Raw genomic sequence first — 72,089 nt, 5'->3', positions numbered from 1 at the left:
GAAAATCAGTGCACTATAAAGAAAATAGGAAATGCTTTTAGAAATAGCTCGATTCAAATGCTTTGATGCAACTTAACTCCATGTGATTCAATAATACAACTATTTTTAAACATGCAACACATATGAAGACTATCGCATGTAACATGTCTAGGACTTATTGAAAAATGTCATACATGATGTGTGTAGTGAGGTAATATGATTCAAGGCAAGTCCCTGAAGTGTCACAACATGACTGGACTTGCCCTGACTTGTCTGGACGGCGGACAAACAGAGAAGAGGGAAGTAACAATAAATAGAATCAAAATGAATTTAAAGATAATTATGAGGCCAATCTTAATTTACAATGGCTTTGAGTCTATTAGAGAAACAAAAAGAGAAAAGCGAAGGAAAAACAAAAAAGAGATTTAAGTGCACAAAAGGCAGTTTTATTTACTTTGCTGAAAAAGTATTTACTGCAAAAAGCTTCACACTGCCAATTCCTGATGTTTATGGAGAGTTGGCAGCCAGTTTAGTCTGTAATGGATGCAGTTTTAAAAGTAGGAGTACACCCCTCCATCAAAATGTATATAAAATAAAATGTACTCCAACTTTAATGTCCAAGGCACTACAAGTACACTTAAAAGCTATAGCTTCAGGAAGAGGACCACACAGTTACTATTGTATACTTTCACACAATAAACCCACAAAAATAAGACACTTGTGAGATGATGTGCCAAAGATCTAAACTTCTTTGGCTAAACCAGAGAGCTGATGTCATGGGAGCTCTGTCAATGTTCATGTTAGGCCACATCTGATATTTCACTTTCATGGAGGGGTGTTAATAGTGGAGGGGAAGTAGTAGAAACATGGGAGAAAGAAAGGAAAGAGCTTTTGGCCTAATAAAGACTAGCTGTAGTTTTCCTTTCTCTGCTCAAATAAATCCCATAAAGGTTTTGACCTCATCATCCTTTTTTAAGTTTGCATTATTCACCCTTCCCAGATATCTCTATCCCTGGCTGGTTTATTAGTAGCCTGAATACAATTGTGAAATCAGTAAGTAGCATGGCCATTACACATACGAGAGGTGTCACTATATCGAGAGCCTCTGGGACTCCTGCTGTGAAGTGTGGTACAGCAAACACATTTAAATAGCTTAGTAAATCGCCATTATCAGGAATTATCAGGAATGTGGGTCAGAAGAGGCCTGCTGTACAAACTAAAACATTTGTATCATCTATTCCAGCGTTTAATCACCAGTGGTTGGATTATCCGAATATGATGAAAGTGGCTACACCTTATTGGCTGCATTAGCTCAAAAATGTTTCATGATCCTAGGTTTAGTTGAACTGTTTCCTGTTTTATTTTGAAAGAGTTCTCACCTTGTCATGGCTGGTTTTACTTCCTGTCTCTGTGTGTTTCCCTCCAGTTTTGATTGCCTGCCCTCAGTGCCCTGGCCATGGATGTGGCCCTGGCCTTCACCTGTCCCTCATCCCCTCATTAGATTAGGTGTATTTAGGTCCTGGTTTCCTGTTCAGTTCCTGTTTGAACCTTCTATGTGTAAAGTTCTGTCTTGCCTTGCCTTCTCTCATGCACCACTCTTCGTGAAATGCTGTTTAAAGGTATAGGATGTAATGTTTACCACTGACCCTATCTAAGATAAAGTCATAGTTTACAAAATATATGGGTTTTTCAAGTCCCATAAACAGCTGAACTTGTTTGCTAATGCTTTAATTCTGATAGCACACAGGACACATTTTCAGAACTACTTGTAAAACAGGCTTTTTTTCATGTGTTAATTAAATATAACCTTTGAACCAAAAAAGGAATGTTACGTATTAGGTTATGTGTACCTGGGCCTTGATGGTAACACTTGCATGTAAGCTAATAGGTAAGCTAGTTAGCCAGGCATGCTAACAATTGTAGAGTAGCTAAACACACTGCCTAATGCATTCCTTACACGTTTTCTCTTGTCTATTGATTTTGGAAAGGCTAAAAGATATATCACCTTCGAAACTGCTGTATTTAAATGCTGAGTATAACCACAATGGACTAATGTCTAACATTGTTGCATGTTAAGTGATCCAAAGCTTACAAACCTGCTGTGCCTTGTTGTGGTCGCTATAACTATACAATCACTGTGTTCAACTTCATAAGATCCTAATTTATCAATTTTGCATTGCTTTGCTTGTTCTGCATGATATTTTCTGTATAACGATTGTTGGTATTTGAACAAGACTTAAACATACTAACCCTGGGCCTTTTTCTTTACACATCAATGGCCTTGAGCACCCCCTTGTTGTTGTTCAGCTGGAAAAGTGTTTTACATTTGGTCCTAGCCAGTCTGTTTGTTACCTATTTGACACAGCTGTATATGAACTGGATACTACAGATAGCTGACAACATAATTTGCTGAATTTCAACAAAGTGTATTGTATTAGAATTGCTGACACCACCTTTTAAGTGAGTTTCATTAAAAACGTTGTCACAGTCTCGTTTTTTGTATGTCCTGAACGGCCTGCTCAGTAGGTCTGTTCTCTATCTGCTTGACTTTGTATTAGAATCATGTTAACAAATGAGCTGGCTTTCCCCTGTTGAATGTATCCCTTGCCAGTTGTGGTATTTGTCCTTTTGCCAGCTGTTTTCTTTCCTGAGGTAAATCTCTATAAATCAATGGAAGTTAATCTGCTGAGAAGATTGTGTGCTCTCTCTGGCTATAGGGGCACTCTATCTCCATTGGTTACAGAGCATCCATCAAGTGCTCAATGAAGGAGAAGTGACATCCCGATCCCCTCTAACCCCATCACCCCAACCCACCCCCTGTACCCCTCCTACTAGCACATTTTCTTCTCAGGATAATGAGGTTTGAAGATCCATTTATTCTGAAGAGATACAGCCCAATCACTTAAAGAAATGTATTGTATCAGTTGTTATCTGTTATTAAGGTTTACACTCCATATCCGCTTGTCTTTATCTTTATGTCCTCTTGGCCTGGCTGTGAAAAGATTCTTCCTCCAGCGTTGTCTGAAGGGCAGCAGTGTCTCACTGCATTGGAAAGTCGATCTGATTGCCCTGTCATTCATCATGTAACTTTAACTCCGGGGGGACAGTGAAGTAGAGACTTCTTCTCGGTGATATAAAGCTGGGGCTGAATGGGTGCAAATCATTTTCCTACTCATTGCAGAGAGAGATGGGTTTTGAAATTCCACAAATCTGCCCAGGAGTGTCTCCGTCTATATATCTCCTTTGGCACAATGGTTTCAATAACACCTGCAAGTACACCCCTATAATATGCAGATACCCTCATGATACCACTCTGCAGAGAACTATATTACTGCCTTTCATTTTATTTGTGAAGGGAAGACGGAAGCCACGAGAGTTGAAGGGAAAGCTGTGACCCTTGTGGGGACCAGTCATTTCAGAGTTGTTTGACAAATAGAAGAGACAGAATAACAGAAAGAGGTAGTAGAAAAACAGAAGAAGATCTTACCAAAGTTTTCCTGGGTTTGAACCCCAAATGACCCTCTTGTGTTTACCCAGGTTGCCAAAATCTCCTCCCTTTTTACCCACCATGCCAGTCATTCTTCCTCTGTGTATACCTACCATTTCCAATGGGAGGAATTTTCCTGATGAGAAAAATATTTCCTTAACTTGAAATGATGAAACAGTAAATGGCATCCATTATACGATAAAACCCTGCTGAAGGGTTATCTAAGTACAACATACAAGCTGCATTTGTCAGTTCACAATTTGTTCATTAAGTAGTGTTGGGGGAATCATTTGCATTCATGTTGTGGTGCTCTGTAAGATCAGTATTCTGGCATGTACAGTCTCAGCTGCAGTGTTAAGCCATTTTGAAAGTAGGCCAGCAGAGACCACACGGGGAGAGGCAATCAGGGGAAACATGTCCGACAACCACAACCAACAACCAGTGACGTCGCCTTTCATCTGCCTTGATCAAACACTTAGAGAGTGGGAGGAGCCTTGAAGAAAGTGTTGGAATCAGTGAGTCACTGCTTAATAATCTGTTTCACAGGATTAATTAAAATGTTGAATTCAGGGTGCCAATAGGCCTCTGTTGCAGGGAGTAAAGATGTGCATTCCTTTTGTCAAGAGATGGGTCAAACAGGTCACTCATGGACAGTGGTGTGTCTAAGGGGGAAAACAGGGGAATCATGGTCCAAGATGACTCCATCCCCTCCTATTGTTCATCATCCTGACTGTTTCCTTTCCATTTGAGAAACATGACTCAAACTCAAACATCGGCCCCAAAGGAACTCCTCACTCACAAAGAATGTCCAAATGAGCGTGAGGGTCTCAAACATCAGTGCTGCTCCCTTAAAAACAGTCTGAAATTCTCCAAAGAGGCGAAACACACAGACAAAGCTGGCTTGATTTTCAGCCAGCAGCGGAACTGGACTGGTGGGAAACTGAAATAATGTCTAATAGCAGTTTAAAGTTTCAGTTTGTGTTTTGATAATTTGAGTGGGAGCCAGAGGGTGGTTTAGTTCTAATGGGCTGGAGCCATGCTCTGTGATGGGCTCCGGTATGGTTATTAGCTGGGGGGCTTATAGATGAACCCTCGGCAGCGCAAGGTTTCAGCTCCCCGCTGGCGTAAACTGTGGGTGGCAAGGAGATAAAACACAAGGCAGACTCTGCATTGTTTATGCTGCCTGTTTGTGGTCCATGCAGGGGCGTGTGTGCAGCCCTTATGTCTCTACAATGTAGCACAGGGATGCTAAAAACCTCCTGAGAATGAGGTGTAATAACACAGCTTTTGTTTAGCCAACACTTTAGAAAATCCAGCTTCCAATAGGTTTTTAGAAAAATAAGTCAAATGTTTAGGCCAGAAAAAAAACATTTGAATGCCACTAGATCCACATCAATAAAACCCAATGTGATGATCCACCTGGGGAGACAGGACTAAGTGTTCTCTACTGGAGGTCCATATTTAAGTATGGGGGGTCCCCCTCCACCTGTCCCCCTGCCCCGAGCACCCAGGGTCAGTCACCAGAGAGGTGGTCCCTCTTGGCTACACCCACACCACGAGCCCACCCTATCAACGCTAAACAGTGTGAAACAACACATTAACCAGCGGCCTGTCCAAATGTCAGGCAGGACGAGTGCTTGCTTTAAAAACGACCACCACACATCTCAGTTATCTAGCTGTGTGGTCTCCACATGAAGATACGTTGTCAGTTTCTGTTGTTGGGTTGTTGTTGTCACCTGCGTTAAAACATCTGAATCACTGCTTGGTGAAAACAGAGGACATTTTAGAAAAAATCTATTCTGATTGAAGACAGTCAGGAGTTTGTGTTGAGGCAAGATTTAACGAAGGAACTTATGATGGTTTGAGAACATGTTGATTCTGTCCTCTGCTTTATTTTAAGGTTTATTAGAGCCAATGCTTAGCAAACACTCCAGGGGGTATACAATCAGTATTTCACAATCAGGTACTGCCAGTTATTTACCAAATTTAGCATCAAGAGGACACTGCTAATATCATAACAAACCGATAATGGTGGTGTTATGTAGAGAAGAAGCATGTAGAAGGTAGTTCTTATGTAACATTGAACCGTATAATCAAATTTCAGGCCAACTTTAGAGACAAACTCCCTAGCTCTACATTGAGAGGACAAAGTTGGTTTTCTCAACTTGTTTTCAGGAAGTATTCATAAATTACTTTACAGATTAGGATTTTTACAAACAAAACATTATGTGTATATATAGAATATTATGTATTCTAAAAGGACAATCTATCGAAGATTACATGGAAAAAAACGTAAATTACCAATCAATAATATAAACACAATAATGATATAATGATTAAGAGTCCTCTTTTGCTAAGTAAATGCTTCCTTGATGTTTTGAATGCTGCTTGCACTCCTGCAATCTACAGAAGAACAATAATTCAACCTTTTCTTTTGTTCACCCAAAAGCCATTTGGGGGAATAAGCTAAAATGCTGCTAAAGTGGGGCGGTATAATTCGACCCTGATTTTTGCTTGTATAATTTTGTATATCTGACAGCAGAAATAGTTTCTTTGGAATTAATGTACGGGCCAAATGGGAATTAAGTGATCCTATACAAATAAATTCAACACAGATAGCACTTTCTGGATTTAATGCACTTATATATTGGCATTCGGCTGACACTGACTTTTAGATTGCAATACTAATACAATAGATATATGAACAATGTTACTTATTTTGGCATCTTTGGCATTACAAGTTCAATACTGCGGGGGATTAATATTGCGACACTTTGGTGGTATCGTGCAACCCAAACCCTCACTACTGTTCCACACATAAATCTCGCAGAGCGTGACTAACCCGGCGGTAACAGGAGCCGGGGCCGGCGGTCCCCGCGGACCCCGTCCTGCATGTCCGTGTTTTAGAGCGCTCTGCTCTAAGAACCGGTCCCAGAACCTCCCTGGGCCCCCGGAGACCCTGTGAAACAAAACAGTGAGGTCAGCTCTGGGCTCCTATCTCACAGAGAGGATTACACTCACACACACATACACACACATACACACACACACAAAGAGCTAAAACCACTGGGACTGAACTTGGATTAAGTCATTAAGAGTTACCATCCCCTTAAACCTCAGCCAGGGACTTTCTCTGTAAAAAGATACTCTCACAGAAATTGATTTTCTATCTTTGAGCAAAGCTGGCAGGCTTTTCCTGACCTTTATTTTGGATGGGCAATTCATTGCACTGATTTATAACTCTTTATATTAATTTTTTTTATAGTAAAACTCAATAATTGGCTTCTTGACTATCTCCCACCACAAGACAATGAAATGAAATAGCTGTAAAGTGCAGATTGATGCTTCCCTATCAATAATATTACACCCGTCGGGACCATTTTCCTGCATGCACCTGCACTACTTTTCCACACACACAATGAAACTCTACCTCCAATAACTTCCACAACAGTAACACTAGATTTTTTATTGTATCAAACAGGTGGTGAAGACCTTCAGCGCCGCAGTAAGACTTGTGTTTCTATGTCTGCATACGTGTGTGTAGACGTGCATTTGTTTGTTCTTTGTTGTTTTGTTTTAGTTGCACGTGGAGATGCAGAGTTCCAACAACATCACACAGAGTAACTTGCTAACCATGCCTGCAGCAGGGAAGATGCAAACACACACAGCCACATTTAACTGGCATGGAGTCACACACACAATCATCAATACTCAATTACCCTCTCCTGTGTTTAGACAGTAATGCTAATCCGGAGGGTCTTGGGTGTGGAGAGCAACCTGTTGAAAATAATTCATGTTGGTGTCAAAATTGGGAATCTCAGGATTCTCTTACATTTTGTGGGCCACACACACGTTTGGATGGACAAATCCGTCAACCCAGTTGTCAACATTATAGGGATCAAGTGTAAATCACATTTCGTTTATTGCTTTCAGCCACGTCAGACAATCATAAATATTGTAGAGAGAGAAGTCAACGGCTTTCACTGATTATAAAAATCCTGGTCAGAGCCATTATTCATCACTGATGCCCCAAACGAAACAATTCAGTTTAATCTCACGTTAAAAGGGCACGCATCTAATCTATGGAAGAAGTTCCTGACCCACCAAAAATGAAAGATGCTTATTCAGTTCATTAATAAAATGAAACCAGGAAAGATCTATTGCAGAATATCAAAAATAAAGACACTTTAGAAGATCTGAAGGAAGTGGATTCAAAAGGAGATCACACTCAATATAAGGAAGATGCATTATTGATGTCCTAAAGGGCTTTACAGTGGTGGGTCCCCTTCAATTAGAGTCAAATAACTGGATTGTCAATATACAAGAAAAACTAAATTGCAGTTGCCTTACATGGTGCATTGTATCAATAACACATATGTATCACAGAATAAAGAAGGCACAAATAAGAAATAAGTTAAAAAACAAGCAGTATGAACAAGCAGTATGAGTAATTCTCATACTAGTTATTAATATATCTTCTTAGCACTTTCTAAAAGGCTAAAGAAGGCTTATAGACATAAATAGAAACTGAAATTGTCTAGCAAAGCCCATGTTGGTAGTATCTAGGCTTTGAAGGAGTCTTCATATTAAATAACTTTGTGAATCAACGGGAAAATCTATGAGTTTTAGGTAACAAAGGCTTTCATAATGGCAGTGTCAGACATGGCTGTGATCTTTCCCCACCGGCCTCTGATATCATATTATTTCATCCAGCCTAAGCTCCAGTGCCCTCTCTATCTGTTGTTTTAATGATAGACCGCATATAACCAATTAAACAAGCGTAGTGCCCTTCTCCTCACTCGTCAACACTGACATTCATCAATATCCTATTAGTTTCTCTTGGAGCCAGGCCCTTTATGCCCCCACCCCCCAAAAAAGTATTTTGTTATTACTGAAGAGTGTCATTTTCATTGTAACAAAACCCGCCTTGTTCTGGGCTCAGACACTTCAGGAAAAACTAATATTGGTGGATCATTGTCACCGGTGTTGCCATGGCTACAGTCATACTTACTGATGATTGGAATCATTCTGTGTTATCGCTGGCTACATCCCAGAGGCAGTGTGATATTAATGATAGTTCCACCGTATCGTTTACAGGCTGCAACATCAAAGCAACGCTGCAGAGGAAAGCAAGAAAAACCAACTCGGGAATAAAACCAGCTCTTCTTTTGATTTGGATTCAATTTGCACACTCTTTGTGCAGTGAAAGTAACATTTTGAGAAATGGCTCACATAATGCCTAACCTGGGACGGTTGCCACTTGTCCCAAAGTACCGTGAACACGAGTTGAAGTGGTACACAGAGGGCCAGACAGAGGGCAACGGGGTCAACGCTTCACCTCACCGGCCAGACGAGGGGTCTCCTATCCTCTGCGGCTGGGTCAAGGCCAGCCCCCTCTCTAAGTCCCCATCAGTGGCTCTGTCTGGCAGGCCGATAGGGATACAACACTAGAGTCTAATCCATCACTCTCCTGAATGAGGACAGAATCAATCAGGAGGGACCTTCAGATCACTCTGAACTAAATCACCATGGGCTGTCGGGTGATAAGCTGCAGAGGGCCTTCTCTTAGTGTGTGTTGCAATGGAAACCTGTTGAAACAATGGCAAAAAAGGCATGTGAACAGCTGGTAAAATCTGCCCTCCCTATAGGCTTGCTGGTGTTTCTTATTTTCAATACAGCGGCACGTTATTTTTCTTTGCATCCATTTGCACGAACAACCCTTTAAGCCAGTCCATCAATACCAGTCCATTTGCAAGGGGGGTATTGACATTGTCTAACCAGTGTGCAACACTCTTAGTGCCTCATAATGTAATGCTCTGAGGTCATAGAGAGTTAGCTGGCAAACGGGCAAGTCAGCGAGCTCTTTCCCTCGCTAATTGATGTACTTCAGCCGCTCGGCCTTTGAACTGAATCCCTGCGTCGTCCACCAGAGAGAAGGCAGATGCCATCAGCGTTGCCTCCCATTTCGCCTTTGAAACCCAAGACCCACGTCTAACCCGCAGCTAAGGGCACGAGTGAGAGGAGCCGTCTGTTAGCTTAGCTCCAGAGACAGCTTCTCCCCGATTTGTTTGACCACCGTTGAGTCTAGCCTGTGAGTTTGAGGGAGCCAGGCCAAAAAAGATAAGCTGTGTTTTCAGTTGGAGATGCTGTCATGCTGGCCGTAGTGATACTGGCTGCTCCTGCCTGTCTCAGAGCTCGGCTGGCCTAAGGAGGGGAGCCTTGTTTTTGCAAGACTTGAGCCTCAACTGGCACTCTTCCAGGCCTGTGCACAAAGCCAACAAGGATTTATAGATCCATACATTTGTGTGTATAAGACTGGAGTTTTGTCACTTCTGCTTCATGAAAACAACACAATAGCAACTCAACTTTTTTACATTTGTTGTAAACATAGTGTGCGGCACTTAAAACCATGCAAAAGTCAACGTTTTCTTGGAGTATAGTCTTCTGCAATTAGTGGGATTTGCATTCTTAAAAAATCCAATACTGTGCATGGCACTCTGACAACTAGCCTACTCCAAACTCCTGCAAAGTTGTTTGCAGCTTTAAAATACATTTGACTTCTCAGCCAAAAGCCAAGCTGTATTCTCAGCCTTAAAGTTATCCAGCTTTTCCCAACTCAACTCATTACTCTCCAATTTAGTAATGTTATGGAAATGGCCGGTTTCTTTTGTGACTGTCTAATCAGTTTGCTCGTATTAATTTAAAGGTGGGGTAGGTAATTTTGGAGAAACCAGCTCGAGTGCGCTAGAATTTGAAAATACACAGCTGGGAAAAATCTGCCACTTCCTTACGAGCCCCTCCTCCAACACACAGGAACGCTCACATGACCAATGAGGGCACGAGATAAGTTTGTGCACAGATGGAAAGCTGACAGGCAGGTAGGCCATCCAGTTATTTTAGCCGGGCCGGCTCAGATGATTGGTCGTGCTTTTTACAGCGCCACGGCTTCCACAGATGACATTTTTTTATGTATTGTCAAAGCATTTAATATATTCATTGCTATCGGGATGTTAAGAGCATTCCATGGAATATAACAACAAGTGTTTCTGAAATAAATTACATACCCCACCTTTAAGGCAAACGTTTGAAAAAGAGAATAAAGAGGTCGTTTTTTTAATGGTAATATTGAGTGTGTTCTGAAATAGAAGTTGTACGTCTCTTTTGTAGCCATACTTATAAAAAGTAATCTCTTGGAAGCAGATGGATTTTGCAGGAAGGGACTGTTCTTGCTGAAGGAGATTACCTCTGCTAATAATTGTGTGCACTGGGATGACAACTGAAGTTATTTCTGGCTCGTCTTGAAACTGGCTAATGAGCAGAGTAACTAGAGAGGGGGAATGTCAGCTCATTGTGACCACCTGTTGTCGTCTTTGTTTATGGCCTTCCATGGCACACGGCTGAGAGTAGATACATTTATTTGTGTATTATCAGCTTTGAATTGCTCCTCTCCCATTTACAACCAACTAAACTACATACTCAGTTATGGTTTGAGAGAAAAGTTGCAACAAAACTAAAATGTTACTAATTTTGGATATAATTAGTATGTTTGATTGGATATATATAAGTTACAGACCTGATTAAATAAGCAGACAATGACTTTTGTTTTTTACACGGAACACGTTTCCTTGGTTAAATTCCTGTGTTTACAAATGTGTGCTACGTTGGAGAAAAACGTAATCCTGTAGAAAGGACGTTCCCCTCAAAATGTCATTAACACTTCTGTTTTATGATGACACATTTTGGAGACCAGGCTGGAGCTACCATCAAACATACCTGCAGATGTTTGATCACACACACTGCCTGAGTTGACCATAAAACATGTTTTGAGCCAACAACGCCGTATATGCAAAAATGTGTATGATAAAATATACCTTTGTTTGGATAATTTCTACAGAACAAATGTTGGCTGCAGTTCTTGTCTATTACTTTAAACTAAATAAAAGAGACTGCAGAAATGATCCATCTTTTGTTTTCTCTCTTGGATCAATCTGATGAAAATCTGACGCAACATTTGTAATTGCAAAGTCCCAACATAAATTCTCAAAATCCATAACTTTATTGAGATATGAGCACTTTTCCACACATTTACTAAGCTCCTCTCTCAGTCGGTGGACTGGAGGCCCTGAAGGTCAAAGGGGTCGTGATCTCAGGTGGGGCATTGTCATCGGGCCCATGACCAGGGTACTTAACCCCTTATTGGCTAACTCATATCCCAGGTGTGGAGCTAGGTTATATACGGTGTGTCCGTCATGGTGATCAGAGTTTCCTCTAAAACCGCCCAATGAGGCAGGAGGTCCGGTTAAGCTCGGAAGGTGGGGGAAGGGGTTTGGAGAGGAGGTTTCGTGTTCATTATCAGTTCTGTTTGTGACCCCCATGTCAGCACTGGTCCTAACTGGATCCCTCTTCTAACATTTGCTGGAGAAACTCACATGGACAAGCTCTGTTATGAACTGTAAGAGAACCCGATACTGCAGGCATGGTGCTTTTATGGTGGGATTTATTTTAACTATGGTAATTTAAGATGAGCAGAGGAGAGAGCAAAAATATAGTCAGCATTTAAGTTAAGTGGTAATGGATAAAGAACAGTACATCAATAGGTCCAGTTTATAATCACATTCCTTGGGGTAATTTGAGTTTAAGCTTCTGACAGAAACAATATTATTATAAATATTATTATTTGGTCAATGTCAAAAATTCACCAACATGATACATTCTTTCATTTTTTAATGTATTTCACAAGTTAGGAGAAAATGAGTGCTGCACATTTCCTTTATCTATATTTTTGTAGGTAGATCTTTGTCTTGTGAGCTTGACTCACTCAAATGGCAATTCCAATAAAATGTCACCAACATTATTATTGTTAGCATTTGTGGTATAAGTAGTAGTAAAAGTAGTAGTTATTCTTTAACATATTCCTAAAATACTTTGTTAGTTAGTGTTATTGAACATCTTTTTGGCCTTAGACAAACTTCCAAAAATGCTGCATGAATTTGTTTTATTCCTTTATTTTATTTTAAAAGGATAATATCAATATAGTGAGAATACATCTGCAGCACACTGTTATATGTCACTATCTCTTTATCCCTCCCACCTGATCAATAATTCTCATTCGAAAAATCTGTTGAATCTCTTGAGTGCCTCAGAAAGAAATACAGACTGTCCCTGCTGGGATAACTTTAAGAATATTGCAGTCAAAGTGCCAAAGTACAGAAAGAGAATATATGTTTTCTTCCTCATGAATTTCATGTGGCTGGAGGAGAGACACAGGAAGATGTAAGAGAATAATCTGAGCAGAACCTGAATTTCCTAACTGATTATGGATTGGTGCAGGAATGAGTCCTAAAACCAGCAAATGAGTCAGCATTTCAGGTTTTTGGTTCGACACCTGAAATAAGACCTGTGGTTAACGCAAATGTAAGACATTTTCACGCATTGTTCTGCGACATAAAATACGTGAAATGTCCCACTCGTGAAAGTTTGAAGCTTCTGTGTCATTAAAACGGTGGTTGCTAAATAAGGACCAAATAACATTACTAAACGCCAAGTAGCCGCCTTTAGCTTAGCGTAGACATGGGGTTCCCACATTTTTCAGCCCGCGACCCCCAAAATAACAGTGCCGAGGGGGGGGGGGGGGGGGGTGCTAGTGAATAAATAAATACATTTAAGTTTTCCGCACTCTCGCTGGAATATCTCCGCAATGGAGCGAGCTTTACGTTTCTTTCGATTGCATGATATAGCCCAGCGCAACACCTTCGTCACACATGTTGCCACTTGTTTGTACAATTTTCTGGCGATTTGTAATCTGTTCTAGAAAAACAATGTGTTTTTTAGGATTTCAAGAAGCATATAGAACAAACATTAGGCGCGTTCACACCGCAGTACTTTTCCCACTTTAGTTCCGATATAGTTCCGAAATGTTGCGTTCACACCAAAAAGAGCCGGAACTAAAATTAGTTCATGAGAACCTTAGGCGCAATCACACCGCAGTACTTTTCCCACAAAGGTTCATGAGAACTTAGTTCATGAGAACTCTTTAGTTTTAGTTTTAGTTCTGCTAGAGAGCAGGGACTTTCGTGGGAGAAAAAGGTTCCTATGTCTGATTGGCTGGGCGGATTGCAAACCACGCCCCGTAAAACTCCCAAAAAGTTTTGTGAAGCCGCCATTTTATTATCCTCACATTAGCATTATTAGCATTAGCATTAGCCCAGCGCAGAAATGCAGAGAGACTAATTTATGGCAACACAAAATAAAACATGGGAGCAGTGGAGATGAGGAGCTGTCGGCGTTCTGGCGATTTACTCGGAAGGCTTCAGTAGAAGCTGCTGGGAGTCCCAGCAGCTTCTACTGAAGCCAGTCCCCAACTCCGGGGACTTCCGGCCGGGGACTTTGGGCGGCAGTATACGCCGTGAAGTGGTTTGCGGCCTGCCAGTAAACCCAAAGCAGAAGAAGAAGAAGTGACGTCAGCGGCTTAATTTGCCTAATCCTCCCCCAGGGATTTATTCCGGTATGAACGCGATCTGTACTTAGTTCATGAGAACTAAAGAGTTCTCATGAACTAAGTTCTCATGAACCTTTGTGGGAAAAGTACTGTGGTGTGAATGCGCCTATTAGCCGCTTTCACACCAAGTACTTTGCCATACTTAGTGCCCCGGCACTTATTACCCCAGGGCACTAAGTACCAATCGCGTTCACACCAGAGTACTTTTCCCTGAGGGAAGATTACGCAAATGAGCCGCTGATGTCACTTCTTCTTCTGCTTTGGGTTTACTGACAGGCCGCACACAACTTCACGGCATATACTGCCACCCGAAGTCCCCGGCCGGAAGTCCCCGGAGTTGGGGACTGGCTTCAGTAGAAGCTGCTGGGACTCCCAGCAGCTTCTACTGAAGCCTTCCGAGTAAATCGCCAGAACGCCGACACCTCCTCATCTCCACCGCTCCCATGTTTTTTTTTGTGTTGCCATAAGCTATTCTCTCTCCGCTGGTGCACGGGCTAATGCTAATGCTAATAATGCTAATGCCAGAAAATACAATGGCGGCTTCAAAAAACTTTTCAGAGTTTTACGGGGCGTGGTTTGCAATTCGCCCAGCCAATAGAAATTGGTACTTTTTTGGTACTTTTTTGGTACCACCTCTCTAGCAGGCACTGAAAATGGGGGTAAAACTTCCCGGCACTAAGTACTCTTTTTGGTGTGAACGCGACATCAGGGGTACTAACGGAACTAAACGGGAAAAGTACGGGGGAAAAGTACTCCGGTGTGAACGCGCCTAATGGATGTATTTTATGAACATTTATCTATGCTGATGCTGAAAGTAGATTTAGATGTTTTAGGAGTGAGATAGAGATTATTATCTAATATATGTATCCAATGAAGTATTGCCGGAAGTCTGTTGATGATCAGAGGCTGTTGTTGGGGGGTTGCATAAACGTTTTTTAATTTTTGTTTTGTAGGCGGACCATGCAGGCCAGCCTGATGGTCACCAAGGTTCATGTTTTAATAGCATTTTTACAAAAAATCCCAGGCGAGCCTAACATGTGAAAACATTGCTTAGACCTCAGAGAGTTAAACTTGGGCCTGCGACCATAGTTTTACTGTATTTAGTTTTGAAAATCCACAGCGGAGGTACTGTGTCGTACTCAGTGGCGGTTCTAGACCAATTTGACTGGGGGGGGGCCACTGGGGGGCCAGTTATTTTCTGAGGGGGGCACAATAAATGCAGGACGAAAAAGAGAACTAGACAGTATGAAGTAATTGCGCATAAGAAAACAATGCAATGTTACTGGTATTTGTTTCAGTACACTTATTTATTTCAGATAGATCTTATAGTTATTACTGTTAGCTTCAGCTTAAGTTATAGTGCAATGTTTGCACTAACACATTTTAAAAAAAAACTGAAAAAAACTTTTCATTGTTAGGGGGGCCACAGGGGGGTCAGAGGTCAGTGTTAGGGGGGCACTGGCCCCCCCTGGCCCCCCCTAGAACCACCCCTGGTCGTACTCATAGACTGTATATAAGGTCGTACTACATGCGGTATGTTTTGCATTTCTCTCAGTAGCCAACGATCTGTGAGTCTGTTGGCTGGGACATAAACTCCGTAATAAATGTAGTCTACATTTCATAAGAGGTGTAAAACCTGTGAGCATTTTAAATCGCATTTGAACTAAATGCTTATATAATCTGTAGTTGTGTATTGTTGATTTATTGTGTGAACGAGGCGATATAAAGAAGGTTAAGCTGTCATTATTAGGCTGTTATAAACTGTTGGAGTGGTGAACAGGCCTAATTATTTTTTAAAACATTTAAAAAAAAGAATCGCAACCCTCACTTTGGGAACCCCTGGCGTAGACGACACATTGCCATGCGAAACAGGATGTTGTTCCTTTTTAGCCTCATATTAGCTTTTTACTTACTGGTCATTCCATTTACACTTCAAAAATCATAAAGTGTTGTTAATATATAGAGATTATCCATCTGTGCGTTTGCCACATAGCTTATTTTTTGCTATATTCCGAAGTCCAATTGAAAAAATCCCATTGCTTTTCTGTTTGGTATGGACTTGGTGGAGTTGTGCTCTCTTCTCATTTAACACGGCCACACAATTTAAAGTGATATGTCATACTGATTTTTAAATTAAGATCACTATGTAAACTACACTCGGATTTATCCAAATGTTTTCAGTATTCAGATGCAGGGTTAAGACTGCAGAGCTGTTGACTCCGACTCTTCGGATTCTCGACAGATTTACACTTCGTGAAGTCCATGCCGACTCCGCCTCCTCGCCTGAGAAGCCAGATCATGTAGTTTGAGTTTCTACCCAGGCTATACCATGATTCTTCCTGACAGCTGAAGCGTCAACCCCTGACACTGACGGGAATTTATGGTCCGGTTCAGGATGCACAGTAGCCCCGGAGAGAGAATACACGACCAGGGCACAGCAGGGACAGAACTCCAATCATCTCAGAGAAATGCTCTTTATTTCAACTCAGTGATTATAGTATTAAGTCAGGCATAATGTTGACATCAATTGTATTTAGAAGTCATCTTGGAGGATTGTTCATTTATCATTGGTTGTCATTTTTTATTTGCACCATGACAAATTGTTGGCATGAAAATAAGAAAGTGACAGGGAATGCAGCATTAGTTTTTTATTTGATTTTGTTTTGATATGAGGCAAAATCTATTTTACCTGACAGAACGCATTGAATTTCCAACATCTCCCACACGAGAAAACGTAATGGTCCTCATTTGTACACACACTTACACACACACTCATTCTTCTCTATCGTACATAGGCTGATTATTTCAGCTGCATGGCAAGCTCAGAAACAGCAAGCCAATAATAAAAGCTTTTTTTTTGCACACATGGCTTCCCGAGGAGATACTTCCCTTCTGTGAAAAAAAAAAAAAACCTTCAGAGATTCTCTCAGTATTTGATGAATACACATATCTTGAACATTTAAAAAAAAGTCAATACTGCATTTTTACAAGGTGTCTGTGTTCTGGGAATTAAATTAACATTGATATTCAGAAGGAATACCAGCATATTTATTTATTGTAATCAGGGTTAAAATGTTAACATTATCTGACATTTTCATGTGAGGTCATCTGCTGGTCTTTTGAAATCAGCTTACACAAATCAACCAAGCAGTGTGTGAAAGCTACAATTTTGCAGCTCTGAACACTGAAAAAACGTAAATGTCATGAACAGAAATTCCGAGACAGAATTACTATGGGCTTGTGTTTGACTCAGCAGGAAACACACAGGAGTAATCAATAACAATATGTATGCACCTAGTGGACTGGGGGATATAAAATGCAGGATTTACCAGTGCTCGTGTACGACAGCTCACACTTTGCTACGCTTTTAGACCAAAACATAAACATAAAATTGTTACTGATGCTTTGCTGAAAGCTGATATTCTAGGAGAGCATAACACAAACAGTGAATGTTCAGTATTATATTCATAAGAATGTTAAACTACAACTCAGTAGTTTTGACATCTTAATTTCTGTGCATGTTGGCCCCTGAAATGACAAGTCAAAAATGATTGTGGAAATATATATTTAGCAATCAGTTTGGCTGAAAAGAACCTCAGTGATGGAAATAAAGCTTTGTCACAGCAAGCATTGTGACCAGGTGCAGCTAATGAGGCTAATTAGAGCTCTGCTCAATTGAAGTGTCTCTATGCCATAGCAGCCAGTCAGCATGCTCTCACATGGCTTCATCTGAATGGGATGCTGCAATCGTTAGACATAATGTGTTTGTACGTTTTTATTTAAGTCAAGTAGAAGACATAAATAAGTCAACCGTGGACTTTTGGTTTTGCACGAGACACAAACAGCCTCTTTGCACTATATACGTTAACACACTTCTTCAGCACTTGCTCTAATAGTCTTTTGTTTCTGTTGTGTCAAATAACACATGAAACCAAAAGTGTAACACGCAAAATGAAATTGTTTAATTTGCCATTTTGTCAGATCAAGCTGTGAAGCTATAGGACTAATTATATAACTGTTAGTGATTAGGGCTTCGCAGCCTTTATGACACCATTGGATATTGAAGTAATTATGATTCATATGATACCTGTTAATGGAAAGTACAAGCAGTAGGCTGATATTAATAGTATGACTTGGAGATACCATGTTGACTGGTTATAGTATTTCAGACAAGCTGTCAGAGGATGAACAACCCCTGTGACTCCACAACAACGTAACAGAAGCCGGGGGTGAGGAGGGGGGAGGGGACGGGGTAAAAGTAAAACCCCAGTAGAACTGCAGTCACACAAAAATAGGAATCTCTCACATTCCCTTCTGTGAAGTTTCCAATTGTAGATCTTTCAGGTTGAGGCAAAAATGCCCCAGGCTATATATCAATCTCTTTTATCAATCTGAGATGAATGAGCCACGTTTCTATTTATAACATCTTAGGCATGTGCTTCACAAAGCTGTTTTGACACTGCACATTCCAATCTATTTATATTTGAGTTTTCTACCCGTTACTATCGGACATACCATTCCCACCGGCTAAAACAGGCACAAAACGACTGAAATGTGTATAGGTTTTTACGGCTTCTGTTTGTAAATGATGTTTTACTCACAGAAGGCATGACTTTTACCTTAATTAAGATGTTGGGCTTTGCGATGAAACGTTAGGTGTCACTTTTATGAGATTTCTTTGGGGCCTTTTGTGGCAGTGGGAATGATCACAACACTGATATGTTATTACCTTTGTAATTCAGGCTTGTGTTCTAAAAAATACAGTTCCATACACTGAAATTGCATTCTAAATAACAATTATCTTATGAAGTTAGATTTTTTAATGGCCTCCAATAGTTGTGTTGGGAAGTGATTTTATAAGAGAGGAGTTGATTCTTGACACATCCAGTTATCTTTATCTCTATCATTTGGTGCTGAGCAGGAAGTGTACGGCCTGGTTTTCAAGGGCTGCCGGCTGATAAGATTAGTTGCTCTGAATCATAACCGTTAAACCAAAACATTGGACTAAAGAGGCTAAAACACAGGCTGACAGGTGGTTAATACATTTGGCTGGTGCAGTGGTGCACATCCTCCTCCTGCAGCATATGTTGATTAATTTAGCTCTTAATCAACAGAAATTCTGGAAATGAGCCTCAAGGCATCTGAAAGTGAATTTATTTAGAACTTATTGGCAGTTGTAAGTTCTTTATATTTAGTCAGTCTGCTAAAAGCCGCACTTGTTTTAATAAATCTCACTTTTATATTTAGCATATAGGAGATTAAGAAGTTGTGCTGGAGGATGTATAAAAGACACCATGTAAAAAAAACGTATTCTTTCAAGTGTCTGATCTTAGAAAAGGCATTTATAAATCCATTTAGTTCAAACCTCTTACAGTGTTTTCTAGTTGAAAGTGGCACCAATAACCACATGGATATTAGCATATTCCTTATCTGTGGAACAATAGTAATATGTCTTTTGTTTTCTCAGTGACAGCGCAGGGAAATATCTCTGCAGCCATTTTGTCTGGATTTAGATATTTGAAGCACCTGTCATGAAACCTGAGGTGATATTTCAATAGCTCCTGGCGGCCTTAATGTATATGCATTTCCTGCACAAAGTCACTTGGTTGTAAAGAGCCATTGAAAAAAAAAACTGCTTGATGCAGTGTGACAGCCAAAGTGTTGGGTAGAGTTTCACATTCTATATATAAGCCTGGTGACTTGTGTCCCGGCTGCTCTGTTTAAATGCCAGAGTCCCACTGTCAAAACAGAGAGAGGGCAGCAACAATATGATGGACCTTTTTGAGACCAACCCTTATCTTTTCAATGATTTGCGTTACTTGGAAGAAGGGGATCATGGACCACTACAGCACCTGGACATATCCGGGGTTTCTCCACTTTACAACGGCAATGACAGCCCGCTGTCCCCGGGCCAGGATAATGTTCCGTCCGAGACCGGGGGAGAGAGCAGCGAGGAAGAGCATGTCCTCGCGCCCCCGGGTCTCCGGGCGCACTGTGACGGTCAGTGCCTCATGTGGGCCTGTAAGGTCTGCAAGAGGAAGTCCGCGCCGCCCGACCGACGCAAGGCCGCCACTCTGAGGGAGAGGAGGAGGCTGAAGAAGATCAACGAGGCCTTCGACGTGCTGAAGAGGAAGACCGTGCCAAACCCCAACCAGAGGCTACCCAAGGTGGAGATTTTACGCAGCGCCATAAGCTACATCGAGAGGCTACAGGACCTGCTGCAGACCCTGGACGAGCAGGAGAAACCCCAAAACGGATCATCCCACAACTTCAAAGAACACAGTGTAAGATTTCACTCTGAAATCCTCACAGTATTACCATGGTATTCCTATGAGTGAGCTTGTCGTTTTCAGATGACTTTTAAATGACAACTTAATGATGTGCTTATTGTATCTGTAACAGCCCTATAATATTCCTCAATGACATGATGATCCGTTTACTGCATGTTAATATCTAAGTGACACCATATTCTTATCCATGTATAAGTAAGGAGGTCCCTGGTGTTAAATTTGGCCAATTTTTCTGGTAATTTTTCCCTATTCCCTCCAATGATATTAATCTCGTTCTCATTTTTTTATTTTTTTATCTTGGTTTTTGACTGTAATAAAATATAAAGCCAGTTTCTGGGGTGTTTTTCAGTTAGGCAAATGCCTATTTGAGGAAATACTTATGTACTTACTACTTATTTTAAGTATGATGTTTAATATAGAAAAAGCGCTGTATAAATGTAATGTATTATTATTATTATTGTTATTATTATTATTATTATTACTATTATTAATACAACCCTATCAAAAACCTACATGAATAACATGTGATGTGTGATTTTGCAGATGGAAAACCATGATGGTCGCTGGAAAAAGTCTTCAGATTCGTGGCCGACCTCTGCCGATCATTCCACTGTCCCAATGATAAACCAGAGAGAAGGTACATATCATTTTCACTTACAATAAACTGTTAATAAATAAATGAAAGCAGTCTAAGTCAATGTTCTTTTTATTTTCAGGATCCAGCGAGCCTTCTGCCTCCTCCAGCCTCCTGCGTCTGTCCTCCATTGTGAACAGCATCACCAATGGAGACAAAGTCAACTTCAGCGAGAACGTGTCAGAAAACTGACACATCAGCAAAGACCTCGACTAGACACCACATTGTAGGTTTCCATTATTTATCCCTAAATTATTTCCACTATATTTAGCTATTCTGTTTGTTGTGTAGTCCTCATTTGTACATAAGGAGCAACACATGTGTACATATTTTATTATAATGTGATGTTTAGATTTATTTATTTTATATTCAGAAGCAGATACTCTTGTACGAAAGCTATTGTATTTAAATATTTGTACATAACTGACCAATACAATAAATTAAACGTTTTGCAATACTTTAAACAACTGTATCTCATTCTTTAAGAGAAATGCCACAATGGTGAAGAAAGAACTCTAAGTAGGAGAATAGTCTTGATACATTCAAGTAAATGGGAGCCATATCCTTTTGATTTTAAGATTTTTTTGTTCAACAGTAGTTTTTTTCCCAAATTTGTGGTAACATGGGGGAGTTATACATTTTGGGGGAATAATTCCTTATGCTTTTAACCATTGAAATGTCCAAAATCACAATCATAATGACGATAATCACGTTTAAAGTTTTTCCCTTGGCAAAAATGGTGTTGAAACCCCTTTTTAACGAATAATAGATCACTCTACCCCTCACTGTATCTCTGTTTTACACCAAAAGAGAAAGAAAAGCCCATTACCAGTTCAAGGTCTTCCAGTTCCCCCAGCATTCACGGCTATTAAAAGTCCATAAAATCTGCTTAAACTACCCTGCAATATTTTGCTGCCGGGCTGGCTCTCTTTGTTCAGACTGGCCTCCGGCAGCACTGATCCCACAACAGTAACTCGAGTCCCCTCCAAACACAGCGTGCCTCTGCTCTGCTATCAAATGTTGGTACATGGAAATCTGGGCAGCAGGCTCAATGCAAAGCCTGCTGGGATAAAGAAGTTATTTGAGCCTTTGGGTCTTAATTCATCATCACTTGCTTCGTCATCACATGGCAAAGCGTTTACATGCGAGCTATTAAATTGCGTGACACAAAGCTAACGGCATGGGAATCCATTGAGTCTTGTTTGTCGTGTATTGACATGAGAGGCGGGCGTTTGTTGATGATGTCGGGGTGTGCTGGTCTCCCTCAGATCTCTGTGGACGACACAAAGCCCCGGTTGACCTTTGGGACGCTGCCTCATCTCTCAGGCCTGCAAACACACATGTGTCCATGTAAAGTGTCACACATGTGTCGTGTTTATCAGACTTCAATGTAAAATCCAACAAGGAGAAATGAAGGCTATTTCAAAGAACGGGGGGAGAGTTCAAACCATACTTAAATATGAAGGTCATCCCCTTTTCTGTGTTTTTAAAAGTGTGTTGATTGACTGGTTAAGGATGCCAACATGCTGCACAGAACACACAGCTGGGAAATGTCTAAAATACACTGTGACACTTGCATGTTTCTTGAGACACGAGATGTGTTTCGACACAGATTATAAGGTTACCTTTACACATTTATTTTATGATTTGAAAATGTATACGTTCCATTTAAAATGTTTTTCCTATTTTTTTTTTTAAATGCACCTTATGTTTTTTTTGTTTCCCTTTTCGAGAGTTATACACTTCTCTTATCCAAGAATCACAAAAAATTATCAGAAAATAAAACAACAATTTAGGGCCATTGTGCACAATTATCTACTTTTCCATTTTTCTTATTCGCGTTGGTATAACTTTTTCAAGTAAATAATATAAATGCTTGTTCTACAGAGCTCATTACCAGCTGAAAAACATACAGTAATCCTTATGTCTCTTTTCAACACTACTCATATCTTTTACCAAACATCCTATAGAGCGACACATAATACCCCTAAATAGTAATGTGATTTTAATGGGCTCCTGCCCACTCACTCAATCTGATAGCAGTATTACTGCACTGCATTTTACTGCTCCATAGGTATCTGCTAATTCAATATCCGTTTATACAGTTGACCTCGACTGTAGACCTAACATCAACAATAAGAAGTGTTTGGTTCAGTGTGTCTACTTTTTACTGCCAAGTACACTACTTTGTTGACTTATTGGACACAAACAAGCTTTTTGTGCTATTGAGAATATGTTTTGAACCCTCATATCCTTATGTTTGCTCCCTCAGCCTCCACTCCATAGCTCCCTCTCCGAATCCCAACGTTCTCTCGTCTAACTTTACAGGCATTTCGGTGTTACTGATGACACCATATAATTGTCATTTGGCTGTGAAGGCTATGTTTTAAAAGTCAAAGCTGATGAAAGGCGAGCAGTTAGGACAGGGGGATAAGCCTTGAGGCTGAAAACTTTGATTTATCCAGGCTTTTCCTTGAATATCCTGCAGGAAAGGATTCCCTGCAGCAGAGCTGGCAGAACACTTTCTGCTCTCTGCCAAACAAATGCTGTTGCCACTCAAAAAGGTCTTTTGTTTCATTTATTATGGAGGGGAACGGAAAATTGACTTTTCATGGGTGGGGAAATAGCATTAACAACCGCTGAGCTACGACAAATGTTTTTTCATTAAACATTTATTAACATAACTAACTTTCCTTGTAAGACTGTAAATATATTAGTTTTACCATGCAGACAACATCTTAAAACTAATTTCAGCAGCAGTATTTTGGCTGTTAAAATAAACAATTCAATGTGGGCTTTAATGTCACTAGGAGGATTTATTTAGCAGGAATCCAAGTAATAAATTGCCTTTCTTTCAGGGGGCTACGGTTGCACCAAACAAACAGCATATTACGTCAAAGCATGAGGCCGTTTAGAAGAAATAAGGGTTTCAGACGTGAGGGGAATAGACATAAAGGATCACCTCCTGCCCTTCACTTAACTCTGTCTCTGACCCCTGACAACAACAAAAAAGCAAACTCAGATAGTTCCCAAGAGACCAGCAGTGCGCACAGATCCCAGCACCGCCGATCACTGCGCCAAAAACTGCCATGTGCTGCGCCAATCTAACCACAGCCTCAATTATCTATCGTCTGATAGCGGGTTTTCTCATCGTCCACGTTGTTCTCAGCCTCAGGGGCTTTGATCTTCTCAGCAGCTATACGCCGATGTCTTCTTCAGCTGTGGCTAATCCAAACTCCGACGGCAATTCAGAGGCAGCAGCAGGTACTGGTGTTTTCTTAGGTGCGCGCAGTTCCCAGAGAAGGGGGCTCGCCAAACGTTTTGACACATTGTGAGAAATATCCGCATTGTATTCTTGTAAGCTGTCAACAACATCATTACCTAAAACAGTCTGCTCGTCAGGGTCGATCTGCAAAAAGAAAAACCCCTTCAGTCTGACAATCTGTTCTTTGAGACAGTCATTCTGAAAATAGAGATTTCATTTAACTTCACTCCAGAGTCATTATTTAATAGAATCACATGTCAAAAGTGAGTGAGTCTGAATCTCAACTGATATGAGAGGTTTAACTCTTTACTGCTCTCCAAATAAAACCCAGCTTCTTTTAGATGTCATCTGTTTCAGAAGAAAGCTTATGAATCTCACGTTTAAGTGTAAATGAGCATTTACACATAACGTTAAATATACAGTACTCTTCTATGGGTTTAAATTACCAATATTTTAAACATCTTTTTACAAATGTGAAGAAAAGTACCTTTAATAAAAGCCTAAAACATCCCAAAATGCTTTCAATTGCACTGCAGACATGTTAAATATTCAATCATGCTTATTTAAATTCTGTCAAAAAGGGAACAAATTACCATCAGGCTGAAATTTCTGCACTATAAAAAACATTCCATTCCTTATTTCTTATTAAACACTCTGTCCTTTACTTAAATAAAACTCTTGCACCATAATGGCCATCTGTTGTTCCGAACTGAAGCTCCTGAATTGTGTCAATAACTTTTAATGGCTGAAATTTGGTCCTCTGAGGCAAAATGGTGCAGGGAATTGGGCAGTGGTGTCGATTGTGTAATTACTGTTTTTAATGAGCTTTGGCAAACAGGGATCGCCTCATTCACACAACACCTCCAGTGATGAGCTGGGGTGTTTAGAGGGGGCTTACCACTGTAATGTGAATTCACAGGGCTTGAAATGTTACACCTTCTTTTGCAGCTGGGCTGCATCTGCAACGCTGTTGTCTCCACCGTAAAAATTGGCCCTGCATACTCCTACAAGTGCTCACCCTCTTTCTCTGCACTGTTTGACCAAACAAAACACGCTCTTTAAAATGTACGTCTTCATAACTAAGTGTCACTTTCACCGTCAGCCTTGATGTGAGGCATGGAGGACGGTTATGGATAAATCAAGCGAAAATGAAGCTCTTCACTTAAAGACCATGTGGTGCTTAAAACTCCTGAAACATTCCCGAGCATTGTGTTCATCGTGGCCTTGCTGGGCCGGTGGAAGGGGAGAGTGGTGATGAGTAGGAAAACACCATTAAGTGCAGATGTGGGAAACTCTGCAGGGTACTGGGGGGTGCAGGCAGTGGGCTGGGGATGGGGCAGGGAGGGAGCTGAGCTAACCCCAGCCTGCCTTCTGGCTGGGCCATGGTAATTAGATCTGGCCAATGTGGGCCCTTGGCTGTGGCCTGGGGGCATATAAGGGGGGCCCAGGGCAACAGACCCCTCATATCACTCAGAGGTCTCCTCTCTCTCACCCCACTCCTCTACCCTCCTTCCTGCGGTCATCTCCATCCACTCACACTCCTTTCTTCAGCCAGTATGGACGTCTTCTCACCATCCCAGGTCTTCTACGACGAAGCTTCCTCTCCAGACAGCCTGGAGTTTGGCCCCGGCATGGAGCTGGACGGCTCTGAGGAGGATGAGCATGTGAGGATCCCCGGGGCCCCTCACCAGCCGGGACACTGCCTGCAGTGGGCCTGCAAGGCCTGCAAGCGCAAGTCCAACTTTGTGGACCGCAGACGAGCCGCGACCATGCGAGAGCGCCGGCGGCTGAAGAAGGTCAACCACGCTTTTGAGGCTTTGAGGCGCTGCACCTCGGCCAACCCCAGCCAGCGCCTGCCCAAGGTGGAGATCCTGCGCAACGCCATCCACTACATCGAGAGCCTGCAGGAGCTGCTACACGAGCAGGTGGAAAACTACTACGGCCTACCTGGGGGGAGCAGCTCGGAGCCCGGGAGCCCGCTGTCCAGCTGCTCTGACGGCATGGTAAGAACCACATGTTCAGCCTCTTCTTACAAACATCTGGAAGTGCAGAGTCTCGGCTTTGAAACCAATCCAATGTCAGGCAGGGAAATACATATCCACAACTTCATGCAAGACAGAACTTTATCTTGTAGAAACTTCACCTGAAAAGCTTGTTATTGATGGCCAAAGAGACTTACGTTTAAGCCATGTTGCCATTTTTCATTACCATGTAGAGTATTTCATTTCCAAAAAAGGCCTGGATTTCCAATTCAGAATCCTATTAATCAAACAAGCTTGTTTTGCCCCAAGACCTCAATTACCATGCTTCTTCATGCATGTCATACTCCCCTATAGTTCTTTAATATACAAATCTGCAGTCTTAGAAGCTATCTCTACTTGTTATTAAAGGTCAGGTTGAATTAGTTGTTCTTTCCGACAGTCTGAAGGTGACAGCGTATCAGTTAATACAAAATAACTTATCAAGCTGGATGGAGTAATGGCTTTCCCACCACCGGACACTTTATAGCCCTAATAAACCGAGCTAAATCCACCTTACTGAAGTCTGGCAGAAGAAACCTGGGCGCTTTTCTGCATTCCATCCTGACTGCATGTTCTGCACCGCTGCCAGGATTTTCTGCAGATTTACTAGGAGAAAGTGTCATCTTGCACAAACTGGTGTTGCTTCCACTGATACAATCGATTCGGCACGCTCAGAGCCGCTCAGAGGAAGGAGTCATACTGCCACTTCGGCTTTAAGGTGGAAGTGAAATAAAGAAGCCCATAACTTTGGAATTCAGGATTTATTAGCCTGTCTAGAATATTGTGAAGGGCATTGGTTGTCTTTGCATATTTTCCCACTTCTTTCTTTTCCATATATACTCCCTATATATATTTAAGAAAACATAATGCATCATTTCTTTTTGCAACAATAACTCAAGGGTATATTCCTTGTTTCCTTACAGGCTGACAGCAACAGTCCACTGTGGCAGCATCTGAATGCAAACTACAGCAACAGCTATTCGTATGCAAAGCACGGTAAGACCTTTTGACTCGCACAGCCTCCTGAAATTAATACGACATGAAATCTTGAAAGCATAGTGCCTTAAAGACCTGATTCCTGAATGCTAGATTATTACTATTATTTTTTTACTTATTTATTTATTAGTTTTCAATTCAGTTTCAGTCTCATTATACATGTTCACACTTTGGTCTGTGTTTCCTTTTCATTCCAATTCTGCTGTATAAGACATGCAAAGAAAGGAAAACATAAAAAGAAAATGTAAATAAATAAATGAGTGAAAATACAATTAAAATATATACAAATAAATAAGGAAGGGGAAGATTATTTAGAATGCATGTTTTACTTTGCGTAAAGCACCATGGTTTAAGTATACTATAAAATACACAAAAAATGATAGAACTTATAAATCAAAAACATGTTTTGGGTTTGTTTTTTAAAACTTGTGTCCTCTGTTTTCCTCTTAACAGATAGTTTAGGCGATAAATCAGCCGGGGCCTCCAGTCTGGCGTGTCTCTCCAGCATCGTGGACCGCCTGTCCTCGGTGGGGTCCGGCTGTGGCCCCGCGGCACAGAGAGACGTGCAGAGAGACGTGCAGAGAGACGTTCAGAGAGACGTGCAGAGAGACGTTCAGAGAGACGGGCAGAGAGACCTGCAGAGAGACCTGCAGAGAGACCTGCAGAGAGACGTCTCCTCCACCTTCTCTCCGGGCAGCTCCGACTCGCAGCCCTGCACGCCGGAGAGCCCCGGGTCCAGGCCCGTGTACCACGTCCTGTGAAGAAAACTCTGACGTGGATATATTGCCACAGGCTTTCCCCAAACACTAGCTGCATTTGAAATAATAGATAAGAACTTTTGTTCTGTGCAAATCTGAAGGACACTCAGCTGAACCTGAAGACCTGCGGCAAGCAGCTTTTATTTGTACATGAGATTGTAAATATGTATTGTAAATGCCCATTTAATCTATACATGCTATTATACCCAGTGACACATATTTAATTATGACAGTTAATGTAATGTTGTATTATTCCAACATGAAGTGGTATTTAAGCAATTTTAATGTCTTTCTTTCCATGTTGTCGTGAACATTAAATCTTTCTACTGTTTTATATAAACCTTTGTACGATTTGTATTTTTTAAATTCCTCTTCTTCTGTTTCTTTGTAACAATTATCAGAAACAGAAACAGGCTTATTGCCAGGTAGGTTCACACATACGAGGAATTTGACTTGATGTCGTGGTGCATACATAAAATATAAAACAAGAAATCTTTAAGGACACCGTAATAAAATATAGTTAAATAGCAATACAATAAAGCAGTAATTGACATGGAAACACCCACCACAACTGGTGACTACCACTGTGGAGTAGATTGTTTTTTAATGAAATTACACATTGGAAACACATTATCTAATAATTATAGAAGTTTCCATCATTATTGCACTCATTACTAATAGTATAGTGGGCCAAAACAGTTGAAAGATGCATTATCTGCTTTCAAAACAATAGCTTAATTATTCATTAGCATATTCTAGAGCCAAAAACGGTCTCTTTTAATATAAAATGTCAAGTTCTCCATCATGTGACGGGTCCAGTTCACAAGGTGTGGAGATCTCACAGAAACTGGTAGAAGTTATACTATGAATCCTTGGACACATTTGCGTATGATGAGTACAGCAGTCCAAAACGGTATTTTATATATTTTTGTATTTAAATGTTGAACCACAGCAAGGATTGAAACAAAACATACAAACAATGTATGGAAAAAAAATGCAGTTTCAAAGTGTAAAACACACTTGTCTTCTTCACATTTGACCATCTCTCTGTAATTGTTACTGCTGGGAGTGTGTTTAGGGGGAGGAAACACTTTGTGTACCTGTTTGTTCTTTCCTTCCAAATGCAAGTCATCATTAACACCTTAGATTATACCATCAACACCAGAGTAAGGAACAAATGGCCTCTAAGTAGTTGAGGGGGAGGGTGTGTGTCACACTGCATCATGACTTTGACCATGCCAAGTAAGCATTGTTATATTTTTTAATACAGCCTGTGAAATGCAATATAGTTGTTCAAACTTTCCACAGAAAACCAATATTTGTTGCATTTGTTTTTATTACATTCTGTACTCCCTTAATCAAATTTCCTCTTTTATAATGTCTTCCTGCTTGCTCCAATGTGTCTTTTTTTATTACAAATACGTAGAAATGATCTACTTAAACCTCTCTTATCGCAGCTTGTCATAGTTCTGCTCTGCTTATAAGCATTATGTTCTTTATTTTAGTTTGAAATGCTGATGAAGGCAAATCAAAAGACATTTTCACAAGACACCTTCAAACATGAGTCTGAAATAATGTCCATTCAAAGACAACACATAATACAGATTACATTTGTTCCACATTAACATCCATCTATCCAACAACACTTTGTTATTGTTCCAGCGGAGAGGAGTTCAGAGTAAAGCTCTGCTCAGAGTCTCTGTGCTTCAGTTCTGTGAAACATTGTGAACATTCCTTCAGCAGCTTGTATTTCAGCCTACATCACGGCTGCGTACGACCCTCCAAATGTCACTGATGTAATTTTCCATGGCTACAACTCTGGTTGTGATTCATGAATCGCGTCACTCACTGAGTCTAGTGTCACCAGAAAAACAAAGCACGAATTTCCACGAGGGTCAAACATGGAATCAGGAAGAATGTAATATACAGAAAGACATTTTTTATCTGATTTTCATTATTTAATAAGCTGGATTTGTATCTGGAGTCAGAATGGACACAAATGAATACACTGACTCTTGGACTGGACAGCATGACTCAAAAGGCCATGCCTGTAGTACTCAGTAAGACCACAAGGGGGAAGTGTTTTCTGTATTTCCTACAATAACACATAATTTAAGCTCTGTGATCAAATGTAATGTAATCAATACAACGAAGTACAGATTTAAAGCATGAGGTAACTATAGTCTCTAAATGATAACTCTTGTCTGTATTTATTAATTCATCTCTTCATATTTGAAGGGAAAGTTAATCTCATAATGAATGTTTAACTGGGCTCTTTAGAGAATTGAATCTGCCCTCTGGCAAAATCTGTGATGTTGTTCATCTGAGTAAAGACATGCAAAGATAGAAAAGAGATGTTATAATGTAGTAAAACTTCTGAAGTGTTACCACCCAAATCTCTATTGAATCTCATATATTGATGCTTTTACGGCTTTGAGTGTTGATTCATTTGGCTTAAGGCATTTTGAGCGTTTAATCCATACAGGTGGGAAAAGGAATTTGTTTTGCTTCCTGACATCCTGCGTGAATTTAGCCAACGTGTTAGAGTGCAGGAAGGTCAAAGGTCAGTAAACAGCATGACTGTTGTGGAAATAACGTAGAACTATTGAAATGCCAATATTTGGTTTTGCAAATTAATCTTCATCCTCCCATTGTGTTCAAGTACATTTTTTCCCCTTTTTAACCACACAAGCCCTCTAGTTTAATTACATATGCCATATTTTGTTCCTAGATTGATTAGCCTTAAAAGAAGAAAACAATTCACATTTTCTTTCTCAAGGAATACTTATGGGCAAGAAATTCCTGCATATTTTAACCATGTAGATATTTTTTTCCCAACCTTTTGAGGAGTTGAAATAGTGTTGTCATGTCAAGAGCCAAGAAGAAATTATTAAAGTGTAGTCTGAGAGGAATGGCTGGCTGTTAGTGCCTTGGAAAAGTTGGAAGTGTTAACAACACACAATTTCTCTGCGATATTTCCGAGTGTATTTTAAGCATTACAAAGAAGATCAAGAAGGCGGGTCAAAACTATGTTCACACCATTTATATCTTTGAAAGTGTTACTTACTGCACAGATGCAGCCGATGATATGCATATTTCTTATTATCATTTGTGGTTTAACTCCAGTATCTTTGAACAGAACCTTTCCTTATGATAAGAAATAAGAATTTAAGTTGTGTGGTCATGTGATCCTGAGAAGGTGTTACATTCAGCCTCTTTGCTGCAGATTAACAGCCATGTGAGGGATTTGTCACCTACATTAAAGTCTTGATTTGTGTCACTTCAGGCTTTGGTCACTTGCTGTAGAATTGTTTGCTTGAGAAAAGCTCTAATAGTGATTTTATTGCACATAACACTGTGTAGCGACACTTTGCCACGGAAGAAACAGCTCTCCTTTGTGTGTACTGTCACTGTTTGACTTGAATACCTCCCATTTACAAGAGTCTCTTTATTAGTTTCACTGTCTACTCTTTGTAGTGAGCTAACAAAAGGCCATTGGCTTTCTGTTCCAGAGCTACAAACCTGGAGGAGTCTTCAGAGGGACATTTCAGAGCCCCAAGTTTAACCACTTCACCTATAGCAGCGGCACTAGAAAGCAATCACAGACAAGCATTTGGTTGTGGTCACCACAAATAAACACCTCAACAATTATTTTGACAAATTAGTAACTTAATGATGCTTCATGCTTCTACATTTATGCCAAAATATGGGGCTTGGAGTTCAGACGTCTGGCAATTAAAGACAGGAGAGTGAGGTTTTTATGGGAAGATTGCAGTCTTTTTTCCAAATTTGACGACTATTAACGTATTAGAACATAAAACTAAAATTGCAAGCAAGTATGCCGAATATTAACAGTAGTAATTTTAAGCAGTTTAATGCAAAATCAAAGTAACTGAATACTACTGTATGTACTTGCAATTGCACATAGACATAAGACATGCACATATTTTATTCATAATTATCCTCACTTATATGTATTTATGTAAATTACTCAGTGATTCCCCGTATCTTATGTTGGTATTTTTGTTCATAATTCGTTTTCATTCGTATAATCCCTACGTGAACTCTTATCTGTACTATCCCAGGTTTCACTCTTACTCGCTGCTACGACCTGTGTTTCCCTACACAGGGATTAATAAAGGTTTCTTGTCTAACTTAATGATACCATTAAGATGTAGTATGTGACATGAATAAAGGCTCGACGAAGAATTCACTGTACACAAGCACATAGATTTATTTATACAAATATAGTATGTATAACAATTGCATATCAACAGTTGGTTGTCTTTTTTATCTTTACGTACAGTACAGGACCATCAGCTTCAAAAATGTAAGTCAATTAAGAAAGAGTACCAGTGATCTAAGATAGAAAAAGGAGTCTGTTGTATTAAGATGTTGATAGTGAGTGAATGTCCTATACAACCTGAACCTAGAGGTCACCTAATACAATAACGTTGGCATTAGGTGACCTTAGTGTTGACAGGCTATATAGGATATATCAATGTGGCAGATATTATGCATGTAGAATGGTTTTGCTCTGCTGGAATTGTGCAATTAGATAAATTATAGAAAATATTAAAGATGAAAATAGTCACTTTCTCTCAATAACAATCAGCTAAATGTTCAACAAATGCAAATTCATGGCAGCTTTTTCATCCACTGTTCTCATCATACAGCATGGGGAATATCATCTGGAATACAGGACATTATGTGTTTTAGATTTTGTTTAAGGTTAATAGAAGAAGAAACATTGATTAGAGTCTACATGGTTGAACAAACAAAGAAATCGGCCACCTACAGAATATTAAGAAAAAAACATCAAAAACAAGACGTGTAAGAAACAACAACGGACACAAAAGCACCAACGTGGAGAAAGCAAACACAAACGTGGCAGACTACAAATTGAATTCTAGTTTTTGAAAACAGATTTACCGGACAGATACGGAGGAAAACAGAAAGGGAAACATTCTACTCTGTCTTCTCAAAAATGATTGTCAGAACAGAAACGCATGGAGCAGATCTACATGTGCTAATGTTGAGCTGATATACAAGGAATAGACTTTAAATAATATTCTGCACGTCTCAGAAAAAATACATAATATTTAAAAGGAACAATAAACCTTTATGTTAAATCTGTGATATTATAATATTTAAAAGGAGCAATACATCTCTGATCTCATAAACTATAAAATAGACAGGTCTGAACAATTATTTTGATTTAATTCCCACAAATGAAAACGGGTGACATTCTGTTTTTCTGTCGGGAACAGGACACGGTTAACATTTCTAAGGATTGATTTGAACCTCATATATTTTATAGATACATCTGAGTTGGGTGTAGCTTACAAAGTCTGTTAATAATCGCAGTTATTTCACATTAATTATTCATGCCACCTGTAAATCAATAATCTCTTTAAATGGCACAGAGGATATATTTGGACACAGAAGCTGCCTTACAGTTCATAAGACCCAGTTGGCTTTACAATGACTTACATATGCGCCTATCCCATAAACTCTGTATATATGCGTGTATCCAATTGTGAATTTAGTGGTGAAATGTAAAAACAGAAAAATGTGTGTTATTGCTAAACCTACAAGATAGAAAATCGTTCCTGCTACAATATAGAAGGTAAAAAAGAGTTCACATTTATCCAAAACAGGACAAGTTTGACAGAAAGAAAGAAACCGATGGTCATTCAAACAGAGACACGAGCACCAGTTGAAGAATCAATAGAAACACCACTGTACAAATAATATCTATTGCAAAATGGCAAAAGGTGCCACGGTGTAATGGATGTCGGTAAGCAATCAAAAGTGGATGACTGTAAACAAAACAACAAACACAAGAAAAGGGAGTTTCAGTAAGACTCACCACCAGGGAGAACAACTTATAAAAGGGAGTACAAAGTTAACTTTCAGTGCTAGCCTCCCTCATACTTGTTTTTCAAAGCACCAATTTCAGGACAAAGGGCTCTCTTTGTTTTTTGCTCAGTAACCGGTGGTACACTGGAAGGGAGGAGGAAGTCAAAGACTCTTCTACGTGTTGGTTTCCTCCACGACGGAGAGATTCCTTTGGGATCCTCAACGCAAACAGATGGTCTTTGAAGGCCACCTTTTACGCTCTCCTTCACTTCTTCTTCTGGAACAACCTGCAGATCAGTCCAAAAGAGAAACAAGCTGAGAGCTCTTGAGACTTAATAAGTTAATTCTGTACTGCCTAAGGACATTATTCTAGCTTTTAATTATTGTTTGATTGTCAAACCAGCTTCAAAGCTTCCCTTCCTACAACTCCCTTGCTTTAAACATAACAACTGTATGTGTCCTTAATTCAAAGACAGAGTTCACTATATAGAGATGACAGACATTTGTTTTTAGGGTACATCTGATGGGGTACTTCCTTCTTTCTTACACTCCAATATGTTTTTTATGGGAGAACATTTTTCCAGGTACAATTCAACTCTTTCCTTTGTGAGGGAACCTTGTCTTTTTCAATATGAAGTATTGAATTCCATTTATTTAATAATCTGTATGTGTGCTTGTGCCTGTAGGTTTACTTCCTCTTTTCTGTTATTGATTAGCTTTATTTATGGGATGTAAATATATTTTAAACGAGTGTAAAGTGAAGATCTTTTACGCCAAGGTTTGATAAGTTCTAATGAAAAATCTGGTGATTAGAAGAGATTTTTTGAGGCGTGTGTGTCAGGCCTGCTGTGGGGAGAAACAATGTTGCCTATGGGGCATTTAGTGAGTCTGTTACACAGTCACACGGAGCATTTATGAAGAGAGACCTTGTGAGTGGGTTGTTTTACTGCAATTATAGGGAGGGTATGCTGGTGGCTTGCAATAAATTGCTGAAAGACATCCATGTGAATCACAATACAATAACTTATAGGAGTACGAGTATTGCACTATTTTCACTATTTCACTTTTTTTTTAAAACTATTTTTCTTTTTGTATTTACTATTTACTTGCACTATTTTCTGTTTATCTGTTTTATTGTGTTGCACTGCAAGATTTTCAACATCATAGCCATGACAAATAAAAAACCTTGAAACCTTGTTATACACTCTACACAGGCTCTAAATTAAAATGGGGTGATACATTTTCTAGGGTCTTATCATCTGTCTCTGTGTGTGGTGGACACAAAGCCACACTCAAGAGACACAGTGACATAGACAGATGAATACCAGGCGAACCGGCGGCTTATGTTGCATTCTTGTTCGCTTGTGCGTGTCACTTGGTCAGCAGCCTCTTGGCCGCCAAAGCAAATTTCTGCGGTCAGCATTGCCGCCGTTGATAAAACATGATCCCTGCTCGGTTCCCTGCCTGTACCTCCAACATAACACACAGTTACAAGCTCCCAAATACCTTCCCAAGCTGTACCGTGCCAAGTGCAAGACAAGAGATATGCTTAGGGGGATTTGGCATCAAACGGACTGTAACACAGAGATCTTGGACACATGCCCGCCTCAAATACATAAGGGAAACGTATCATTCGAGAAGCCTGGGCAGAATTAGGGGTAGCATGATTTGATTTGGCTTAATGGTGTCATTGGTGTGTTAAAAGTCTCTCCTTGCTTTTTAGTTGTACTATTTTCACACAGCGAGACTTCACTTTGACTGGCAGTTCAAAGCTTTGTTCTAAATTTGGACTGTAAAAATGTTGTTTCAAGAAGAGGTATGCCTCCATCAGGCTGTAGAAGCACTGAAGTAGCATTGCAGGCCGTACCTGCAGAGCATGAGCCACAGATGTAATCGGTTCAAGCTTGAATCATTTACAGCCTTTACAACAGAAACACTGGCAAAACACAGCAGAGGCAGTAAAGTTAGCACAAAGCATGCCGGCTGCTGAGTTTGCAAAATATACCACTGAGGTTTTGGGCCTCGCACCAGGATGTAAATGTGTGCTACCTGCACAAAAAACAATAAAAGTCGCTGCATGGCAAAGCATAGCAAGGCACTAAAGAAAAACTCTGCTTCCATTTCATTTCTGCACTCCTTCTATGTTCCCCTGCTGTATCCTGGACAAATGTATTACTTCTGAGACTTTCCACAACACTCGTGAAAAAAGTGTAAGGTACATTTTTTGAGGAATGAAGTAAATACATCTAAAACAATGGGTTATAAAAAGTATGGTTTCAGGGGAGATATATTATATATATATTCTATTCTGCACTATTTCTACTATATTTTATTTTACTTACTTGCACTATGTTATTTGTTTTATTGTGTTGCACTGTTGGAGGAGCCTGTGACCAGGGGCGCCATAAGGGGGTGAAAAGTTAGGACGATTCTAAGGGCCCGTGACTGACAGGAGCCCAAACAATTTTAGACCATTAAGAAAAAAAAATGTAAGTAACCAATGTGCTATCTTTTCATGTGGCCCAAAATCCCTGGCGGCGCCCCTGCCTGTGACCTAAGATTTTCATCGTCATAACTACACTGTAGCAATGTAGAAATGACAATAAAAGCCTTGAATCTTTAATTATATTTATTTATATACGCTAATGTCTCTGCCTGTAGGATTTTCTGACAGGAAAAGTCTGGGGCACCTTGAAACTGAAACAGCCACAAGACTAGCAACAAACTCAAAATCTCACTGAGCACACTTTTGTTTTTGAATGGATTTAAAAGGGATTTCCTTGCTGTAACTATTTCATGGCAAAACCCACCTTTCTATTTGAACAGAGCTATCCCGTTTCCTCTGCTTCCAGTCTTTATGCTAGGCTAAGCTAACCACCTGTTGACTTTAGCTTCATAATTAGCATTTCCTCCCTGGCATGTCATCTAATTCTCAACATTTTACAGAATGTGTCCCTACCTTTTAAAACATGTGTCAGGCTATTACTTCCCATAGTCCTTGTCCTTACCTTGTGTTTCTGGTGTCTCGTGTCTCTCCCCCCCCCCCCCCTCCCACCCCTCACCCTTAAAGCAATGAAGCGCCTCACCTACGACATGTGGTTCTGCTGCGAGGCCACGTTCTGCTGCTGCTGCATGAGGATCTGCTGCTGCTGGCGTCGCCGGGCTGTACGGAGCTTCTCAAAGCGGGCCTCCATCTCCTCCAGCACTTTGGGGGTGTAGCGGACCACCAGCTTCACACTGTCCTTGGCCGCCTTCAGCAACTCCACCGCTTTCTCGTGGTGCTCGCCCTCCACACTCTACGGGGGTTTTACAGAAGGGGGGATTTGAGAGGCAGACAATTTCAATATAGTCTTGGAAATAGTAGTCTAACAAAGCATTTCCTCAGTTTGTACCTCCTTGCAAACTCAAGCTTACAGTACAAGCTGTTTTATTCAAGTTTTTCTAGCAGGTTTTTGCTCAACATTGGAAGCACTTTGATCACAAAAGCTCTCCTGACTCTTAACCTGCATATATAACTGGGAAATGAATCATTGCAACATTTTGCGAGAAGCTTCAAAAAAGTATTTTAGTTTAGGATGTATCTTTTCGGCAGCTAGCTTACAGTACCAGTTGGACACACCTTCTCATTCAATGTTTTGTGTTTATTTTTTAATTGGTTTCTACTTTGTAGATTAATACTGAAGACATCAAAACTATGAAAGAACACATATGGAATTATCTAGCAAACAAAAAAGTGTTAAAAAATCCAGAATATGATTTTTATTTTATATTCTTCAAAGTAGCCCCCTTTTGCCTTGATGACAGCTTTGCACACTCTTGGCTTCTCTCAGTCTGCTTCAAGAGTATGTAGAAACTAATCAAAATAAATAAAAACCTTTGAATGAGAAGGTGTGTCCAAACTTCTGACTGGTACTGTAAATCAATCAATCAATACATCCCATCAGAGCTTTCACCTACCACTCCATTGACGGAGAGGAGCTGATCCCCTCGCTTTAGCCCGCCGTGCCTCTCAGCCACTCCTCCGGGGATGATCCTGGAGATGTAGATGGGTGAGTTCTGCTCTTTGCCACCCATCACGTTGAAGCCCAGCCCTTCCTCCGTCTTCGGTAGCTCCACCACCCGCGGGTGGGAATGACCTTCACTGGCTGCGAAGGCTGCGACTGTTGCCTGAAGGAAGAGAAGCAAGATGGGACTTCTTGTTACTGCCAATTATCCAAAAACCAAGAAAAATACCTGTACTTATATATTTATTTGGAGACATTATACAGTGTAATCTGTCATTTCATTTGTAGAGCTTGTTGGGAAGTAAAGAAAATGAACATCCTAATGGTGTCTTTATTACACTCAGAATGCGTGATAAGGAGGACACCCAGTGGCGGCCAGCCCATAGGGGCGCTAGGGTCGCCGCCCCACCTCTTCCCACATACAAAAATATATATAAAAAAAAAAATTAAATAAAAAAAAAAAAATTAATTTTTTTAATTTATTTTTATTTTTAATGAACAAGGTAAATATCATACAATTGGTATCAGTAAAATGTATAATCTACAATAAAATCTCGTTTAAAATTGTGTTACGATGTCTAAAGTTACTGATAAGTCACATGTTTCCTGCCTGGCCTTGCCCGTGGCATTAGTTTATCATTACCGGGCACCGTGCAAGGAGCCCCCGAGCCAAACAGCAGCAACCAGCACGTTGCAAAAGTCTCAATAGTAAACTATGCCGCCGAAACATAATTTCAGCCAATCAGCGGCGTCAAATATTTTGGTCACGAGGGCGCTCACGTTGGCGCCCACGTTGCTTACGTGCGTTGACGTGAGTTGACGTGAGTTGTTTTTTAGACTCGTGAGTGACCAAGGTGACGCAGTAGTTGGATGAGAATGGCTTCGTGTGCAGGTGGAGTCGCCGGACCTCGGTCCACACCCAATTCCGTTCAAGAGCTAATCTCCAATCCTTTCGAAAGGAGAAGTTTGGGAGATAAACTGTTGCTTAAAGACCTTGGACCGGACCAACCCGATTTGTATATATCGCAGCAAGCTCGTGAAAAAGACAAAACGTATCAACGAGGCTTCTCACGTAGCTGGTACACCAGAAAGGCATGGCTAGCTGGATGCAAACAGGTAAATGCTGTCTTTTGTTTCCCATGCTTGCTCTTCAAACAGCCGGGGACAGATACGATCTGTTCAGAAACTAGACAAAAGTTAAACAAGTACAAACCACAGACTGTCTGTGTCATGGAGAATACAGTCGCTGGTTTATTTATGTCTGTATAGGACGTTGTTGTGAGTGTGGACGGTCGGAGCATATATAACGTTAGCTTAGCCAAGCTCCATTTAGAAAACACGCATTTTAAAAGGGTTTTTCGCCTGCCGTCTTTCTGCAGACTTGTCAAAGCATTAATTCATGGTTTTTACTAACTGGTATCAGTATGTTGTTAATTCGGCATCATTTTGAAACGTGTATTACAATTAAATCACGGTAAAATATGTTCATCTTGTTGTAGTTGTAGCCCCCTTGCCAGCGATTCTCTCTCTCGTTTAGCATACTCAGCCCGACTCAGCCTGGTTGTTCCTGGTCCTAGAACCACGATTGTATGGGGCCAGAAAAACTGTGAATTAGGACCCGCTAGCCGGTACTAGGCCAAGTGGAAACGCAACCAAAAACGGGCCCTGCACGGCTCGGCACTGTCTGTGTCATGGCGAATACAGTCGCTGGTTTATTTATGTCTGTAGGCCGTTGTTATGAGTGTGGAGTGAGCATATACAACGTTAGCTTAGCCTGGTCGACCCAATCTCCATTCAGAAAACAAGCATTCTAAAAGGTTTTTCGCCTGCCGTCTGTCTGCAGACTTGTCAAAGCATTAATTCATGGTTTTACTAACCGGTATCAGTATGTTGTTACGTCGGCATCATTTAGAAACGTGTATTACAATTTAATCACGGTAAAATATGTTCATTTTGTTGTAGTTGTAGCTCCCGAGCGCGTCTTGTTTGAATGATGCGAGTAAACACAGCTGGCAGCCGCGGTGAAACTCGAGCGACTAGAGCGAAGCGAATATTCGCATCGCGTCCGGTCTGAACGCAGCATTAAAGCGAGCTCCGCGCTGCACTGGAAACGCGTCATTACATCACCAGAAGTCCTAATTTAAGGGGTAATTTCTCCCAAAACATTTTTTTTTACTCACTATATCAACAGCCCCACCAAAAATATTTTCCACCAGCCGCCACTGAGGACACCTATTCAAAACTACCAGAAATTGATGGTGAAGGTGGGTTTGTGAACCTCTGCTGCACCTTCTCAATTCACTGAGGAAAGCTATAACAAAGCATTAGGATTTATTCAGGGCTGGGGGTTTAGTCTCCACATGAGAAGTTTTCTGGCTTTCTAAGCGCACGGATTAACACATCCAAGTTCACAATGGAGGAACTGCCAGACGACTTTCCCCCTCTGTCTCCCCACCAGCTGGTGGGTGTCGCTCGCAGGCTGAGGGGATTCTTTGAACCCTGAGCTCCATGCTCCTCGTTTGCTCTGAGCAAAGCAGCCAGGAGCTTGTTAACCGAGTCTGGGAAAGCTAATGGCAGACGAACAGAGAAGAAGACGCCCCCTGCCCACTGATCCAGCTGCATTGCCACAGGGGCCTAGCTGTCAAGTCGGCATCATCTATGATTTGTGAGGTAGATCAAAAAAAGGAGGTTAAAAAAGTGAAAGGGAGTCAGAATCTTTTGCAGATGTGTATCCAAATTTCTCAGCAGCAGGCAAGTATCTTTAAGGTCTTTGACGTTCCCTTCAGGCAGCACTTCCACTTCTTCCATATTCAAATCCACATTCATTTGTGTTCCAACTGTTTTGCCCATTTCTTTCTCCTCTCCCGCTTCCAGTTTTAATCTGCTTGTTGTACTCCACAAACTTCCTCTCTCCCTCCATTTTCTCTGTCTGTCCTTCTTCTTCTCTTCCTCTGTGTCGCATTGTGAAGCTAAAAGGAAGCTCCTCAACATGAATACCGCCACTTCGCACATCGACCTTCACCGATTTATCTGGGTTTCTGCGAATGAAAAAACAATCTCGCAGACGGCCGACGCCTCTCAAACTCAGACAGCATTTCAAATGAAAGGCTTGCTAGGTGAGATGTTCTTGCCAACGCTGTAAAGACACTTGATCATCGGCTCTCATCGTTTTTCTCTGAAGCCCATACAGCCCCGATAGTCCCTGTCTGCATTAAGATCAGTAATAAGGGCATTGAGCCAGGAAATAGAGGCCAAATAGATTAAATTAATCAAGCAATCAAAGAGAACCGAGTTGTTCAGGTGAAACACAAATCTAAACTTTCAGGAGATGTATTGTCTCTAACTAAACTCCAGACAGAGGAGCAGAAGTGTCAGCATATTTCACACATTTCATCATTATTGCTTTTGTGTTTACTTTGTTGTTTCGGTACCATTGCTACCATCTTTTTTTTGTATCATTTGAGACTATATATTTGATACTGATTGACTGCAATTGGCACTCTAGCCTTCCTAATCAATTACTCTCTCTCACAAGAAAGTAAAACACATTTCAAGTGCTCTAAATATTGAGTGTCTGCATAGCTAAGCCAGCTCAGCTCATTAGCTGTGTGTTTTAATGCCTGTTGATATGAAATTGTAATACAGATTTAAGAGCAGGAACTCAGAGTTTGGGGCAAAGAAGAGGAAAGTAGGAGGGAGTTTTAAAGCCGCTTAAATCCTGACTTCATGATTGCTTCCGGCTCTGCATAACCACCATATTTTCTTTGTAGGGTGAAATATCTTGACACATTTAAAAGAGGTTACTTCTTGATTTCTTACAAAGACAATAATCTTTTGTATTACAAGATTTCTGATTTTTTCATGTTGGCTACGCAAATGGGGCATTATCTTATTTAATAAGATTTGCTTACAGTAACAGAAAAGAAAAAAGCCAAGTTCAATGTTTCTTTTTTTTTTACTTTAAGAGTCAAGTGTTTTCAAAGAGGGAATTTTCTCCTTGTATCACTCTATAAATCATTAAATACTGTGAACAGTCATAAATATATATATTTTTTGCCATGTTGCCAAGATATAAATCAGGCTATAAATAATAAATGTAAAAACCTTCAAAGTATAGTCAGAGGAATACAACTGGAACGTGTATGTAAGTGCTTCTACATTTCTGGAGTATGAGAACTAAATATATTTTTGAAGAAAACTGCCTTTAAAGACACAGTATGTATTGCAAAATTCCAAACACTTAGCAAAATATGAAAAGGGGGAAAAAGTGAACTGACGTACAGATATACCTATCAAACAATTCCAGATAAATTGACTTACATAGAGGCGAAACATTTTTCTATTGCTAGTTTTATGAAATGAGGCATTATAATGCTCACTTTTGGTAAATTAAGTACAGATCTCAAGACACAAACATATATTTGTTTTTTTTCCACTTGTCTGAATGAAGACATGTATGGAAGCAGAGTAGAGCCCAAACTGTTAAAAAGGACCTGTGCATAAAAAACAGTTTTCACCTGTTTTCTCCTGAAGCATCTCACATTCTGATGAAAGTTGGAAAAGTTCTCAAGAAAATCAAAGTGTGATCCCCAATACATTGAAACTCAAACCAGGTGTTGATTGTGAGTTACCATACCTTGCATGATCATACTTGAGGCAGAGAGTTGGAGTAGGCAACAAAAGAGAATAAAGCCCTCATCATATCCTCCACCCTCCCACTCACTCAGTACTGTGATGTGGTGAAGAGGAGTGGACACAGCTGGACGTTGAACAACTGAAGGACGGAGAGGCGCTCTCATCTATTCTGCTCTCCACATCTCATCCTCACACATGAAATCAGAAAAGCCATGCCGCTTTGTTTCCTCTCTTAAAAGGCAAGGTGCAGATTACAAGTGCTGCTCAAGTGTCTCTTTTGTGTACCAGATGTTGCTTATTCCACTCACACTGCATCAGGAAATGTCTCGGTTCTGATTTTGTCCTTCCCCTGTGACACGGCTGTAATGTTTTCTAAGCAGCAGACAATGAAAAACCTGTACGCCTGAAATATTAAATAGTTGAGCGGAAGAAGGAAATACATGAAAAAACAACGAGCCTATTCAATTATGAACATCTTGTCATTTAAATTGATGAGCAGATACGATCTAAAAAGACCTCATAGAAGCAGTGAATTGTGATTGTGAATTTAGACAGATTAGACTGTACACTAAAAACGTTAATTACCGACAAAATGTGGCGATTAGTTTGATAAAGTGAGTTCCTATCATTGTATTAGTTTAGTGCTTTTTTATCCAGGTTGTGTAACATGATTTCAAGTGACGTCAATGTTTCTACCAAAAAAACTGTGCCTAACGCAGAATAAAGATCTGATAATCAGATAAATCAGGGTCAATATTTTCTGGAATGAAAGAAATATTCACAGCTCAAATCAAAGACTTGTCGTCACTGAAGACAGTTGAAAGAAGGATGAAGAGCTTGAAATCCTAGTCGATTCATATCGAAAGAGAAATGTTCAAGAAGTTGAATTCCAAGCACATCCTGTAATATGTCTCCCTTTTGATGCCAGTGTTGATTACAAGTTTGTCTGACATTGTGAGTCTGGTTACTTTTCCAACTAAAGAACTGAAAACAGACAGAAACTTTATATAAACCGAAATATTCTGAGTGCAGCCTGAATAAAATAATCAATTTAAGTTTGATAGAGAGTGTGTGACCTTGTTTTTACTGTCTATTGTGCATCTGCGTAGTTCATCTCACGTGTTACTCTGCCTGCCTGATCCTGACCCTCGCTTTGATGATTTTTAGTAAACATAAAGCTTCATCTTCCCTGCCTTTTTGTGACTCGGTGTCTAGGTTCAAGCCTGTCTTTTTTCGGAGCCGCTACTTTAGCAGAACTAGCTGGAGACACACTCGCTGAGTTCCTGAATACAGATATGCTGAAGTCCAGCTTCATGCTTGCTGGGATCTCTGCCCAATGGCATCAAATCTAAATTGGCAATAAAACTCGTAGCCCTAGTATGCCTCTCAACTAAACGCCTCGTCCTAATGAACTGGAAAGTCAGAAAGCCCAACTGCTTCAATTTAAACAGATGGCTGGAGGACTTTCTGAACCTCTTAAGTATGGAAGAAGCTGCCTCCTCCCTGTTATATTGGGTTAAGCCAGATAATATACTATGGGATACGATAAGGGCATTCCTGGATTCAAAACATCTTGGCTGCTCCGTTTCATAAAAAACAAATAATACAAATGACACAAATGGGCAGTGCTCTGACAACATGAAATGTGGTTATCCTGGTTTGGATAATCTGAACAAGACCAGTTTTTGTAAATCCAATTTCCAGATTTGGCATGCTAATTTTGAACTCACAACCTAAAATGGAAGCTTAGGGTCCTAGGTTTCTCAGTTTCAAATCCTCTTACTACAGTATATCACACGAAGGAAATGTTTCAAATAGTTGTATGATCTCATGAATCTATTTCCCTGGATCAATGTACGTTTGCCTGGATTAATATGTTGAATAAACCCACAGCTTTTAGACTATGTCATGTCACACTCCTAAATATGCCCTTAAATGTGCAGGTCACACAGTCTTCTTGACTTTTTGACATGTAATCCTCATTGCCAAATGCATCAAGAGCTGCCAGCCGGCAAATTGGTGCTGTTGGAACCAACACACGGGCATCGGTCACGAGGACGTCCCGCACAAACATACGTGGACGTATTCAAGAATGACGTAGGAGCACAAAGTACCAATGAACTGGCCAGATGTATGGAGAACCGGGATGACTGGAAGTGACGATGGAGGGCTCGTCTGAGGACGACCTAGAGAGAATCCTCCACAGTGTCTGACCAGATGTTCACCTTTGATTCATTCAGAGTGATAACAAGTCTAGTTTTTATTGAAATTAGAACTTGGCATTTTAATGTTTTGAATACGCAGTAAAGCATGACATCCCTGCAAACAAACTAAAGCTTAACTCTAATACTATGTAGTAAATGTTTCTGTGTGCGGTATATCATCAAAAACAACCTTAGGCAAAGCTTTAGCGCTGTGATACTCCGCCTTTTCAACAACATTGGCACTCTCATGTGTTCTTGCCTAATTAAACACACACTCTTAATGATGGCCATTAGCAAAGTTGATATACTTTGCTGATTTCATTCTGCTTTGGCCAAAAGAAAAGATGAGAATGATATCACTGGGCGATGTGATTAACAGATAATTCACCACCCATTGGTTACACTCATATTTTATGTTTTTATTATAAATCATAGATGTTGATGTAGAGATCTCCAAAGCAGCTCTTACCTTAGCTGTGGCCCGCGCCTGGTACTCTGGGCAGCCATTCACTGTGATGGTTTCATGCATGTACTGGTACACCTGAAATAAATGAAGAAAGAAAGGTGTTAAAGTTATGTTTCACATGGTTGGAAAGAGAAATCATTCCACTGCGTCGGAGCTCAAACACTTCATTTCCATAGTCTAATAATGGCGTTCCTTCACAGCTGGCTGTACTGACACGAGCGGCATTAACAGAATGACTGATGGGAAACACAAGGCATTCAGGCACGGAAATGCACTACTCAAAATAATTCTGCTTATATTTACCTTACATGTGCAAACAGTATGTAAATCTCATTATTTTGAACTCAAAGTGGCACCACGCAAATCAGGGTTTTGTACAATTTCACTTCAGCAATAGTGAAACTGTAGGCACAATCTGATCCCTGTCTTAACACACAGCACACTGGAGTCTCCAGGCAGTAATATACTACTTTTGGACCTGAGCTGGTGCCAAGACATGGGTAGTTGTATGTCCAGTTGGGTAAAAAGCAAGGTTTTCGGAGGCAGACAGAATCAATTCAAACAGCCGACCTTTGACAGCTAACAACTGAACTTGTTCAACGAATAAAAGAGCGAAGAAGATAGAGACGAATAAAGCTTTCTGTGGTAAATAGACTACCACTACTTTTCTGTTACAGCACATTAGAATGCTGTCTGTGTTGCAGTTTGAAATCTGAACTCTCCGCTGCTGAAACCAAAAAATGAACAATGCAATGGTAGGATGGAGATGAAAGTGATTGAGGGCATGGGGCCGATTGCAAACAGGTCCGCAGGAACGCACAATTTCAGCAGATACGAGTGCGAACACATTAGAATTTACGGCAGTTCCGGCTCATTTAGCAAATGAGCAATCAAAATCTAATCATGATAACATTCTCAGTGTGAAAACAGCTCAAGATTCTCCTCTGTGACACACTGTATGTCCTGGTGCAGAATTGTAATCATCTGTTTGCACTCACTACATGATGTCTCTCATCAAAGCGTCGAAACGAACAAGCCCGGTGGCTTTGACGTGCCGAACAACACAACAAAGGCCCCGCTTCCCTGAATCAAAAGGATATGCTTATAGGATACAAATCCTGATATATTTGTATGTAAGGTTCTCGGAGACTGGGAGAAAATATCCCTGAGCTTCTGTTGTCTTGTTTGCTCATGGATCTCAAAGACCATATGAAAGTGTGACTCCCCCTTTCAAGCTACAACACATTTTTGTAGATTTATAGTGCTGATACATTCACACACACTCTCACTCAGCTCCCAAATGATACCTTTTCCTGAGGACTTCTTACACCTTTGCACTTTTTGAGACTGAGCACAGCTTTAGAAATGCCATGAAAGGTTTTTCTTGCCTCAGTCTGCCTGCAGAGTGGCTTCCTTGTTCCCCAAGCTCTCTCCACTTTCTTTCCCACTACTGCAACTACTAATTACCTCTTCTTATTCTACCCGCAAATATCTCTCATTGGTCATCTATCTGTTAAGTGTTGCAGATAAACAGTCTTCTCTCTGTGGGTGCATCAGCGATTGATTTAAAAAGGTGTCTAAAAAATAGGTGCTTTTTCACCAGTGCATAACTTTGTACTTTTTTTCCTCATTTATTATAGAGAATATACGATATAGTTTGACATTGCAAAAGCATATTTAAACAAAAAAATAACCCCTCACGGTTGAATGCCTCCGCAAGTTGCATTTGTTACCCTGTCTTGTCTAAAATATCATCATTTTGTCATACTATTCTATTAGACATAGGTGTCAAATTGTCTTAATTAAGGTATTATTTATTTAGTTATGGCCAAATATCTTTAATGTGAGGTCACAGTGACCTTGACCTTTCACCAGCAAAATGTTATCAAAGTTGACATTAGAACACAACTCCCTCAAGGCAGTTTTTGGTGGAAGTAAGCAGAAGAATTCAAACCGGTTCATTAGTATGGACTATAGACTATTTTCATGTTGAAAAAATGGACATATTATTTGATCAAGTAGCTCATATGTTAGCATACATTATCCACAGTAATAATCCAGCCAGAATACACAGAGCAACATTAGCAATCACTTGGTGTCATATTACTGTCCAAAATGCATTCTCTTTCAACTTTGTTTCAGAGCTACAACAACTCCATTGGGTAAATTATTTTAATTCTTTAGCTGCTTTTATTAAAACTCAGCACAGATTACGGCTTCAACTGAAAACAAGAATGATCAGAGCAATCAGAAAACCAATTCTATGAGCTGAAAGATGCTAAATTGCATGGCAGAGATTAAATATACTGAGTTATTGCAGCTTTAAAATTCTCTTATTAATTAAATTATAAATAACTGATGTAAGAAAGTGTTTTAAAGGAGGCCAAATAAGATGCACATTTAATATTGCTCTACATTTTGAACCTGAATGCAGTGCCCTGAATAACAGAACAAATGGCTGTGTGCTTTTGAATGTCAGTCTGCTTGTTGTGGCTGTACTTTACTCTAAAGAGGCCAGTTGTCCTGCAGGCATCTTTTCAATTACCCTCCTGCCTCCTCCTTATGCCAGACGTCTTCACTGCCCATCCCTTAAAACACTGACCCCATCTCCTTCATGTTTGTTATTGCCTGGTTCACCACAGCAGATTATGGATAAACACACAAGCCTTCACCCAATATTCCGGACAGGATACCGGCACTGAGCGTCACTTAGGAGGATGGGAGGATGTCACAAAGACAGAGAATAGAGAGATGCTTGCGGGGCACACTGACGTGACAACGCTGCTGTAACTATGGCTTCCCTCTTCCTCTACTGAGTCACAGAGTCAGGGAGGAGGTAGGGGGAAGGGTAAAAGCGATCTTAGCTGGTTGTAAAAGGATAATAACCAGCACAGGACTTAACAATACACTTTCCCTCTCTGTGCTGCTAACCATGACACAGCGCAAGATATTGAACTTGATGTCATTTTCATCCTTTAACTTAATGTGACGTGGGAGGCATTTAACACCAATCCTCCACACTCGCTAGTTTCGTAATAAAAACACATTATGCTGATTAGAAAACTGTAATGAGAAAAATCAACTGCAGTGTTAAAACTGATGAAAGATGCTATTTCTATGGCCTGCGTTTTCAACTTCCTGTTTGTCAAGTCGCCCTCTCTAACTCCATGTACTACGAAATTCCCCCTCTCCATCATTTCCAGCTGGTTAGCCCTTCCAGTCATTTTGTCTTGTGTCCTTCCTTTCCCATTTGCAAGGCTGATTGACCCTGACAACTCATTCAGGCTGATGCAGTGAGACTTATACCGCCCCCCCACCTACCCTACTCATTGATGAACATGGCAGGGACAAAAAAAGACAACGCCTCATCAAACTCTTTGTCATTTAGCCCAACACTGCTGAACACACTCTTTTCCCCGCTGTTCATTCTTCACATTGACAGCCGGCCTGACATCCTCAACAAGGCTGATTAATGTCGGTAAATTCTATTGGCAGAGACAGGATCAGGTTTGGAGGTGGGGTTTTGACTATATTTTGAGGATTAGTATGTCCGTCTTGTCAGGCTGTGCCAACCATGTGTGTGAAGCAGGAAATGATATCACACAGTAGACAAAGCTCTGAGTTTGAAAGAAAGGTCATCTGTAATGAGGAAATGTCACAGAGGTGTGTGTGATTAGAATGTAGAAAACAGGAGGGTTGGCTTTCAGTTTAACCTATGTTTCATGGCTCTTTTAACTCCAGGGTAGTTAACACTGATGGATGACATCCAGGAAAGAAAATTGTGTGCAGTCAAAATGAATTAGAATATGATTATATAGCATTAGCTAAAATAACAAGGTTGGAGGAGGAGAAGGAAAACTGTTACCATAACAAATTGAACCATTGTTTTTGCTTATTTTTTGTTACATATAGCATATAGTACTTGGGATGCATATGTATTCTCTTCCAGGTGACAACTGGATTCATACTAGTGTAATCATATAATAAAAATCACTTTCAAAGCCTCAAAAAATGCTTGAGATTGTTAATCCAGCATAACGAACATTGTTTGTTGAAGTTACCTTATCATTTTGTGCAAATGTTTGTGTCACAAAGTAATGTATTTGTGTGCTGGTGTAAAGGTCCGACATCTAAGATACCAAATTAAAAAAAACAGGCAACGTTTATGTGAAAATTATCATCTGTTAAAGGTCCCATGTCATGGCCATTTCTACTGATCATAATTCCATTGTTGAGGTCTACTAGAATAGATTTATATTGTGCAATTTTCCAAACTCACATTGGTTTCTCATACAGCATCTCTGTATAGTATGTGTATTCACTCTCTGTCCTAAACGGCTTGTTTGAGAATGCTGCGCGGGGTCTGGTTGCCGTGTTGGCGGGACGTTGCGGGGCTCGCTGCTAGAGCGGACAGTGTGAGCTGGTTTGCTGGTGTTGTTTCCTGGTTGCTTCGTGGGGTCTGCGGGACGGCGGGACACGGCGAGGCGCGGCCCGAGCTCGGCTAGAGCACACACACACCCGCAGCCTGGCTGTGGGTCTGTGTGTGTGCTCGGACCGGGCCCGGGCCGGGCCTCGCCGTGTCCCGCTGTCTCAGGCTGAGTCCAGGCTAGGGCTGCACGATATCGGAAAAAACTGACATTGCGATTCCCCCCCCCCCCCCCCCCCCCCCCCCCGCGATATATATTGCGATACGAAAACATACAGGAATTGAAGAAAATACCGTTATTTGGTATTTTTTTAACTATATTTAACCGAATGAAGGATTTTAGTCACGGACGTCTGGATCTTAAGTTATCAGATCAACAAGCTGAGCTAGCTCGGTTAGCAGCGCAGAACTGCCCTGGAGAAACACATGAAACTACTTTATTCAGTGTTTTTACCTTTAATCACGGGATCCGTTTGCTTTGGAGATTTGATTGGTGGTTTGCTGTGCATGCAGAGCCTGCATGTCACTCACTCAAGTACCCCTGACATGAGAGCCTCGCAAGTTTTCCTTTTGTAGCAAGCAGCAAAATAATTGTAACATGACGTGTTTGAGTTAATTGGCCTACTTAATATCGCAAGTCCTAAAAACAAATGTTTTATTTAAATCTATTTATTTAAATCGCACGTCCACGCGAATGTGAATATCGCGCATGCGCATATCGCGATTATCGTCACGACACGATATATCGTGCAGCCCTAGTCCAGGCTGAGAAATCCGCGGAGCTGCAGCTGAGAAAAATAAGGCTGAGTGTGTGTGTGTGAGGAGCTTCGCGGATTGGTCCAAGAAAACAATGGAAAAAGAGAAATCTCCAACGAGGCGTTCTGGGGCAGACACATCTTTTCTGTGTTAGAGTTGTACTCGCTACAGGGTGTACTATGAGGGTTTGTGACTCTGCAGACCGTTTACATGCATAAAAAGCTACATAACACACAAGGGGACGGGTAATAACCGGAAAAGCATGACATGGGACCTTTAAGTAAAATGTATGAGGGTAATTGCTCCTCTGTCACAAACACATTCACATAGACTCATGCATATTAGGCCATTTAAACCATCCTGTTACTGCCTTCTGTAATTGTTTCTGGTAATACCCAGCTGTTGAGAACTGGGAGATTCCACCACAACAACTCCTTTAATGCTCTGCGTAATAACAATAATAATCCACAGTTTTTACAATGACCAGCATTTACAACCTGTCCCCCAGCTGGTTTAACACCGCGGAGAGAAGCTGTTTATCGCCTCTCTCAAACCTGTAATCGACTGTAAACCAGAGTCGACCTCTCTGCAGCTCACTTATCCCGGAGCATCTCTGATGGTTGCCCTGGTGACTGTGTTTAGCCAGCTCTTTGAGGGTGAAGTGGTCTGCATCTTTGCCTCTCTGACAAGGGCCTCTGCTACTGCTGCTGAAGGCTTTTTCAAAGGTTTTTGAGAATCATCTCACTCACTGGCTGGCACTGAGATCGCTCTGCTGGTTTCCAGACGGGCAGTTGGAGTCAGGATGTGCCAGCTTCCCTAGAGAGGGCCGAGAAGAGTTGCACCCTGAGAGAGAGAAGAAGACTCTCTGCCTTCCTGGAACTTCGCATGATGCCTGGGTTTTTGCATTTTGCTCTGCCAGAGGTCAGTTCTCATAATTAGTATAATTAATTGTTGCCAACATTTGCAATATTGCAACAAGGCACCAACTGTAAACAAAGCTTATCATGAGTTTCTATCAGCTGGAAGAAATATAGAATTATAAATGTGTGTGTGATGTGTTAAAAAGCACATAGAACACAGTGTCTTGTTTTAATAATGCAAATCTGGGGACGTCTGGACAAGTTGACTCTACTCTGAAATGCATTTGATGTAGATTATTATCTTCCCTTATTATGTGTCTGTTTTTATAATATCTGACTTGTTTACCTACCAAGTTTAGACTGATAAGTTAAATATTTTGGGATAATTTAGTAGTTAGGGTTGGTTTGGATCTTTGAATATGTGATTAGTGTATAAGGTGTGTTTTAGCTTGTAAGGTTTCTGCACAACACATGAACTCTCTCAAATTCTAGATGTGTTAGTAATATAAATTGTTCTTTCTGTTTAGTGTCTGGGCCCCCTATATGCTACAGATAGTTTTTGTATTTATCATTTCACTTATCTCCATGTCTTGTGATGCAAACTGTTGTATCTTTAAACTGTTTGTGAATAAATGAATATATTAGCAACAGAGATATTGCAACCAAATGAAAGCCCCTCCACTATTATAACACGGCCACCATGCTCTGTATTTTAACAGAGAACATAGTGGCCTAAAGGTAATGTAAAAACACAAAGGCCCTCTCTAGAGCCAGTGTTTGTCTCTTTGAAACATGAAACATATTAACACAGGAATCGCTCCCTATAAAGGGATTATTCTCAGCTAACAAAAACAGGAAGACTTTTAGCTTCAGTTGATTGATGCTTATTCCAATACAAATATTCATTATGAATATTACATTCCATTTCTGACAATATAGCCCCCTAAATCTTACAGGCCCCTTCAAAGCAAAACACGACAATATTCTTGTCAAATCTGCTTTCATTCCAGGACAAATTGTTGACTTTGGTTACAATTAACTTGCAACAAAAGGACGTACCATATCAAGAACGACTGCAAAGTCTTAAAATCCCGAGTATGTATTATAGAAGGGCGAGGGGAGATATGATCGAAGTTTTCAAATATCTCCACAACATCTACAAAACATCATGCCCACTACAACGGGATTATAACACCATAACTTGTGGACACTGCCTCAAGTTGAAGAAACAGTACTCAAGACTGGCTATCCGCCGCAACTTTTTCAGCCTGCGTGTGGTTGACTTGTGGAATGATCTGCCAGAAAACGTTGTCACATCCAAGACGGTTAACTGTCTCAAATCCCGCCTCGACCACTACTGGTCAAACATCACCTTCACTTTGGACTATGTGACTGTTGCCAGCATCCATAGTAAATAAAGAATCGGTGATCTACTCATTTATTTATGAGCGACTAAAAGGCCTTAGGCCTATTACAGCCGTATCTTATTGATTGATTGATTGAACATGGATGCCATCGTGACCGTCATCCATTTTGCTGTTCACGGTCCTGTTGGCTTAACAAATCACTGGATGACGCTACATCACTTCAGACAGCACATTAAATATACAAGATCGGCTGTTATAAGTCTGTGTAGTGGTGTCATGTAGCGTTGTTTAATTAGTACGCCATACTCCTGATGAATGGGTCTAAGATGATGGATCAGCGGGTGGCCGTTTGCATGCATGCGAACGAAAGCATGCAAAGCAAAAGAGGGAAATTCCTGCTTGTTATTCACAATTGGTTCCATCATTATAATAAGTCCATCCATCCATCTTCTCCCGCTTATCCGTGGTCGGGTCGCGGAGGTAGCAGTTCCAGCAGAGAGCCCCAAACTTTATTTTCCCTGGCGACATCAACCAGCTCTGACTGGGGGATCCCAAGGCGCTCCCAGGCCAGCGAAGAGATATAATCCCTCCACCTAGTCCTAGGTCTACCCCTTGGTCTCTTCCCAGCTGGACGTGCCTGGAACACCTCCCTAGGGAGGCGCCCAGGTGGCATCCTAACTAGGTGCCCGAACCACCTCAACTATTATACCAAATCTCTAAAAGTGATTTGCTTAATTAAAATTCACAATAACAAGCGTATCGAACATCCAAGTTAATGAAATGCTCATAATGTTCTCTGGCCTCATGGACATTACAATGTTCAGTGTGAATTTTTCATGCAGTTAAAAATTAATTGCTGCTGTTTGAGTAATCATCTCACATTTTCATTATGCTGCAGCCCTTCTTTAGAAGTAGCCCAACAGTAAATTGAAGGTACAATCTAAAATGTTGTTGTTTTATTGCTTTATTTAATATTCAGTTTGAAAGCAACTACCACGGAGCACATTTTGGCTTCAATTTGTACTAGAACAAAACAAAACATAGGTTAGGTTTGCGCAAGCTAATCACTAAAGGTACCATACTAAATGCAAATGTTGCATCAATCTTAACACTAAATGTTCCACTTCATTCACTTGTGAAGTGGCAAATGTTACTATCATATAGTTTCACCACAACACAAATGTTGGTAAAATGAGAGTAAATTATGTGTAAAATATATCTAAAATGCAAAGTATGCTAACGTGTGTTGGCTAATGTCTAGATACTGGGCCTGCTGTACTCTAAATATGGTCAACTATAATACAAACATCACCAAAAGCCTGCAGACATGTCCTTTAATCTTAACACTTCACACTCCACATGAACATGGCATTATAGGTCACCATGTTTTCAGATAACAACCTGATGGTATATTTTGTCATATCATTTATTTAAGAAATTTGTACTTTTCTGGTTTGTTTGGATGAGACAGAAACATTACTACGGTCTTGACAACACAGAATCCATGAATGAACAGGTGAAAGAGAAAGACCTTCATCAACAGAAGCTCCAAGGACGAAATGATTGATCGGAAGAATCAACAACAAAGAGTCGTAGCCCGAGAAAGGTCAACATAGAAAAAGCAGAAAAAATAAATAAAAAGTCTCACAGAAGGAAAGAAAGAAAAGACATGAATCATGTTGCCGTTCACGGTACAGCGGTTCCCTTCTTTGACAGTGACTCACCTCTCTGATGGCCGTGCAGAACTCACTCTGAAGGACCTTCTTCAGAGATTGCAGCTTGTGACCCGGCACGTCCCCCGACTCCTGCAGCTTCTCCAGCAGCTCGATAGCCCTGGCAACATCTGGCGGAAAAGAGGGACAGGGAACGGCTGTGAGTTGAGTGTGAGCCAAAGGGAAAAATGCCCTGTTCAATTACTTTAACAGCACAGGCACGAGAAGGCAAATCAATGGGTGGGATAATGGAAATAGACTCAGTCAAGGCCAGCTGGGGCAGGAAAGAGAGAACAGCAATCCAATCCATGGATTGTTTGCATTGGCTTAACTATATGCATGTGAATAAGGGAGGGAGGGAATACTTGTTAGTTGTTGGCTTATGGTTAAACAAGCCAAAAAGTCGTTATGACAACACAAAATCTGATCAGCTCATTTTCAGACAGGTTTTTATATAAATGTATCAGGAAAAAAAGTGAGCAAATCTTTTTTCCTGAAACTTTCAGAATCTCTTTACACAAAAGGGACACATATGTATGTATAACAGACATGAACAAGTGGATTTTCATAATAGGTGACCTTTAAGAGGCAAGGAAACTGTAATCAAATCAAATCAAATAAGCTCACATGAAAGGTAAATAAAGGTGGCAGCTTAATTGTTACTTATTTATGTTAAGTAGCAGCATTTTTAAGTAAGTAAACATATAAATGTAGGGTAGTATCGTCCAAGTTATAACAATTTACACTAAATCTAAGCTTAGAGGCTTTGACTCCAGGGTCCAATGAGTTATCTTCCCCTAATAAGCTTAAACTCAATGAGTCTGCCAGCCTGGCTGATTCATTTCTTGCCCTCTGAAATTACCAGACCAAATGTATAATGAAAGGAGAGGGAAGTATTTTGGTACTCAATCACTGGACTCACGACTCTCACTGACATGTTTTATTCAGACTGTGTGTCCAGAGACCTGCGAGCACACAAAAAAGAGAGAAGATTGCCGCAGTTTGACAGTGGCAGAGATTTACTGCTCTGTTTCTAGTTTCACACCATATATGTTTAGTTTTTTGATTCACCAATTCATCATATTGTCAACAAAATGTTAGGCAGTAGTGGGGCCAATCACAAGTTCCCAGACACATTGGGTATTTCTTCATATTGCTTGTTTTGTCAAATAAACAGTCCAATGACACTAAAATGTGCAGTGAATTGCAAAGTAGGGGGAAAAAATCTCTGCAACACCTTTCACATAAGATGTCATTGTAACCACTTTTAAGAGTTCTAATCACTTTTGAGAAGGATGATTAGAGCATCTTTAAACACTCACAAAGTTCATTTTCCAGAAATGAAATGTAGTTTACTTAGATTCACTTCACAGATGATGTTCTACTGAACATTATTTTCCACCAGCAAACAGAACGCCCACACCTTATATCACTGAGAGCTAGGCTGCTGATTTACATTCATGTCACTCCACAAAGCAACAGAGATGTTCAACAATCATCCATTTTTTAAAACCTTCCACACAGCTTGTTTGCCCAAGTGGGATGGATCAAAACAGAACAGGAACATATAGTATATTTTCTCTACTACATTACTGTACATGTGTTCTCCATCATCCTGGTGATTCATATATGGAATACATAACTAGACTCAATATTTTTCATCTTTTCCATTAAAGTATTTCAGAAATAGATATGATACTAGTCAAGAAGCAACAATCCAGATCATCCAAATACCAAAAATATAGCTTCCAGCTTCCATGCAAATAATCGTTGGTTACAACCTTTATGCAGTTGATCTGAAGGCCCTTATGTCTACATTAAAGTAAAGGACAATATACAATCAGGATTTAAAAGAAGCAGCAAGTAAATACCAACTGACTTCTCCACACTGTCCTTTCACTGCGAGGCTGTATCATGTTCTCTTCTGATGGTTAGATACTTTGTGCGTAGAAGCATCCCACACACACACGCTGATATTGAATTCTTGGAATATAGGAGTAACTCAATAAAGCTGACGGCAGACACAAGAGAGCTTTTACTGTTGGCAGAGCTGTGGGAGACGGGGAATGAAGTAGTCTCCGGCCCTGATTGTGTGAATACTCTATAAGGCCATAAAAAGGAAATGTGGAACATACAGATCTTAACCACATTTGCCTTTATACTATATATGGAGACAATAAGCAGATAAATCCAATGCCTGTTTCTATTTCAAGCACTCTATAATGAAACATTGAGGGTTATATTGATCTAATTGAATTGCAGGTTTGGATCCCATTGACACTAACTTCGGATTGTGAGTCCAGCGGGAGTTGTATTTGCAGATGAGAACTGGCAACGGAGCGAGTCATCAAGATGATGCTAATCAGCCATTAATTAAATGACTGAGTTAATGAGTCTCATGTAAATAGGGGCACGGGTACGTGTATATACAATTAGAACCAACGCTAACTATAACTGTCTTACCAGTTCCAGTCACCAATCCCCACACCTGCTTGTTGTTCCCTAATCAACCTTTAGCTTAATACGCCCCCCTTAGTTACTGTTGCTATGCCTGTAATAATGTCCATCATTGCACAACACATCATTTGCAATGTACAACGATAATGCTTGCAGATTTACCACTTTAAATTCTTGGTATTTTTCACACAAAGTAGGTCATTGATATAATTCAGATGGTTATATTAAACAGAATTATGATTTCTAGCCGGTGATTGTTGATTTTTAGGTAAATAAAGTAAAAGCTAGCTGCATGGCTAGATGCCACTAAAGGTTTATGAAGCATTTTTTGGTTGATTTTATTCAAGTAAAGGATATTACTTGTAAACACTCTTTTTTTTATTAGAGTGAACTGACTATCAGTTCCATTTGATACCACATAAAACCAGCACCTATACTTTTTTTGCCCACTTGGGGGCAATGCCACAGTATTGGCATATCAACATTACATTAAAAGTGAATGGCTAACTTATTAGCAAACGGTTGTGTTTTGTAAAGAAGCAACATTAGCATTCATTTGGAGTAATGTGTTGGCCACTTGGCATTTGTAACTCCAATATCCATATTCATATAGAATATTTAGCTTTTTTCAAATGAATAGGAAATTCAGCATATGGTGTTTTTAATAGCTGATATTCTTCTTAGTATGCTATAATAATATTTTGTCTGTGGTCTGTTGGTCAGGTTTTTTCTAAATACCTGAATATCAGAAAACACACTTTCTGAATAGCTTGTAATGAGATGGTAAACTTCCATGCAGCAAGAGCATTTGTCTATGAGGTTTATGAGCATTTCTTTCTCATTAACCGAAGGTCAGGGGCCATTAGGAAATATTTTTGCCCACCTCTATGCCATGATTTGCTTTCCTATGCTCATTAGCACCATTTTCTTTATCCACATCAAGGACGTGGACTAGGCGTTTGGAACTGAACTTCAAAGAGTAATGTTGTAGACATTTTTGGCGGTGCTTTCATCTCGCTGATCAAAAGTGAAGCCTGCCCATTTCCTCATATAATCTTTCTAACATGAATTTGGGTAATTTCAAATTTCCTCAGCTTTGCATCAGCCAGAGAAGCTGCTCCGTTAAAAAAAATACTAAAAATAAAAAAAATACTTGTTATCTACATTGACAGTTTTAACAGTAAAACTATGCACCTGCCTTTTTCCATATATCTGGTCCCATTGACATTGTATCACAACATAAAAGCACAGGGACACAGAAAGGGTTATAACAGGTGTCACACAAAATGAGTGGTAATAAGTGGTAATTGTAGCTGAGTAGCTCAGAGGTAATGACATATCAGCTGGCACTGAATTGGCACATTTACCCTTTACTAGTTCCAGTGATATCTACTCTCTGTGTGTGTAGTTCTTCTGCCTCACTGGCACACTGTTGGTCATTCACATGGGAGATACTGTGAAGAGTGTATGTGTAAATAAATCAAAGTATGATCTTAGTGTTGCAATGAAACATATATCATAAACTGGCACATGGCTGCTGGACAATTTCCGGTACATAACACTGCAAAATAATTAATAAATATATATCTCCTTTTTTTCTGTCTTCAGTTCTGAGCCAAACTGATTTTAAGCGCACATTTCCCATGAGAACACTTCAATCCCCTCTGCTCTGCACGCTTGATGTAGAAGTGGGACATCAGATGAGCTGTGTGATTGATCAGAGAGTGTAAAAAAACCCGGAGGAAGAGGCATGGAAAGAGTGATTGTGCTCCATGACTGCAGGGGATCACAGTTACGTCACGTTAACAGAAAAGGATTCCCGAATCGAATGTGCAGCGAAATTACATATTACATTACCTAATAGTCTGGCAGAGAGAGGGTGGAAAAAAACCCCCTGGATAACCCTTTGCACTCTGATAACACTCACACACCCACACGCTCCTCATATTCTACCTTCATCGGAGATAGAGGCTGACAGAATAAATAAGCACCGCTGAAGATAACAGTACGTATGTGTTCAACACCCACATGGCGTTCCTGTTACATGTGCAGCCTATGAATAGTTTCAGCTGGAGGGAAGTACAGGACGTATGATCCCACCCGTGATGAACCTACAAATGCAATAACAATGCTGGATTTAAAACTTTAACAGTATGTCTTAAATAAATAACGAACTGCGTTTCAAGCCGTGAATTATTATTGACCACAGTGTACAAGCACTCTATTTAAGATACATGCACTTACAGAGTATGCTATTCTTTTGCAAATCAAGTTCACACTACATTTTAGGTTCCTTTTTACATTAAGCGTTATATACAAACAGGGCAATGTTCATTTTAACAGTTGAGTTAAGTGCAATGAACATTAATATGACTTCTCATATATTTGGTGACATATAGAAAATATTGTGTTTTTTCAGCCACTTTTCCTGACACTAATTCTAGTTTTGCTTCAGTACTTACACTCACTGATTTCCTGGCCAACTAGCAGCCATGGAATACGGCCTACATGGAGGCATACAATTGGCGATTAACACATCCAGCAGACACAAAGCAACATTAACATTCACTGGGAGTCGCATTCACTCTCCTTTAGCTCTGTTTTGGGTCTCGCGTGACGCCTGAGGGAAATATCCGGCTCTTTAGCTGCTGAATGCTCCACTTCAGTATGTTCACCAGCCGTTGCCCACTTTGCTTGCCTGCTGTTTGGTTCTGAGCAGGTAGTGAATGGTGGGTTTTAAGAGTTTTTTGATGCGGTTTGGGAACTCATTCAAAAGGTTGTTGGCCATTAAACCAAAACAAAAGGAAGAGAAATATAACGCTCCATAGAGCCAAGGAGAACTGCAAAGTCAGGTAATAATTATTTGTCTGTCCATCATTCACACATACAGACATGTCATCCATCGTCAAGAGACAGATATGGGTTATGCACCTTTAGCCTCTGTTATTTATCTGCTCTCTCATTACATTTGAGAGACTGCCAATTCATCCCAGAATTCCCTTAACAAAAACATGCTTGTTTGCAATCCTGGTCCTAATAAAGTGTTAAGAACTCACAATTGATATCATGACAGCAGAAAGTCTGCACACCAGCGGACCCAGACTGAAAACCCACCTGTTCAACTGCCAATAAAAACAAAAGCAAAAACATTATTCATGGTTCTGTATAGCACCTAGAAAGGTTTGGCTTATTTGAAGCATAAGCAGTAGCACTTAAAATGCGTTAGCAAATTGAAAGCTTATCTACTTGCATTATTTTTGCTTTTTTAAGTTTGTACCAAGTTGCTTTGGATAAAGAGTCAGCTCCATGAAATGCAATGTAATGAAACCCCTTCTCTGCAGTTGTATGGGGATTTATTTCATCATCTGCCACACCTAGCTGCACAGCTCTTCCCAATGGTCTCATCAACACCTATTTACCTGCTCCTTATTCTCAGATCTCTACCAGTTCGCCTGCTGTGCCACTTCTCAGCCCTTCATCCTTCTTGTATCTGCCTTCCTGTCTTGTTATATTTTCTCTTTGCCTGTCTTTTTGCACTTTCTGCCAGCATGCCTTGACCTTTTTGTCCTGACGTCCAGCTTGTTAGCGACCCCTGATTCTGATGGTCGACTCAATCAGAATCAAATTCTGCATTTACCCCACCTTTGCAAACACTGAAGCGTACATTTAAACACTTTTGCCACCACTGGACTTTATAGTAATCCTGACCTTATCTGTGTCACTAAAAATAAATCGCAAATAAATCAAGTTGAGCCCTTAAGTGCTTTTTTGTACAGTTTTGCCTCTCATCGAAACCCAGAGACCTGCGGTTTAGTGCTTTGGGGGATTCAGTGAGTCCAGATGCGTGCAACATCTGTACAAGTGTTAATATCCGCCTCAATGAAAACGATATGCTCCACGTTGACAACTGCAAGTCTGCCAAATTTAGCTTATCTCGGAAGTAAACAGACTGTGGCAATTAGGTCATCCTCACTGTGTTGTTTGACAGATTATTCTCCAAAGGCAGAGGAAAGATAGCTGGTGGTCCTGTATCTAAAAGGAGATTTATTTTTAAAGATAAGTGGCAAAAATAGAAATATTTATTAATAATCCTCTCTCATTATCTGCCGCAGAAAAGCTTAGGCAAAGCAACTCAAGATTGGAATGTGCAAAGTAAAATGAGTTGTAATTACAGAGTATCTTTTGAAGTGTTAGAGGTGTGTGACACTAACTTGTGTGTATAGTACATTAGGTTAAAGTGTAATGCAGTGGAGCCATATTAAGACGAGTTATGACACCAGCAGAGATCCTGTCAGCACTTTATTCCCACTGCTATACTTAGGATGAGGGCATTCTCATTAGTGATTCTTAATGATTAAATGAGCAAAGTTGAATGCCAGTTTTTTAATGAGGTGACTGTCAAGACTTCTTAATGTTTCTGAGAACAAAGTTTCTGTTGTGTGTTGACGATGGAATTACTATATTGCCCACTAATGTTAAATGGTGAAAGAATACTAATATCACAAGTCAAGTAAAGTATCATAGGTAAAAGTACTCTTTATGCAGAATTACTCATTTCAAATTGTTGTGGATTATTATATTATTAATATTTAATTTCAAGCAAATACATATATCAGCAAAAGTGTTTTAATGTTGTATCAGATGTTTTTAAATGTGAAAAGTAACTAGTATTTAAAGCTATCAGATAAATGTAGCGGAGTAAAAAGGAACATATTTTCCTCTGAAATTGACAGGGGTAGTATTAAGCAAAACCATTCCTCAAAGATTGCAGCCGTGTACAGTACGGTCTTGGGTAAGATAGGTGTGTTAAATGTAGCATGTAAATCAAAATACAACTTTTTTCCAATCAATTGTACCAAAACAGATTTTTACTGCTAGCACCCATAAGGTAGAAGGTGTTATGGTGCTTTAAACTTAATACATTAAAATATTACTTTTCCCCCCACATCCAGATCCTGAATGAAATGGTCACTGATCAGATGTGTCATCAGTGGGATTGTGTTTTATCTATAATTGTTGTCGGTTGCATAGCAACAGTGTTTATACAAGTATATTGACTTGAAACATGTAGTGTTCTTGACTTCCCATGCTTAGAAAATGACCCTTCTGAAATCATAATACAATTCAATGCAAAATAAAAGGTGGTATGCGATGACTAATTGTGACATTGTCAGTGCGGCACCATACCAAACTAATTTCCCTGAGCTTCTTACATCAGGATGAATAAAACTCGTCATCCTCATCATTTCCTGATTAGAGAAAAGGCACAGAGCTGAACAAAACCACAGTGACATGTAATAATGGCTTCAATGCTCGACCAGGCTCCAACATATCAGCTCTGGGCAACGCTCCAGTTTTCTGGTACAATTAGTTAAATTCTAACAGTGAACAGAAGAACTGAGCGTTATTATTTTTCAGTACTTAGTAGTGTAGTTTTGACAAAACTGCAGCAATGTAAATAAACACATTCAGATCAGACCCTGAGCTCATTAAACCATGCAGACGTGATTAAATCTCTCAAACATGACTGTACCTTGTTTTGATTTAGTCTCAAATGACCTTCCTCTGACTGCACTCCTACCTTTGTACCCTGAGAGATTCTGTCTAGCATGCATGCTGTAATAAAATGTCCTGAAAAGGCCTTGCCATCTGCCATCTGCCACTTTGACCTTGATGTCCTTGGTGCCTCTGGCAACTCTGCTGCTAATTCAAACCAAAATAACTGAAATACTCGCACTCTAAATGAGTCAAATGGGGCAACAGGGTTTTACCTAATAGGTCCCATGCCAAGAGAATTAGCTTTAATTTGCAATACTGTAACGAACCACTCAAAGCATGGCAAATAAATCTCTCCTTGAGGTTTAATGGCTCCTGTGGGAGTCTGTGAGAGCAAAATCATTGCACTTATTGTCTTCTTCTTTCTCGCTAGTGACTCTTTAAGAAAAATTACTTTTAAACCAATAAATTCAGTTTTAAACCGAAGTGGGTTGAGATATTAACAGTTATGAATGACGTCAGCTTGTCAGCAACCCTCTAATCCAGTGATTCTCAAATGGGGGTACGCGGACCCCTGGGGGTACGTTGGGGTACTGCAGGGGGTACGTGAGATAAAAAAAAGAAAAAGGTTAATTAAAAAAATACCATGCAAGATTACAAAAATAATCATAGTACAATAAGTTAAATAGAAAATAAAATGTTATATTAAATATTCCTAGAACCACCAAGGGTTCAAGATCCGTTCTTGTGCTTTTCTGGAGCTTAACTGGTTCTTCTCTGTTTTTACAAGTTTGTGGTTGCGTTCTAGTCACTTTGCTCAGCGCTACTGCTTGTTACAACTTTTAATGCCGTACTCGCCATTAACTGTTATTGCTCAGGTTAATCTCGCCCCCCTCCGACGTAAGCATATTGGTTCTTGCCGGGCAGCCGAGTGGGGCCTGCTAAGAACCGGGTTTCGGTACTGAGAGCCGGCTGGGCTGCGGTGGAAACAGGAAGAACCAGAGCTAAATCAGGCTCTAGCCTGGAACCACGCTGAGCAGAAAGCCAGTTGCAATATTATATTATAACAAATAGACATTGAAATGGAATCGTAGTTTACAGCAGGGAACGTGGACAACGGAGAAAAAAAGAGAGCCAAAATTGAGCCAACAAAATGCCGTCAATATCCAACACAGTCTCACGGCATTTCGTGTTATAGTCACAAAATTAATCCATTGATTCGTGTTCACTAACACGATTTCGACATTTTTTTTGTGTCACACAGAACCATTTTAAAAGAAATGTTAATAATAACATGCTCCCTATCTCTATTTCTTATCCTATATCTAATAGAACTGCTCGGGTCTTGATAGATTGAGTGTGGAAGTTCATGAGATCTTTTTAGAGGGTTATCAAGAATAACTTTTATCCAATGACCTTTTCCCTCTCTGTCTGTGTCTGTGTATTCTCTTGTTCCGATTAACCCAGCCAAATCTTTTTTCTTGTTTTGTATCTATACCTACGCCGGGATCCAGAGTCGAGGCTGATCCTCTTGCTGTAGTCCTGTGTCTTGGATCCTCTATCCCGAGTTCTGGATTAAGTCGTGGACGTTTCGGGTCGTGGCTGAACCTGTCTCTGCGGTCCTGCCTTGGGTCTCGTCATGCTGCTTCCCTGATGGCTTCCACAGGATTGTAGCTGACATCCTCGTGGATTCATCTTCTTATTACAGACACATGCATTTCCTAACATTTGGTCTATATGCTGTAAAATGTATTATCTCTTCGATTTACACACGGCATCTATTGCACGTCTGTCCGTCCTGGGAGAGGGATCCCTCCTCTGTTGCTCTCCCTGAGGTTTCTCCCATTTTTTCCCCTTAAACTGTGGGTTTTCTCTGGAAGTTTTTTCCTTGTACGATGTGAGGGTCTAAGGACAGAGGGTGTCGTTTTTCTCATACTGATATTCTGAACAATCTGTGCTGTTGTATTTGCTGTAAAGTGTCTCTACTGTAGGCTAATTTTATTATATGTACAGCACTTTGGCTCGACCAAAAATCGTTTATAAATGTGCTATATAAATAAAACTTGATTTGATTTGATAACAAATTAGAAGGAAAAATGTTTAAAAAAATACAGATTTCAGTATTCTGGGGCTCTGAGCCCCATTTATTTTCCTCACGGACGGCAAACAAACTCCGACATTATACAATTCAAAATAGAAGGGATGGTTAGGCTTAGGGTAAGATATTGAGTAAGAAAATGTTTTTATGAACCACACAGCTTCTGGTATTCCAAGACCCGACCGGACAAAAAGACGTGTTGCAGGCACGAAACATACTACCAATAGAAATACATTGCTTTTAAAATCGTTCTGTGTGACACGAAAAAAATGAGAAAATCGTGTTGGTGAACACGAATCAATAGATTAAATTAATTTTGTGACTATAACACGAAATGCCGTGAGACTGGGTTGCAATATCAGGAGGCGTATGCTTTGATGGGATTCAAGTCAACAAACGGCAACTCGCCCCAGGCATTGTGTTTTTTCTGTGGGGAGAAACTAGCCAACTGCTCGATGAAACCAGCGCAGCTCCAGAGACATCCCAGCACCAAACACCATCATGTTGGTAAGCCACCAGAGTACAGATCCTCGCAAGAGATGATGCGAAAAGCCTCCACAACATCAGCCAAAGCACTGGAGGCATCGGACCTAAAACTCCTAAATAGTGTAATTGCAGTGTTATTACATAGTTTGTTTATAACTGCACATTTGTTTTCAGTTACAACGTTTTTTAAAAAAAAAAACCTTTCATGCATTGTGGTCACTACATTAGAGACTACTAATTTAATGCTGTTTTCTTGTATATGCATGGGGTTTCGGATGGTATAGTTGCGCATCAGGCACCACAGTGGATTTTATTATAATATTTGTGTATTGCATTTTATAGTTTTTGCATAATATATCATTTTGTTCATTGGTTTGTAAACATATATTACTTAAAAATCTGTTTTAAAAAAATGTCTCATGCATAAACATGAAAATATCCTTAGTTTGTTGTAAATCATGCATGAAGGAGTTAATAAATCACACACTGATGGAAAATCACTATATTGTAATTATATATATATAGGCTTTTTCTATCAAAGATGTTCGGGGTCGGTCAGGGGGTACTTGACTGAGAACATTTTTCAAAAGGGGGTACATTCCTGAAAAAAGTTTGAGAAGCACTTTAATCCTTCAAATCGCTGGTGTGACTGAGAGCATGTGATGGGAATCAGGCCGGGCCTCAAATCAGTGAACTCACTCTGATCTGTCAGAGGGGAAACAAGGACTGGGTCAGTGAAGGGCTGCATATTCCCTTCAGTCTATCAAGACAGGAAGTTATAAAGTGTACAGAGGGTGTTTGAGTCACCAAACTCTAACACACAAGGAAGAAAAATAAAAGGAGTCGTACTGTTTCATTTAGAGTTGCCATTTTTAAGTTATGTTCAGCAGCCTCCCAGGGAGTATTGTATAGAAACGACTCTCTGCGACTGACATAAAAAGGTCGTCCTCATCATTTGCTGATTAGAGAAAAGGCACACAGCTGAACAAAGCCACAGTGACACGTAATAAAGCCATCAACACTCGACAAGGCTCCACAACATTGTGGTACTTGCACTGGGCAGCGCTCCAGATTTCTGGTACAATTAGTCCATTTCTAACTGTGGCACTACTGAGTGTAATTCACTTTCATTACTTAGAAGTTCCATTTGGATAAAACTGCATTGATGCATTGCGCCCTCGCTGCGAGGGGGACCCAAGTTCCCATCGGCGAAAACACGTGGGTTTGCTGTCCTGGCTCCAAGATGGTGGAATGAGCTCCCCATTGACATCAGGACGGCAGATAGCTTGCACATCTTCCGGCGCAAACTGAAAACTCATCTCTTTCGACTCCACTTCGAGCGTTAGAACGATTAACGAAGCACTTTTATACTAATAAAGGACTGGATTACCTAAAGCCAGTTGAGTAGCACTTGAAATGTTTGGCTCTATGAAACCTGATATACTTATATGATTCTGTTTTCTTCAAGGTTGTGTCTTCCTGGTCGAATGTACTTATTGTAAGTCGCTTTGGATAAAAGCGTCAGCTAAATGCAATGTAATGTAATGATGTAAGTAAAAACGCCAAGATCAGAGGCTGAGATCATTAAAATATGCTTTCAAATTCTGCTTGATTGACCTTCCTTTGACTTCACACCTTTGAGCCCTGAGAGATGCTATCTGAAATACCGTGCATGCTGGGATGAAATGCCCTGAAAAAACCCTGCCATCTTCCACCGCCTCTTTTACCTGGATGTCCTTGGAGCCCCTGGCCAATCTGCTAGCTAGTCACACTCCAAGACAATTACTCTAACAACCTTAATTCCTGTATTAAACAGAGATGGGTTGAGTGACGTCAGCCTGTCAGCAACCTTCAAATCCTTCAAATCGCAGGTGTGACTGAGAGCATGTGATGGGAATCTGGCCTTATATGAACTGAATAGAAACACACTCAAACTTGATCTCTTTCTAAAAAAGAATCCCTATAATAATCTTGACAAAAACACACAATGGTCAGAGGCAAACACACCTTTACATTAATATCATTATAATTGCAGAGAGGTATGAGTGAGTTCTCACTTGTTTTACATCAGTAGTTATTTAAAGTCATGGCAATTGATGGATGCATTTTTGGAATGCCTTTTTAAGATGTTTAAGAAACTAGAAACATCCAAATCTTGAAGCCTCTATAGATCAAAAATATACACGATATGTAAACCTGCCTGCAAATCTATCCCTATGTGCAGGCTATCACCCTCTCCCCTTTGAAACTATAAAAACAGATGAATGTAACAAGTGTAACGCTGTATTTTGGGGTTATCAGAGGTCATTTCTTTGAGGGAGTCACGAACTGAAGCAATACTGAAGATAATGCAAATCTTTAAAAGGCAAGAGTTTGAGAGAGCATTTTCTTTTAATCACTGTCTAGCCACACACTTTAGCACTATAGTTCATGGATTATGCAATCTAGATGTGCATGTTAATACAAATCAGCTACTTATGTAGGTCATGCATATTATGGGGTATGGACAATTCTCTTGATAATTGCTCTGACATTTATGTTTTAGCCATCTTTGGAAACCTCAACTCTTTAATTTGTCCAATTATTCAGTTTGTGGGAACAGAAATCTGCTAAACGAATTACATTATAGCACCTTCTGTAAATGATACCTGCTAAAACATCAATATGTTAGTATTTCCATTAGCTCAAAAACAAACCTGTGCAGGTAGCTTACGACTTTGTTGTTTAGCTTTGTCAAAGTTTGTTCAGTACAGCTGATCTCTCTTCTTGCAAAGGGTTTCATACCAAGACTTTTCTCCTCTATAAGTTTACGAGACAAAAGTCCTTTTCAAAACGTCACCATGCGCAATAACCTCTGCTATTTCATCTCAGAAAGTCATGTCTGAGACTTGCCCATTTGTAGTTAAATGCCAGCCCCACAGAGAATACAGAGTGGTTTTATCAAATATTCAGGGAAGTTCAAATCCATAGTTCTTGATGGGGAGCTGGTGCTTCCTTATCACAGTTATTTCCTCCGACAATAACAGGAAGGCCAGCGGGGTAAGATCTTTTCATCCTGCTGTGACCCAACGGGCCAAGTGAAATGAACATGTCTGCTTCCTTCCTGTGTGTTTTCGACAAACTCAGCAGCTATTGCCTACTCCCCACACGAGACGTGAGCATTTTTTCATTAGCAATTATAGTGTTTTCTCAATAGAGGCAGCAGCTGAAAAAAAGGAGAGCCTGTTATGTCTCTGACGGCCTTTGTGCCTTTTACTGCTCCTGCCATTACAGCTGTCAGCCGCTGACTGGTCGAATTCATGCCACATGGATGCGAATATGGATCAGTATACGGCCTGAGGGTCACGTCTGAATTACTGGCCCAGTAAATGGCTACTATCAGATAAGGCTGAATTGGCTGAATGCTGATATTTTACCAAGATGGTATCCTCAGTGTTTAAACGCTTGTTTATCAGATCAGCTAAGCTCCTGTTCTATCATTCTAAAGGGCGAGTGGTGAGGTGGAAAGGCATGGGTTGTATTGTTTATGTGTTTGCCTGGTGCAATCTCAGACTCATTTGTTTTCCTCTGCATGGTATAGCAGAATGTGCATCAGTAAAGCTTGACTGCCCAGAAACAATACACTTCAGCAACAAAGAAATTGCAATTGAGGGACAAAATCTACTTCTAATGGCACCAAATGATCAACTATGGTTCATTACTTCACATACAATTTGACACCAGGCATAATAATTCCTGCATGATAATGTATGTTCCCACCAGATAAAGTGTATTTATAGTCACCTCCTATGACCTGGAAGTGACTGGAGCTCATGCTTTACTTGGCACAGAGGAAATAGCTCTCCTTTCTCTATATTTGACAGCGTTTCCTATGCAAGGCTTGTGCAATATTACATTACACCAGAGGATGCCTGTGGTCTGAATGTAAGACTGGGGATTTTTCACTTGTGATCTAAAAATAGACAATTTCACAAAGAAACTACAGGGATTTAAAGTGAGTCTTCGATCCTCAAGCATGCATAAAGACCATTTCAAATGCAAAGTAATATTTAAAATCTCCCAGATATTACCAAGAGGAGTGTAAGGTCTGCTTGAGCATGTGTGCAATATGCTGAATAAGAAACCTGAGATGAAACAAATTATGCAAAATGTTATCCTGGACGCTTTTCAACCATATGAATGAAGTCAGAGGATGAACAAACAAGTGTTTAAGTCACATGGTGTACAATCACATACCAGCCAGTAGTAAACGCTACCTGTGGTGCGTTGGGTTTAGCAACACCATCCCAGTTTATCATTAGGCAATAAATGCTGCTTGCATTTCTATATGTCTCTCCAACAAGTGCAAAAAGACAACAACTCTGTCCTGTTCAGACAACTTGCCTGGTGTGCACCTGCAGATTCAAACACTAAAGTTATCCCTTATAGTATACGCAGTAGATTTTCGTGCAAAAGCGCTTAAATATAGCTTCGGCTTTGTGTTTACAGCAAACTGTGACGGGATGATATTACGGAGGAGATTACATAATAGAGATGGGAATAAAGGAGAAGCACTGTAAGCGATGTAAGGGTGTCCATTTGTCAAATAAAAGATAGTGAGTTAATTTGTCTGCGCACAAAGAACCCACAATCATTTGACAGAGGTAACGCTCCATTCTGCACATTCTACGCACGATAGGCTGGATGGTTCTATTGAGCTCACATTGCCTTGAAATAGCGACCCGTAAAAACAATCTGTAGTGAATCCGAGTCCGCCACAAACACCTGGATCTACCCCGGTTGCCAGATTCTTGCTGAAGTTTTACAAAATGTGGAGAACAACCCCTCAGATGACAAGCACAAGCGCCTTACCTCGATCCAGAGAGAGCGGTTGGACCACTGTCGCCATGATTGCTGTTTACTGGAGACTGGAGAGACTACAGGAGCTGCAGCATCACAGAGAGAGAGAGAGAGAGGGAGGGAGAGGGGGAGGAAGAGGGAGAGATGAGGGGATGTTGGGAGTGGTTGGGAGGGGGATTAATCCACCTCCATCCTCATGATATCTCACAACCTTGCCATTTTTTTCATAGGAACAGCATGAACGCACTACAAAAAAGAGGAAGTCCAGAGCACAATTCAAACCATTTAAAAAAAATGCACATGTTCAAGAAAACATAAGATGAAATGTTGTGGAGTATTTGAGTGTGGGTCAACTATACAGATCATTAAAGGCTCACATTTGCTCAGCAGACATATTTAAAGGTCCCCTATTATGCAAAATCCACCTTTTCATGTCTTTTATACATAACCATGTGTCCCCTCTGTGTAAAGAGATTCTGAACGTTTCAGGAAAAAAAGATTCTCTCTCTTTTTGTCCTGCTCCATTTATATAAAAACCTGTCTGATCAGATTTTGGCCACTTTATGATGTCATAACGATTTTTTGGCTTGTGAAACCATTAGCCAATCACCAACCAAGGTAACCCCCCCCCCCCCCCTTATCACCTGAATCTCCTCCTAGAGTGTTCGTTTAACCAAATATCAATTTATAAATGTAAATGTAAGTAGGAATAACTTGCATAACATTTAAAGGACAATCAGTGATCAAGTAAGGGGTGGGAATTAATAAGCATTTGCTTCCTCCTGCTCCCTTTTGGACACATATGATTTATTATTATTATTAATATGAAGACTTTTTTTTGTTGAATATATAAATATTATCATGAATGTGAATAAATACTGTATTTTAACAATACGGTATTCTGTTTTTCACATTTGTTATTTTTTTAATTTGTTCAAAATAAAGATTGAAATGAAAAATGAAATATCTCTCAGAGGGGCGTGGGGAGGGGCTCCTTATTTTCATCTAAAGTAACAGACAGAGAATCAGCACTTTTGAAACAGGGCTGGGGATTATGGGATGCTGCCATGATCTGTTTGGTGTTTGGAGCCAAACACTTCAGAGACATGTTTGTTTATATCTGAGACATCATATATTGATGAAACACAGTATAATAGGGGACCTTTAAAACATGGCCAGAAGTATGATGACACTTTTACAAGAATGTGGACTCCCGAGCAAGTTGCACGTTTTTTTTAATATGCACAACAATTACAGTGAAGCAGTCTTTGGCTAGGAACATCTTGGATCCCAGGCTCCCTCCAACAATGCTAATGAATATGTATAAAACCTCAAAAGTGAAACCCAATGAGCACTCCCACATGTGTTTGCTGAACATCTTGTTAAAAATCCTGGACATTTTTTTGCTGCCATTAAAGCCTACACTCTTCATTTTTCAGGTCCTCCATGAAATCTATCTGCAGGAAGTTGCCTGCATTCGACATGTCCTCTAAAGTATGCAGATATGTGGACCACATGCTTGGCCATATGTCATAAATCACAGCTGCATTCAGGACAGCTTATCTCTTATATTAAACCTGACTTAATAAACAAGTCAGTCATCTCTCATTTTAACAGTTATACTTACAATATGCGGCGGCATCACCATTCAGAGGAGTCTACCAGTGCCCTCATGCTGAATCCCAATGATGTGTCTCTGTTTTTGCATGTGTAAATGCTTAGGCACATATGATGCACATCCATTGCACTTCAGAGATCAGTTGATTGCAACCAGGCTTGCCTTAAAGGTTTATTATGAACCGCTGAGCCATGGCACTGTTATCTCCTCTCTTGGCTATGCACTGCATGCAGCCCGATAAGGACTGAATGATGGTAGTGAACCTTTGTTGAAGGGCTTAAGGATTAATCCTCATGTTTATGCGCTACCACCGAACGGAGCCAAACTACTGACTCCCTTCATCTACTGTAGATCTGCTGCCTAATGGTGCCTGCTGCTGTGATATTTGTCATACCTGGCCAGTCATTGCACTCGACAGAAGCAGTGCTACACAAAAACAAGTCACAAATCGCTGGTTAAGGATGGATGACGAGTCACGTTGCTGGCATGAAGCTGTAAACTCAAACCTGACAACCAACATTTAGGCTGCATGTGCACATCTGTTCAGAGCAACATCCAAACAGACACTGAAATTATCTGAATGACATTATCTTGCTTGCAGCACTTTTGCCTAGACCCATTTGGGAAGCAATTACCTCACTCACAACCTCACTTTACTTCAAATTGGCGGCCATGAAATAAGTCCAAGAATGACATTTTAAAAATCTCATGTCGATGTAATTCTGCGGATTCCATTTTCATCAATTTTAAGCATTTCAGGCATCATAATCTTGGTTTTTGATTGAAACTGCAACAAAACCTAATCACACAGTCCATATGTGCTCGTGAATACCTGCCACCCTCAGTCCCACCCTGCTGCATACAGATGTGAACTG

General features: G+C 40.3%; 3 protein-coding genes across 4 annotated transcripts; 2 read left to right on the top strand and 1 right to left on the bottom strand.

Moving 5' to 3' along the window:
• The first annotated feature begins 19,670 nt into the window (after window positions 1-19,670).
• Window positions 19,671-21,336, top strand: myf6 (myogenic factor 6). The gene is made up of 3 exons (XM_034225995.1): window positions 19,671-20,248; window positions 20,798-20,891; window positions 20,971-21,336. Exons 1-3 carry the CDS (start codon window positions 19,733-19,735, stop codon window positions 21,078-21,080), a joined length of 720 nt encoding a protein of 239 aa, XP_034081886.1. The 5' UTR covers window positions 19,671-19,732; the 3' UTR covers window positions 21,081-21,336.
• A 4,271-nt stretch (window positions 21,337-25,607) lies between these two features.
• myf5 (myogenic factor 5) lies at window positions 25,608-28,268 on the top strand. Its single transcript, XM_034225960.1, has 3 exons — window positions 25,608-26,156; window positions 27,098-27,170; window positions 27,624-28,268. The coding sequence occupies exons 1-3, from the start codon at window positions 25,710-25,712 to the stop codon at window positions 27,929-27,931; spliced, it is 828 nt and encodes a 275-aa protein (XP_034081851.1). The 5' UTR covers window positions 25,608-25,709; the 3' UTR covers window positions 27,932-28,268.
• A 3,869-nt stretch (window positions 28,269-32,137) lies between these two features.
• lin7a (lin-7 homolog A (C. elegans)) lies at window positions 32,138-69,791 on the bottom strand. Of its 2 annotated transcripts, none has more exons than XM_034225962.1 (6): window positions 69,609-69,791; window positions 54,233-54,351; window positions 45,103-45,174; window positions 37,748-37,957; window positions 36,877-37,086; window positions 32,138-34,077 (listed from the first exon to the last, which is right to left on the bottom strand). In XM_034225962.1, the coding sequence occupies exons 1-5, from the start codon at window positions 69,643-69,645 to the stop codon at window positions 36,877-36,879; spliced, it is 648 nt and encodes a 215-aa protein (XP_034081853.1). In that variant the 5' UTR covers window positions 69,646-69,791; the 3' UTR covers window positions 32,138-34,077. The 2 variants fall into 2 exon arrangements, with proteins under 2 accessions (XP_034081853.1, XP_034081852.1); XM_034225961.1 differs by having other exon boundaries at window positions 36,881-37,086.
• Window positions 69,792-72,089: the final 2,298 nt, after the last annotated feature.

The sequence above is a fragment of the Gymnodraco acuticeps genome, unplaced genomic scaffold, assembly GCF_902827175.1.
Source record: "Gymnodraco acuticeps unplaced genomic scaffold, fGymAcu1.1, whole genome shotgun sequence".
NCBI lineage: Eukaryota > Metazoa > Chordata > Actinopteri > Perciformes > Bathydraconidae > Gymnodraco > Gymnodraco acuticeps.
The sequence above is the reverse complement of the archived record's forward strand: the minus strand, read 5'-3'. Positions and strand labels throughout refer to the sequence as shown.

What these genes read in the sequence shown, in the direction of transcription:
- lin7a (XM_034225961.1), bottom strand. Translation starts at nt 69,645, where the DNA reads ATGGCGACAGTGGTCCAACCGCTCTCTCTGGATCGAG. An exon ending in ACCGCTCTCTCTGGATCGAG is followed by an intron (nt 54,352 to 69,608) that starts GTAAGGCGCTTG and finishes CTTTTCCGCCAG; the next exon opens with ATGTTGCCAGGGCTATCGAG. An exon ending in TCTGCACGGCCATCAGAGAG is followed by an intron (nt 45,175 to 54,232) that starts GTGAGTCACTGT and finishes CATTTATTTCAG; the next exon opens with GTGTACCAGTACATGCATGA.
- myf6 (XM_034225995.1), top strand. Translation starts at nt 19,733, where the DNA reads ATGATGGACCTTTTTGAGACCAACCCTTATCTTTTCAATGATTTGCGT. An exon ending in ACAACTTCAAAGAACACAGT is followed by an intron (nt 20,249 to 20,797) that starts GTAAGATTTCAC and finishes GTGATTTTGCAG; the next exon opens with ATGGAAAACCATGATGGTCG. An exon ending in AATGATAAACCAGAGAGAAG is followed by an intron (nt 20,892 to 20,970) that starts GTACATATCATT and finishes TTTTATTTTCAG; the next exon opens with GATCCAGCGAGCCTTCTGCC.
- myf5 (XM_034225960.1), top strand. Translation starts at nt 25,710, where the DNA reads ATGGACGTCTTCTCACCATCCCAGGTCTTCTACGACGAAGCTTCCTCT. An exon ending in CCAGCTGCTCTGACGGCATG is followed by an intron (nt 26,157 to 27,097) that starts GTAAGAACCACA and finishes GTTTCCTTACAG; the next exon opens with GCTGACAGCAACAGTCCACT. An exon ending in CTATTCGTATGCAAAGCACG is followed by an intron (nt 27,171 to 27,623) that starts GTAAGACCTTTT and finishes TCCTCTTAACAG; the next exon opens with ATAGTTTAGGCGATAAATCA.